This window comes from Silurus aristotelis, assembly GCF_946808225.1.
Source record: "Silurus aristotelis genome assembly, chromosome: 11".
Classification (NCBI taxonomy): Eukaryota; Metazoa; Chordata; class Actinopteri; order Siluriformes; family Siluridae; genus Silurus; species Silurus aristotelis.
In genome coordinates this window covers 23,534,152-23,595,099 of record NC_139584.1, presented here as the reverse complement: position 1 = coordinate 23,595,099, position 60,948 = coordinate 23,534,152, and the positions used below count along the sequence as shown (strand labels likewise).

General features: G+C 38.0%; 4 protein-coding genes across 11 annotated transcripts; 2 read left to right on the top strand and 2 right to left on the bottom strand.

The window, feature by feature from the left end:
• The first annotated feature begins 1,451 nt into the window (after positions 1 to 1,451).
• Positions 1,452 to 20,489, top strand: nr2c2 (nuclear receptor subfamily 2, group C, member 2). Of its 2 annotated transcripts, XM_083554496.1 has the most exons (15): positions 1,454 to 1,747; positions 4,899 to 5,029; positions 8,085 to 8,186; positions 9,850 to 10,050; positions 10,337 to 10,442; positions 10,542 to 10,721; positions 11,587 to 11,734; positions 12,477 to 12,567; positions 12,731 to 12,867; positions 15,066 to 15,240; positions 15,849 to 15,970; positions 16,505 to 16,644; positions 16,786 to 16,923; positions 18,593 to 18,698; positions 18,784 to 20,489. In XM_083554496.1, the coding sequence occupies exons 2-15, from the start codon at positions 4,970 to 4,972 to the stop codon at positions 18,956 to 18,958; spliced, it is 1,881 nt and encodes a 626-aa protein (XP_083410622.1). In that variant the 5' UTR covers positions 1,454 to 1,747; positions 4,899 to 4,969; the 3' UTR covers positions 18,959 to 20,489. The 2 variants fall into 2 exon arrangements, with proteins under 2 accessions (XP_083410623.1, XP_083410622.1); XM_083554497.1 differs by lacking the exons at positions 18,593 to 18,698; positions 18,784 to 20,489 and adding an exon at positions 17,228 to 17,733 and having other exon boundaries at positions 1,452 to 1,747.
• Positions 20,490 to 24,223: 3,734 nt separating this feature from the next.
• On the top strand, positions 24,224 to 27,444 carry mrps25 (mitochondrial ribosomal protein S25). The gene is made up of 4 exons (XM_083554628.1): positions 24,224 to 24,471; positions 25,122 to 25,228; positions 25,325 to 25,412; positions 26,378 to 27,444. Exons 1-4 carry the CDS (start codon positions 24,338 to 24,340, stop codon positions 26,568 to 26,570), a joined length of 522 nt encoding a protein of 173 aa, XP_083410754.1. The 5' UTR covers positions 24,224 to 24,337; the 3' UTR covers positions 26,571 to 27,444.
• On the bottom strand, positions 26,789 to 40,894 carry rbsn (rabenosyn, RAB effector). 7 transcript variants are annotated; one of them, XR_014535694.1, is made up of 13 exons: positions 40,670 to 40,894; positions 39,491 to 39,786; positions 35,204 to 35,335; positions 34,941 to 35,041; positions 34,797 to 34,842; positions 34,548 to 34,709; positions 34,126 to 34,388; positions 33,292 to 33,362; positions 31,866 to 31,952; positions 31,653 to 31,755; positions 31,135 to 31,239; positions 28,427 to 30,404; positions 26,789 to 28,361 (listed from the first exon to the last, which is right to left on the bottom strand). XR_014535694.1 is itself a non-coding variant. In XM_083554467.1 (12 exons), exons 2-12 carry the CDS (start codon positions 39,651 to 39,653, stop codon positions 29,346 to 29,348), a joined length of 2,292 nt encoding a protein of 763 aa, XP_083410593.1. In that variant the 5' UTR covers positions 39,654 to 39,786; positions 40,670 to 40,879; the 3' UTR covers positions 26,789 to 29,345. The 7 variants fall into 7 exon arrangements, 4 of the variants coding, with proteins under 4 accessions (XP_083410593.1, XP_083410590.1, XP_083410592.1 ...); XR_014535695.1 differs by having other exon boundaries at positions 40,538 to 40,684; XR_014535696.1 differs by lacking the exon at positions 40,670 to 40,894 and adding an exon at positions 40,113 to 40,659.
• Positions 40,895 to 48,287: 7,393 nt separating this feature from the next.
• Positions 48,288 to 51,027, bottom strand: trh (thyrotropin-releasing hormone). Its single transcript, XM_083554613.1, has 3 exons — positions 50,828 to 51,027; positions 50,276 to 50,469; positions 48,288 to 49,563 (listed from the first exon to the last, which is right to left on the bottom strand). The coding sequence occupies exons 2-3, from the start codon at positions 50,451 to 50,453 to the stop codon at positions 48,983 to 48,985; spliced, it is 759 nt and encodes a 252-aa protein (XP_083410739.1). The 5' UTR covers positions 50,454 to 50,469; positions 50,828 to 51,027; the 3' UTR covers positions 48,288 to 48,982.
• Between the last annotated feature and the right edge of the window lie 9,921 nt (positions 51,028 to 60,948).

The following is a 60,948-nucleotide window of genomic DNA, read 5'->3' as shown; positions in this document are numbered from 1 at the left end:
TATTATTATTATTATATTACGTTCAAGTAATATATGGGGGAATACTTCTTGATTATTATTTCATATTTCGCCAGATGCAGACTTATTTCTTAACTTCCATATAACTTTTCCAATTTACTAAACAAATGTTTGAGATCTGTTTGAATATTTTGGCCTTGCAGTGTGACATGTTCCAAGCTTCAAGAGATTATTGTCATATGTACAGGAAACAGTCTCTTACACCACACATACAATCAAATTCTTACTCTGTGAATCCTCCAAGCAGCCTATGACTTATTAAGGACACAAGGGCAAAAAAAAAGACACAAGTAAATGTACAAAGTTATGATATAAGAAACAGAAGTGTGTGCATGTATAAAGTGTGCAGTGTGCACTCTCACATGGTATAAAAGGAATATTAAGTGGTGCAGATGGTATGAAGGTATTGCCATTATGAAGAGTCTGTGTGGTGAGATGGGGGTAGTAGACACCTCTCATGGTCAGAGGATCTACAAAATAATGTCTATAATGTCTGCACACACACAATGCAAATACCACACTTGACTAAAGACTACTTTTGTAATCACACACACACACACACACACACACACACACACACACACACACACACACACACACACACACACACACACTTTAAAATGGGAATACCAACATGGACACAATCTATTTCTTCAACACTTAATTGCAAATGCATTTCTACTATGTTTTAGAGCACACTTTCTCCATGCACACACTTCCATTTATGCATTTGCACTATCACAACTTTAATTTTTAATAAAATTTACTAAATCTCTGTTCTCTGGCACCGAGGTGGTGGAATGAACTTCCCCTAGATGTCCGTACAGCAGAGTCCCTGACTATCTTCAAATGATGATTGAAGACCTGAAACATTTAAATGAGCACTTTCCAAGTTTGCCTTGTAGAATTCAAGAGTTATATTTATATTAAGTTTGTAATCTTGTGTACCAGTGTAGATTTATTCATTGCTAGAGACTCAAAGCACTTTGTACGTCGCTCTGGATAAGGGCGTCTGCTAAATGCAGCAAATGTAAATGTAAATTGACTTGTGTCCTTTTTTTTCCTGTAATAATTGTCATAGACTGCATAGAGGATTCAATGAGTAAAAATGACAATGTATGTATGGTGTAACAGATTGTTTTCTATACATGATCTTTTGAATCTTGAATCTTCTTAGCAGAAGAAGATTTACACAAGGAGGCAAAAAGATTCAAACTCATACATTTATTCATTAGTGCAGAGATGTTGGACCAGTTGGTAGAGATGGTCAGTCTGACTACCAGTTTGAGTTGCTTGGTCTGGTTTTCGTAGCTAATCAGGTAAAAGTAAAAGTGAATTTCACACGTTTAATTGTGCTTTTGTTGCATGTACCTATTAGTGTGGTAACATTTAATGAGAGCACCAAGGGCACCATTTCCGTGCAGTGCACATGAAGGCGGTAATGAGCGACACGTGGTCGGAAATCCACCAATAAGCGCACGCTCGAGGAGGCGGTCGCGATGACGTTAGCAACGCCCGACCGTCGTGGCTGGTGCGCGCGAGCGGGAGAAGGAGGAAAAAAAGAGAAGGGGGGCAGAGCCAGCGAGCGCGCGCGCGACACGGAGGAAGAGGAAAAAAAACTCCCAGCAGGCCGGGGTCACGAACTCTGACCTTTCACAGGAGAAAAACAATAACAAATCCTAAGTATTAACAGTAAAGACCGTACAAACGACTTCTACCAGCGGCGGAGGTAAGTCGGATTCTTGTTTTTTTTTTACTCCCACGCCCGCGGACTGTGTTTAAAATAGGCTAAATTAAAACCGCGTTTCTCTCGATTCTCCGATCCGGGAAGGAGCCCCGGCTCAGAGGCTTCACGGCGGGCCGTGCCGTGCTGTCACAAACGCGCATTTATCATCCGCCGACCGATAAACGACCGCTTTTACAGCACTCGAGCGGGACTAGAGCTGGAAATTCCTACCCCGGGGGGAAAAAAAATGCGCGCGACAAAGAGGACTGAAAATTAGCCTGTTAGCTAGTCAGCTAACTCAATTGCTTCTATTGCTCTGCTGCTGAAAGTGACTCTTTATCTTTTTTTTTCTTCCTACCTGTATTTCGGCAAACTCAGATTTCTGCAATTCTATTGGTTATGACATGCTATCTACCGATTGGACGGTCTGGTAGCCAATCCGAGCGTGGATGTTAGGATATGAGTGACCAATCATTTTGCAGGGGGCGGGATTTGTCGCAATATGGGTGTGGGAATATAGGCGACCCTTTTACCTTTGCCATCTCGGGATTCTGGGTGTTTCATTTTGGCCTGATATGAATATGCACATATAAAGGATACACACATCTGTATGTAATTCGACTGCATACTGCATAAAGCATCTGCTGTCTATCAAAAACATACGGTTTAAATTGATTTCAAGAAAATGCATGTATTTCCTAAGTGTCCTTAATATTGGCATTCTGCCAGATTCTCCATTTTGTGACCCCTGGAAGTAGTTTAAAGATTTCTACAGGTTCTTTGTTGTGAAAGTGTAGACCGAGTCAAAATACAATCAAACAACACCTAGTGAAAACAATTAATGCAAGTACAAGTGTTGTACGAGATGCTCTGCAACATCATTTCAGGTTCAATAACTCAGAAAAGATGCAGCATTTAAGAGCAGGAGCATCACCTCATCAGGACAGATGAATAATGTTCATTATATATATATATATATATATATATATATATATATATATATATATATATATATATATATATACAATACATCGCTTTTTATTATTTTGTTCACCCTGCAGAAGTGTTACAGGGACATCGGAGTGTGCTGTATTTTTAACGAATGAAGTGTTCTCCTGAGACAATGTGATTTCTCCTCTAAAAAGAAAAAAAAACACTGACCTGTGCCTTCAACATAATGTACTGCAGCCTTACTGTAATACACCGTGCCTTTCAGTAAGAATCACATATCCATTACAGCAGAGATGTAAAAAGTACCTGAAAATCATACCTGAGTAAAGCATCGATACCTTACTGCAAAATAAACTCCATTACAAGTTACAAGTCACCAATTTCAACATGACTTGAGTAAAAATCTTCGAGTATCTGAATTAAACAGTACTTGAATATTTGACTCATTTTGAACATAGGCTCAAAGATGCACTAGTCCTCAAAACCAAGACACGTTAGTGAAAAGCCAAAAACAGTGAGGTTTTATTTCCTGCACTGTATTAACCAACATCAACATGCCAGAATAAAACAAACAGGTAAAAAAAAAAGATAAAGTAGTAAAGCAACCTTTGAAATTGGCATCATCAATTAACAAATAAAATGACAGTATTTTTTTAAGAAAAACCAAATATTCAGAGCCGACTGACTGATTGTAAGCTGTAAATGGAGTGGAGTTAAAAACGACATATGTTGAATCATAAATGTAGTTGAGCAGAAAAGAAAAGGTGCTTATATCTTTGATATTCAGTAAAATTTGAATTAATTAATTACATTAACAATGTACATTTACTTAAATACTTTACAGCACAGTGAAATTCTTTTTCTACACATATCCCAGAGATTTTTGAAGGCTGGAATCAGAGCCAGAGCAGGATCAGGCATGAAGCAGTTTGGCAATGTTGGGGTTTGAACCCCTGACCTTCTGATCAGTAATCAGAACCTTAACCATAGAGCTACCACTCCCCCTTTGACAACTATGCACTCTACCTTCAAAATAATGTCCTGTATCTTACAGTAACAGGATATCGATGTGAAATAAATCAGTGTGACCTGGAGGTCATGGTGCCCTTGACAGCAGTACACTGCCTGTAAATGTGCAAAATGATACTAAACTGGGACACAGGGCAGAGCAGGAGAACAGAATGTGGTGTGTCAGGCTGCTACAGTAGTATCCCATAGTTGTATATCGAAATCAAGCATTAACTGCATGGATGAATTAATAATGATCGGTATGTAAGCATTCTGTTTATTCTTTTGCCTTGCCTTTGGCTTCATGTCTGCAACATTGCCACTTTTTAGTGTTAATAATAATTTTATATTAATAGATAAACTACAATGGTTTACTTTAACCAAATAAATATATAAATGTACAGAAATTTAACTATTTTTAATAATAAAAAAAAATCATCCCTTATCATGAAGTACAGCTTTACACATTCTTGCCATCCAGATAGTTAGTTTTTTTTTTTTTTTTTTAAATATTCAGGTAGAATCATTTTTCCATGTCTCTTCGAAATCCTTAAAAAGGTGCTCTTCACTAATTGGATATTGCTTTTCAAGCCCGTGCAAAAAAAAAACCCTGACCCTGTTCAATATGATTTAGATTTAAATACTGGGCAGGCAGTGATGGATAACACTCCAGTAGACTGTTTGTTATATGGTGATCTTGGTTCCAGTGAGCCACAGTCCAGATTAATGGACTCGTAGTCATGTTGCTTCAGTATTTATTTCACCCAGTATAAGTCTCCAATCTTCCCTGCTCCAAAACTACTTCAAACATTAAGCTTCCACCTCCATGTTTGACTGTGGGTGTAAGTCAGTCTGCTAACATCTTCTCTCCTGTACTTCTTCTTACATAAGTTCTTCTGTTAGAGCCAGAAATGTCAAATTTGGACTACTTTCTTACACGTATTCACTAATTCCTGTGCCTTTTACCTAGTTTGTTGTATATAAACAATAGGAACATGCATGTGCCTCACAAATGATTAAAGACTGTGTGCTTTTGACAGTGTATTAATAATAGTTAATAGTTATTGTATAAAGTGTGCATACTCACTCATACTCATGTCAGATGCTTCGTTAAGTGTTTGTGAGCATAGCTGTATAATTTCAGTGTGTTGTTTTTTTACATTGTGGTCTGTTGTGTTGTTCCTGGGCTGCTCAGGTCCAGCTGGTTATAACAGATGCAGCAGTGGCATTGCTCAAGTAAGACACTGCTAATGACCTCATATCAGCATGACAACCAACCTGGCTATGCTGGCTCAGCAGATAGTGACCACTGAGCAGGTAGCCAAGGTGAGTGACCTTTCTGTAAATCTGAGGGCAATATGGAGTGAGACACAAGCCTCTGTTCACACTGTAGAATTTTGTCCCTTCTTATTTCTTGAAATGGATTTATCCAATGTTTGATGATTATATGTTATGATTGAGTTGAAAACGTTTTCGGAAAAAGAAACAAGTTGACCTTTATCCTCATGCTCTAGAAGAATTTTCCCACTCCAGGAGAATGTATAACAAATACAACCCCCCCCCCCAACCCCCCCCCCCCCCCCCCAGCAGAACATGTGACCAATCCTTTCCATTCTAATATAGGATTTGATCAATACTGCACCCTCTACCGAATATGTTTCTATAATCCCTCTTTTTCTCTCAAACAAATTGTGAAATCTCCCCCTATCCAGGGCTAATTTAATTAGTTTCATTAGAAAGTTTCATCAGTCCCACCCATTTTAGGAGAAAGTTTAATCCATCCCAGGTGTGGTTTGATCAAGTGTGTTTGCTCAAGCAAGAAGTTACATGAATCCTTCTCAGTCCTGCAAAAATGATCTCGTCATCATCCCACAGAATGTTTGACCATCCCTTTTCCTTTAGCAGAAAGTCTGACCTGTCCTGTTTATTCAGGCAGAATGTTTGTCTAATTCCAACCCCCTTCAGCAGAAAGTGTGTTTTTAATGAATGACATTTGAGAAATTCCCTCAAAAAGTGATCCATCTAACCCGTTACTGAACCTGGACTTTCTCACCACATGCTCCCACTTGGATAAGAGTGTTCCTGTAACTTTTCAGTAGGATCCCAGTCCTAATGTATGACTGTTATACGCTATGAACAAAGATTCAGGTAAAAATTTCCATTTGCTTTAGATATTTATATTATATTTGTAATGGTAGGAGAGATGTTAGTGTTTAAGAGCAGATGGGCCTGTTGGATTAACCAGACACATGATCTGCTTTGCTCACTTATTTTCTCTTTCAGACATTTGTCTCTGAGAAATCATGCTTGTTTCCGGGTAAAAGTTAGAAAAGAAGCTAACATAAACAAGCCACACACCAGAAGCCAATGATACCATGTCTGGCATCTGACTATTTAGCTTTTAATATATGATTTCATAAATTTGAAAAACACACATATATATGTCTGTGTGTGTGTATGTGTATATATATACAGTGAGGAAAAGAAGTATTTGAACACCCTGCTATTTTGCAAGTTCTCCCACTTAGAAATCATGGAGGGGTCTGAAATTGTCATCGTACGTGCATGTTCACTGTGAGAGACATAATCTATTTTTTTTTTACTATTTATTTGTATGATACAGCTGCAAATAAGTATTTGAACACCTGTCTATCAGCTAGAATTCTGACCCTCAAAGACCTGTTAGTCTGCCTTTAAAATGTCCACCTCCACTACATTTATTATCCTAAATTAGATGCACCTGTTTGAGGTCGTTAGCTGCATAAAGACACCTGTCCACCCCATACAATCAGTAAGAATCCAACTACTAACATGGCCAAGACCAAAGAGCTGTCCAAAGACACTAGAGACAAAATTGTGAACCTCCACAAGGCTGGAAAGGGCTACGGGGAAATTGCCAAGCAGCTTGGTGAAAAAAGGTCCACTGTTGGAGCAATCATTAGAAAATGTAAGAAGCTAAACATGACTGTCAATCCCCCTCGGACAAGGGCTCCATGCAAGATCTCACCTCGTGGGGTCTTAATGATCCTAAGGAAGGTGATAAATCAGCCCAGAACTACACGGGAGGAGCTGGTCAATGACCTGAAAAGAGCTGGGCCCACCGTTTCCAAGGTTACTGTTGGTAATACACTAAGACGTCATGGTTTGAAATCATGCATGGCACGGAAGGTTCCCCTGCTTAAACCAGCACATGTCCAGGCACGTCTTAAGTTTGCCAATGACCATTTGGATGATCCAGAGGAGTCATGGGAGAAAGTCATGTGGTCAGATGAGACCGAAATAGAACTTTTGGGGGTCATAATTCCTCTAAACGTGTTTGGAGGAAGAAGAATGATGAGTACCATCCCAAGAACACCATCCCTACTGTGAAGCATGGGGGTGGCAGCATCATGCTTTGGGGGTGTTTTTCTGCACATGGGACAGGGTGACTGCACTGTATTAAGGAGTGGATGACCGGGGCCATGTATTGCGAGATTTTGGGGAACAACCTCCTTCCCTCAGTTAGAGCATTGAAGATGGGTCGAGGCTGGGTCTTCCAACATGACAATGACCCGAAGCACACAGCCAGAATAACCAAGGAGTGGCTCTGTAAGAAGCATATCAAGGTTCTGGCGTGGCCTAGCCAGTCTCCAGACCTAAACCCAATAGAGACTCTTTGGAGGGGGCTCAAACTCCGTGTTTCTCAGCGACAGGCCAGAAACCTGACTGATCTAGAGAAGATCTGTGTGGAGGAGTGGGCCAAAATCCCTCCTGCAGTGTGTGCAAACCTGGTGAAAAACTACAGGAAACGTTTGACCTCTGTAATTGCAAACAAAGGCTACTGTTCCAAATATTACCATTGACTTTCTCAGGTGTTCAAATACTTATTTGCAGCTGTATCATACAAATAAATAGTTAAAAAATCATACATTGTGATTTCTGGATTTCTTTTTTTAGATTATGTCTCTCACAGTGGACATGCACCTACGATGACAATTTCAGACCCCTCCATGATTTCTAAGTGGGAGAACTTGCAAAATAGCAGGGTGTTCAAATACTTATTTTCCTCACTGTGTGTGTGTGTATATATATATATATATATATATATATATATATATATATATATATATATATATATATATATATATATATATATATATATATATATATATATATATATAATAAAAATTCTTCTACTTTATGTGATAGTCACTAGTGTGTATTTACTCGTCTCTTTGTGGCTCTTTGTATTGCACGACCCATCTCCATGGCAACACGGCACTTGACCCGCAAAGGACGAGTTTAACGAGAGGACATCTTGCCCCCATTCTGTTATTTGCTCCATGTGTGTGATATGCACGTTTTGATTTTAAATGTCTAAGTGTGTCCGTGCGCTTTTCAGACGCAGGCATCTCCTACAGACAGCCCGGTGATGAGTGCTTCTCCACAGCACATTCAGATCATCTCCACTGACTCCTCTGTCACCACGCCACAGAGAATACAGGTACATGACTTTTATAACCCACACATGCACATGTCACATTTATAAGGTAAGATTATGAAATAAATAAATCGTTTTTCAGTTATGGGTGGAACGAAGGTGGAAATGGATGATGTCAGAGATATGGTAGTAAAGTGCTGGAATAGGTTAAAGAAGTGTTTTTACGTCAATGAAATAACACGTTTTTGAATATTCTGCATCTTAGCTACTGTATTTTTTTTTGTTGTTGTCTGTATCTGTTGTTCAGTGACTCCAACTTTCCTTTATTGTGGCCAATTGCATGCATTTATGTAAATTGTTTACCTGAAGGGAGACCAGTGGTCTTTTATTTCATTGCTTTTCTAAATAATGAAGTAACAGCAAGACTTAGAAAAAAAGCATATGATGCAAACTGAATTGCAAATACACTTATGCCTCCTCTGTTCAGAAGAGGTGTAGAGGTATGACTAGGGACGGAAAAAAGTCACAGGAACGTGCTTCAAATGCGAAGCTATAAAGCCTGCGGCGCAAGTAAAGGTCACGATCATTAACAAGGGAATGTACAGGAGAACGTGTCGCATTCGAAGCGACAACATTTACTGCATTCATTCAATTCGTCTTTGGAAACATACTTTACCCTGAATAAATCATAAAAATTTTAATGATTCATTTGTTTTTATAGTTGGGATTAGAACTAGCTGTCATTTGCTAGAAGGTACAATCAAGAATATTGCAAATACTAAAGTGATGACACAAGGTGTCTTTTGGACACAAATTATAATGGCTTCCAATTGTCTTATGAATAGTCATAAACTAATCACATCGGTTTAAGCATGAAAATGTAACCATTATCATTTACAGCATCATTTGGCGGATGGATTTAGCCAGAGCGACTTGCATTCATCTTGTTTATTTTACCAAGTAGTGTTCAAGGTCTTTTTTTTAATATTAGTGGTGCTAGGATTTAAACTTGTGACCTTTCCAGTTAGAAGTCAAGTGTCTTTACCACTAGGCTGTCACTACTATTACAATTTTATGTAGCTAGGCCTTCACAAACTTAAGTTGAATCTATGGCCTTTGACTGTAGAGTTAGTTTTCGCTGAATGTTTAGAGCAAATTTATGAATGAAGACGTATTTATATATGCGTTTTTTTTTTTTTTTTCTCATAAATGACATTGTGGGCCAAATCAAAAGTCATCATGGGCCAACTTTGGCTCATGGACCCTACATAGGGCATCTCTGGTTTAGAGAATGTAACTGAGGTACAACCTCCTTTGCAAACAAGAGCTTATTAATACATTGCCGCACTGGAATTTAGCTCTCAATCAAAACATTATTGGTCTGTTCAGTAACTGTTGAGTTACAGTGAGTAAGTCTGTGAAGACAGTAATGATAGTTTATTATATATTATTGTTATGACAGCAATGATCGTTTATTATCCAAATGCAAAGCATTTTAATAATCTATAATGCTTATTTGTTCTTTACAAATATTGCTATTTTTATCGATGCCTAGATGTTTTATATATTATTACATGTTACAAGTAAATGCAGATGAAATCATTAAATAGCTGTGATTTCTCAGTTTACTTTTCCCGTGATCGAGCTCTGTTGTACATTATAGCACTAATTGCAATAGCACCGAGGAGTTCTTTATTCTAATCATTCTTCTGATCCACATGCTCAGATTGTGACGGATCAGCAGACGGGGCAGAAGATCCAGATTGTGACAGCTGTGGATCCGGCCAGCGTCCCCAAACAGCAGTTTATCCTGGCTTCTCATGATGGAACTCCAACGGGCAAAGTCATCCTGGCATCCCCCAACAGCCCCAGCACTAAACAGCTCATCTTCACTACGACTGACAGCCTGGTACCTGGTCGAATACAGGTACATACACGTAAATATGTACAGCGGAGAGTGTATAAAATACATGTTTTTTAAGCATTTATATCAAACAAACAAAGATGTTTGTTAGTTGTCTATATGAGACAGCAGTGGACTGTAGCAGTGTGTGCGATACTGCTACATATGTATTGTGAGCACCACTATCTTTCCGTCATGACCGTGCTCATACAGTAATCCATTACACAAATATCTCGTCCAAGGTTGTCTGATTATAATAACTAGTTTAAACCAGCTTATACTGTAACTTTTCCTTTGTTTGCTGGTGCAGTTCGTCACAGATGCAGTCTCGGTGGAGAGGATTCTGGGTAAAGGAGGGGAGGTGGGCCGACCGCAGCCTGTAGAGTACTGCGTTGTGTGTGGAGACAAAGCCTCAGGTAAAAACGCATACAACTGTACATGAACAACTCGCTTGCTCTTGCAAGTTTGCTAACTCGCCATGAACTGTGTGTGTGTGTGTGTGTGTGTGTGTTTAGGGAGGCACTATGGAGCTGTAAGCTGTGAGGGTTGCAAGGGTTTCTTCAAGCGAAGTGTCAGGAAAAGTTTGACCTACAGTTGCCGCAGCAACCAAGACTGCGTAGTCAACAAGCACCACCGCAACCGCTGTCAGTTCTGCCGCCTCAGAAAGTGCCTTGAGATGGGCATGAAGATGGAGTGTGGGTGGATGTTTTTTCTTTACGCATTCATACTTTCATTTGATTTTTCTTTCCCCATTCACTAAAACCTTCACTGAATCCAATTAACTTTATTGCGATAAAGCTAGGCATATATGGATATAAAAAATTAACTCTTCACTTCTTTTTTGGAAAGGTTGTTGAAAACATTCTTTTTAAATGTGGTGAATGGGAGGTTCAACCACATCCCAAAAGGTGTTCTGTTGAATTCAGATTCGATGACTGGAAAGTTTGAGCATTATTATACTTTAAGCAACCATTAGAAGATGGGTAAATTGTGACCATAAAAGGATGCACAGAAAAATTGATAGAGAGGGGGAGGGGTGGCAGGAAGAGAAAACCATTAGATATTCCATGTTAGTATTGTTATTTAATAGTTAATTACACTGCAGTGTGATCAGAAACCAACCAGTGGCAAAATTAAAGCAATTGTTTTTGATGGATAAAAATTCCATTTCTTCCTCTCGAGTTAATGAGCTCCTAAAGCTAGTGCCAAAACCCGGCTTAATTCTTTTTTCTCCATTGGCTAGTTTAACTTTTCAGTGCTTTTATTTTCACATTTACACACTCTTCTTTGGATGTTTTATCCTCTTTGCTAATCACTGTGGGAGAGAACACTCATTAGTAAAACCACACACAGGTGTGTGATCCTAACCACTCATTTCCTTCATCTCCCCCTTCCATTCCAAATTCACACTTCCGCTGCAACAATCACATATTGTTTCCCATTTCTAATGGTTGATGAACGTTACCTGAAGGCCCATATTTTTTGCATTTGTGTGTGTGTGTGTAATCATGTGTGTGAGATCATGTTGACCTGGCTTTGTGTTTATGTGTGGCATTGTAGCTGTGCAGAGTGAGAGGAAGCCATTAGACCTGCCCAGAGAAAAACCTGCTAATTGTGCTGCCTCAACTGAGAAGATCTACATCCGAAAAGATTTGCGGAGTCCCCTAATAGCAACCCCAACTTTCATCACAGACAAAGACGGCACACGGTACCACACACTTTAGGGGGTATTTTAGACTTCTAAACCCTAAAATACCCCCTTTTTTTTGCATAATACTGTCTCTAAATCCCAAATATAAACCATATATTATGATCCTTTATGTATTACCACTGGTACCACAGTGCCAAGAATTTTGAGACTTATCTATTTTTTTTAATTTCTTCTATCCTAAGTTTTCCGCAGGGTCTTAAAAAGCCTAAAAAAGTCAAAAATTCTTAAATTCTTCTAGGTCTTTAATCATTTTAAACAGGTTTTAATTTTCAGATGTTCATGTAACGCTAGCCATAATGCTCAGTAAAATGCTCCCGCAGCATTCGTTTTTTTGTTTGTTTCCTTCCGCGGTGGTGGTGTTCTTTCTTTTTGCTAGTCCAACTATAATTCGCTGTATTACAACTACAAATGAGACAATGAGACCAACATGCAACAGCCAATCCGCTTTCTGGTATTGGTGTAAATCTCTCTTGGATTTTACCATTGACGTAAAAAACTATATTATTTTTCAACTATGGGGAAGTGCAAGTTTAGCGATTTTTGAAAAAAGATGAATTTCCGGCTTGGTTGAGGCGAGTTGCTCACATAGTATTTGTGTGTGTTTTTAATTTTGTGATATAGGTTTTAAATTTCATACTTAATGGTTTTAAAAGGGTCTTTAAAAATTCTTGAATTTGACTTGGTAAAACCTGCAGAAACCCTGTATCCTGACTGTTTAAATTGTATATCTTTTCTATAGCTCTGGATTATTGGATCCTGGGATGCTGGTGAACATCCAGCAGCCCGTCATTCAAGCCGATGGCACATTACTCTTAGCGACAGACACCAAGGTAATATCTTTTTGGATACCATTTTTTAACAAATAGCCATTTTTATGTACCTGTCATCATGGAAACCAATGTATTGTTTAGCCAGGTCTAATTAAGATAGTCTGATCTTGGGTTCATTTACATAATGTGTGAATTAATAAACCTGATTTGATTTGACCTTTAGGCAGAGACCGCTCATGGGGATTTGGGTACATTGGCCAACGTGGTTACATCATTAGCCAGTCTTGGCGATTCACTCAGTAATGGGGACGGGGACATTTCAGTCAGCCAGCAGGAGGAGTCTGCCAGTGAAATCACACGGTACTGACTTTTGTGTGAGTGTGTGAGTGTATGTGAGTGTATGTGAGTGTATGTGAGTGTATGTGAGTGTATGTGAGTGTGTGTGAGTGAGTGTGTGAGTGAGTGTGTGAGTGAGTGTGTGAGTGAGTGTGTGAGTGAGTGAGTGTGTGAGTGAGTGAGTGTGTGAGTGAGTGAGTGTGTGAGTGAGTGAGTGTGTGAGTGAGTGTGTGAGTGAGTGTGTGAGTGAGTGTGTGAGTGAGTGTGTGAGTGAGTGTGTGAGTGAGTGTGTGAGTGAGTGTGTGAGTGAGTGTGTGAGTGAGTGTGTGAGTGAGTGTGTGTGTGAGTGTGTGTGTGAGTGTGTGTGTGAGGGAGGGAGAGAGTGGGAGAGAGTGGGAGAGAGTGGGAGAGAGGAAGACAAAAAGAGAGAGAGAAGGCATCTGTGTTTAAAAAAAAAAAAAAAAAAGAAAAAAAAAAAGAAATCCTACTGAGAAAATGTGGGTTAAAGCAGTGGTTCAACCTCTTTTATTTTTTTTACCCCTACTTTACCACTGAAAATCTTTTAAAAATCAAACACACACACACACACACACACACACACACACCCTAATTCACACTAGCAGACACATAAAAGAAGAACAAACAACAAGAGCAAATTAAAATCTATTAATATGAATATTGTTTAATCAGAGATTGAATGTATTATTGCATTTTTTCCCCAATAGTTAAAACATAACAATAACTATTGCATAATGACTTTTTGCGTACTTTAATTTATGCATGTTTTTTCCCAAGCTTATTCGTGTATTCCTGATTGAATTAAGCCCTTGTTTAATTGTTAATGTGAACTCTGGGCCTGCATATCTAGGGCTAGAGAGTGGATATTAGGCATGATTTTCATGACAGCCAGAGGAAAGTCATTGTTGCGTGCCTTTATTTTGACCAGAGATGGTTGCCCGTAGGCATTTGGCGACATCCGAAAATCGTGATTTCATCTCCTCCTGTAGCTGTTCCATGTGATGTGTGAACTCTATGCTCAAGGATTTAGGTACATTTCCCCCAGTCTGTTTGAGAAGTGATAGAAATATTGTAGGTTACGTTTTATCAGTTTATTTTTTCCTGAAGTCGACTTTCTGCACAAATGCATTTATAATTTCCTTGCATTATTGCACATTTGCATCTGCTCTCTTTATACAGTGAAACAAAAGAGAGCCTTTTCCGTCAAACGGGCATTTAAACCTTTATTTTCCCCCGTCATTGAAGCAGCTCCATCTGTGCAGCATGAATTTCTAAATTATTATAGAGAATGTGATGTGATGAAGTGTGTCAATTGCGTGGAAAATATCCTCTCCTCGTGTTGTTGTAGGCAAATTCGTTAACAAAAGTAAGTCCTGCTTTATTTCGGTGTCTTCAGTGTACTGCATGTATGCAATAAAGACTGCTTTATCTGCCACAGTAGAGGTTTCGTCAAGTTGGATAGAAAATGGGTGCATCTTTAATTTTTCAACCAACGTGTTTTCAACATCATTTGCCGTTCTGTCGATTCTTTCTTTTAGTGTATTATTGGAGAGAGGTTCCATTTTTAGTTTTTAAGCCATCTGTGCCCCACACAATATTTTTACACATGCTGGTTTGACCAGGGTTTCCTTAATGGTGTGTGTATTTTTAGATTGGGCAATTAGGAGAACACACTCGGAGGATGCAACCGACATCTGCCTTTTTTTATTTCCAGCTCTAGTCAAAGCATCTCTTATATTATAGGATGACATTTGTTTTCCTTAGGAGTGTATGGGTGTTTTTGTTCTCTACAAGCTTCTTAGTTTGCAGGGCTTCATGCTTTTATTCATTAGTCTCCCACCACAGATTACACACTCAATCCTCACCTTGTCTATTGATTCATTAAAACCGAATTCAAGATAACTGTCCAAATAAGTAATTATCTTTTTAGCGCATTAATTTATATCTTTTCTCTGGCATTTTGCCATATTTTCTCTTTGCTGCATCTTTTTTTTTAAAGTTACGACTGTATGGTTGTAAAAAAAAAAACGAGTCCGTTAGGCGACCCATCAAAAATCTTTAGCGACCCCTAGTGGGGGTTGGGAACCAGTGGGTTAAAGGGTGTGTGTGTGTGTGTGTGAGAGAGAGAAGGAGAGAATGTTTATTGTTAAAGCATACATTATGGAAATGTTTGCACTGAAATAAGTGTGTATGTGTGCACACAGTGCCTTTGACACTCTGGCCAAAGCGTTAAATCCTAATGATGAGGGAGAGGGGCAGAGCCTCTCGGAGGCGGAGTGTGTGGGCGGAGCAACCATACAGGTCATCAGCAGAGATCAGGTCACGCCTCTTATAGAAGTGGAGGGTCCTCTGCTCACGGACACCCACGTCAACTTTAAGGTACGTCTCTACACACAAGTGAAACGTCACTGCCGTGTGTTATGTGTTTATTACACCGGATTCTTAATAGGTTCATAACAGAGAAATACTACAGGAGGGAATGTAGAGGCACACCCAAATTACCTGTCCACAGGTTAGCAGTAGTGTTCGACAGTTAGGAGGGTATTGGCACCGAATTTAGATGACTTGTACAGACAGGAATTATCGATCACAAGACTTCACCTGTCTTAAAGTCCTCCACCTTTTCTATATCTCTCTTCTATTTTCCGCTTACAGCAGCACTGCCCCAGCCTCAACTTGCACATCAACCTTGGGCTGAAACAACAAGAACCAAACTGACATTATTCGAGTGTTGTAGCATTGTGATTTCTTGCATATTGTCTTGCATATTTCATCCATATAAAGCTAATTTGAAAAAAAAAAAAAGGCACTAAGTGGTATCCAAGCAACACTATCCATACAATAACAGTAAAACCAAATAAAAAAAAACCCTAATGGTTTAATGGGGGGAAATAAATAAAAAAAAAAGCATGCAAGTATAAACCTGCCTAACTATTTCAGAAAGGAAGAGTATACGAATCTCTATCTTTGTGTCCTTTCCTCTATAGCTCACAATGCCCAGTCCGATGCCTGAGTATCTGAATGTCCATTATATTTGCGAGTCTGCGTCTCGTCTGCTGTTTCTCTCCATGCACTGGGCGCGCTCCATCCCAGCCTTCCTAGCACTTGGGTGAGAGACACTTGTGCGTTTTTGCATTGTTCAGACTTGGTATTAAAGTCCATATGAAGTGTTTTGATTGCAGTGGTTAGTACAGGGCACGTTTTAATATACATTTCATTGTGGAGTGTGGTTTGAGTGTTTTTGTGAAGTGTATTTGAGTGTGGTGTGGACATTAGTGCTCATTCAGCCAAAAGGGTGTTAGTAAAGTCAGGTGCTAATGTAGGGTGAGGAGACCTGGCATTCAGTCAGCGTTCCAATTCATCCCAGAGGTGTTCAATACGGTTGAGGTCAGAGATCTATCATAGGCCACTTAAGATCTTTGACTAAATCCTATGTAAACCATTGTGCACAGAAACATTATCATGCTGGAACTGTTTAGTTCTCCTAATTAAAGTGAGGGAAATATTTAATGCTACCGCTTCCAAAAACATCCTATACAATCGTGTGCCTCCAACTGGGCGGCAACAATGTGGGGAAGAACCACATATGACTGGCCAATAATTGTGCCTATATCATCTACATATTTGCATTTGTGTGTTGCAGGCAGGAGTGTAACACGTCTCTGGTGCGGGCGTGTTGGAACGAGCTGTTCACACTCGGTCTGGCGCAGTGTGCTCAGGTCATGAGTCTCTCCACTATCCTGGCTGCCATTGTCAACCATCTGCAGGGCAGCATACAGGAGGGTATGTCACCTTTATACTGCCACAAAGAGGAGTAGCAGCGTGTGGTTTAAAATGTAAAAACAGTTGTTACAGTTTAGTCATTTTTTTACATTTGAAAGTCCTTATTGTTCCAGTAATTAATCTTAGCTTTATTACTTAAAGACAAGCTCTCTGGTGAACGAGTGAAGTTGGTGATGGAGCACATTTGGAAGCTGCAGGAGTTTTGTAACAGCATGGCCAAGCTCGAGACGGACGGCTACGAGTACGCCTACCTGAAAGCCATCGTCCTTTTCAGTCCAGGTGAACACACTTTCTCAACACTCTTCCTACGCAGGCCAGGGAATTACACATTTTTGATCTTGCTAATTGTTCAGAAAGAATTCAACTATGACAGTAAGCAGCAAAATGGCATAACATTATGACATTATAACAATATGACCGGTGATTAACACTGATTATCTCTTTATTATTGCACCTGCTGTTGGGTGGGATATTATCAGGCAGCAAGTTAACATTTTGTCCTCAAAGTTGATGTGTAAGAAGCAGGAAAAATAGGAAAGCGTAAGGATTTGAAAGTTTAACAAGGGCCAATTGTGATGTCTAGACGACTGGGTCAGAGCATCTCCAAAACTGCAGCTCTTGTGGGCTGTTGGGCTGCAGTGGTCAGTATCTATCAAAAATGGTCCAAGGAAGGACCAGTGGTAAAAACGGCAACAGGGTCATAGGCGGCCGAGGCTCATTGATGCACATGGGGAGAGAACGCTGCTTGTGTGGTCCGATACAACAGACGAGCTCCTGTAGCTCAAACTGCTGAGAAGTTAATGCTGTTAATGAATGATGATCTGTGTGTGTGTGTGTGTGTGTGTGTGTGTGTGTGTGTGTGTGTGTGTGTGTGTGTGTGTGTGTGTGTGTGTGTGTGTGTGTGTGTGTGTGTGTGTGTGTGTGTGTGTGTGTACACAGTATATCTGGAAAGTATTGTGTTTCACCTTTTCCACAGTTTATGTTACAGCCTTATTCCAAAATGGATTAAATTCATTATTTTCCTTAAAATTCTACAAACAATACCTAATAATGACAACATAAAAGAAGTTTGTTTGAAATTTTTTAAAATGTATTAAAAGAAATCACATGAACATAAGTATTCACAGCCTTTGCTCAGTACTTTGTTGCAGTACCTTTGGCACTAATTATAGTCTCAAGTCTTTTTGTTTGATGCTACAAGCTTGGCACACCTATTTTGGGGCTTTGGGTTTCTTCCAATTTTTTATTTTTTTTTGTAGAACCTCTCAAGCTCCATCAGGTTTGATGGGGAGTGTCGATGCACAGCTAGTTTCAGATCTCTCCAGAGATGTTCAATCGGATTCTGTCTGGGCCACTCAAGGATATTCCCAGAGTTGTCCAGTGGCCACTCCTTTGTTATCCTGGCTGTGTGCTTAGGGGTGTTGTCCTGTTGGAAGATGAACCATCACCCCAGTCTGATGTCCAGAGTTCCTGCCGCAAAAAAACATAATAGCCAAGTGATGAGCCATGCCTGGTTTTCTTGATGCTTGGCATTCAGGCCAAAGGGTTCAATCTTTGTTTCTCATGGTCTGTGAATCCTTCAGGTGCCTTTGGCAAACTTCAGAAGGCAAACCATACAGGCATGATTGGTGGAGTGCTTCAGATATTGTTGTTCTTCTGGAACATTCTCCTCCCTCCACAGAGAAACTCTGGAGCTCTTTCAGAGTGACCATCGGGTTCTTGGTTACCTCCCGGATTAAGGCTCTTCTCCCCTGATATTTGAGTGTCATGGCAACGGCTGTAAATTCTTAAGTATATGTGTTTTTAAATACATATGTATGTGTATATATATAAGAAATTGACTCACCAGCTTTACCTTTTTCTATCATGAAGTTAATAAGACTAATACAAATGCTTGTCACGTAAGCAAGAAAAACACAAAGTTTAATCTCCTTCTTCAATTTATAAGACCATCCAGGCTTGAACAGCAGCAGTCAGATCGAGAAGTTCCAGGAGAAAGCGCAAATGGAGCTGCAGGATTATGTCCAGAAGACTTATCCCGATGACACTTACAGGTCTGTACATTGATCTACATCTCGCTCACCTCACAGCTCCTCATCTTTTCCCTGTTTTAATTGCTTCTTCTGATTGGAATGGCAGACTGGCGCGAACCCTGATGCGTCTGCCAGCACTGCGTCTGATGAGCTCAAGCATAACGGAAGAACTCTTCTTCACGGGGCTTATCGGAAACGTTCCCATCGACAGCATTATCCCGTACATCCTCAAAATGGAGACCGCTGACTACAACAGCCAAATCAGTGGCCCTACGGCGTGACTCCAGAGCAGCCTGTTTTGAGCTACAGGTGCAGACTGAAATTCTATCTCCCGTCATCACTTGCCTTCATTGCAGAGCAATGCAAAAAGTTAGGACCATCAGTTTCTTTGATTTTTTTCTGTCAAGCATTTCATTTTCCTAACAAAGAGCCGTAAGAGTGATACCGTTTGACTGAATGTTACTTAATATGGTTTGCATTTTAGTTCTCAAAGAGTGATGCACCATGGAACTTTTTAAACTTAATATTGAGCTGTTGAGCTAATCAGCTTCATTTAAGCACTTGTTTTCCAGTCAGAAACTTAATGGCTAAGGGAAAAAAAATACGCACCATATGCACGCCTTTTGTTTTATGTAAGATGTGTATTAAGGGTTTGACTCCTTCTTAACGAGCTGTTTAAAGGACCTCATCGTGAATTCTTATGCAAAACAGTTGCTCTGTCTGTGGGCCAGGGTTCCTGGGTGAATTTTTTTTTTTTTTTGCTTTCAATATTCCTACATTTATATAAAGAAGGCTGTTATAAACAGGCACTTTTACTTCGAGGATTCGTTTCCTAGATGTGCATTAAGCCTATCACTGCATTAAATTGCAATGTAAGTGGTAATCCCTTAATGAATTTTTTTTTACATTAAAGTTGCAGTTTGGGCTTAAGCTAGGTTATTCATATACCTGGTATATGTGAGCTCTGAATCTATAATTGCTATGACCTTGAAAAACAAAACAATAAAACACCTCTGCTGTTCAGACAATCAGCATATAAATGGATGAAGATGCATTCATCCTAGACATCACAGTTTTCATCAGTTACTGCTATAATATTTCTCCTGTCCTTCTGCCTGTTCAGTTGTTTCTATATGAATGATTCCTCATTATATATTATATATATATCAGTTTCATTCGTTTTCATTATAGTCCATACAATTTTTATATTAAGTTCACTTTTTAGAATTCTGACTGGTGACTGCTGTTAACAACATAACAAGCTCCATTGTACCAGCAGGTAAGAAGGTTTCACACAGTTTAGTATACCATTATGTTTTTAATTTATTGGTTATGAACAAGCCGTTTGTGGCCCAGCGGGTTTTTCTGCCATATGAAAATCATGACAACTGTCTTCTGTGAAAAGTACTCAAAGTACAAAAAAATCATGCACTTATGAATATTATATGAAAGTGAAACATACATCTATTGACCCCTTTTCAGGGTGAACTTTAAACAGAACGAGATGAATTTAATACATACCGGAAATGTATATGTACTGTATAAACGCCTACCTAAATATTTGGGTTTAAAAACCCCACTCCAGACTGTTTTTAAATTGCCGTTGTGATATCATGTTTAATTAGATTTATACTACATGTAATTTCATTAAAAATGAACGCATGTCTATTTGAAGACGTTTATTATTTTTTTCTCTCTGGCAATGAGAATTCTTTTTGTTTTTGTATATAATGCATGGAATAGTACCAAGATGACGTATATATATGTTGTGGTTTTAGAAATACATATTTATCTGCCAGAGACTAAAAACAAGCAAGTAATATTCTTTTTTTTTTTTTTTTTTTTTTTTTTTTTTTTTTTTTATATTCATTTCAAAGAAACGAATGACCTCAGTGTCCTGTCAAAAGAAAAAAAAAAAAACTTTTTCAAAAAATATACAGGTCTAAACTCTTTGGACTGGTTCTTTTTAATTAGAAAATAACTAAAGTTGCATAACTAATGGGTGTCAAATCATTTGTGAAGATTTGCAGCGTTTTTATGTTATATGTTTTTATACACCATCAAGTTTAACTTGCTAAAGTATTTTTCTTTCTTCAAAAACGCAGTAATTTTATATAGTTCCTGTCAAAAAACTAGGTGTTTGGACACACCTGATCTTTTATCATTTTTAAGAGACGCATGCATGTTCCATTTGTTCATATGCAACAAATAGGTAGTTAATGGTATAAAGATTTTAATTAAAACTAATATATATATAAATGCACTAATGTTACATTTTATTTTAATAAAAAAAAAATCCTCCCTTAGCGTCAATAACAGCTTTACATGCTCTTGGCATCCGGACAGTTCGTTTCTCCAAATATTTAGCTGAAATATTTTGCTGTGCTTCAGATGTTCTTTGCTAGTTGAGGATTTATTTCAGTTCTTGTTCCAGTTTATCTCAGAGCGGTTCAGTATGATTTAGGCCAGGTGACTGGCCAGGTCATTCCATGATGCATAACACTCCAGCTTGCCCTCTAACGCTTACAGAGTTTGGATGTACATTCAGTTCATTGTCTTGTTAAATGGTGAAGTTGGTTTTAATTCGCCGCAGTGCAGACGGTATTACATGCTGTTGAAGAATATAATGGTAGCCAGAACACATGTTCAACTTTCCCTGCTACAAAACAACCCCAAACGATTAAGCTTCCACCTCCATTTTTCACTGGGTGTGAGGCAGTCTGGAAACATCTTATCTTTTCCATCTCTTTTCTTTAGTTCTTCTATTAAAGCCAAAAATCTCAAGTTTGGACTCATCAGTCCTCAGAACTTTTTTCTAGTCATTCACTGTCCAATTATTGCATGTTTTTATAGCTTTTCTACGTGTTTCCAAAATTCGACAGACCCAGTAGTCATGCCATCAACCAAAGAATGCTGGTGCGTTGTGCAATACTTGATTTGAGGCAGCTCTAAGTAAGTGATAAGTGATCAATCTGGTATGTTTAAAGCTACAGTGTGTTTTATACTCCCTAGTCCCGGATATTTCCTTCCCATGATGCCCACCCTTTTGCTTTTTTTTTTTTTAAAACAGAATTGGGAAAGCACTTGGGTGTGCGAGGCAATTCTGGTCAAGAGTATCTAAGATGATTTGAATAATAACGCAAGGAAACTGAAATTTTATGGGTTTTTTTGCATTCTAGTGTTTAATTAATCTTATACCACAGCAGTTTGCCAATAAATACATATTTATTCCTTATAATAAAAAATATATTTAAAAAAAGGAAATGAACTTGGACTGGAAATTATTTCAAAATGCACATTTGTATTTGTGTTATAGCTATTACACAAATATATAAATTAATTAATTTAATAATTCATAAAGTAATGAATGTAAATTGCTGTAGTACATGATTGACACTTTGGTATGTTCTAATTATCACCACCCAAGAAGTTAATTGTTTTTACCAACAAATTCGATATTTCATAAAGCGATACACGAGTTTTATGTCAAATAGTGCGTTTTAATACTTGTGTACAAAGGGGCCGAAGGTGTCTGCCGTAAGCCCTTCATCGTTAACACTGCAGTGCCCTGTAGCTTACAATTCATGTTGCTTTAAGCTGTTGCTTTAACTAATCAGATTGTGAGCTGGAGTCACTATGGCCATCTAGCAGGCATCCAAAAGCATTGGCAATTTTCACATCCTTTGATTGGATGTTTAGAAAGTGCACTAGTCAGTGCTCTCAAATAGTTTAATAGTTTAAAACTACAAAAGCTGACTGAGGAGAAGAAATTGATTTGGTCACAGAAACACGAGGACTTTTACAAGGTGGGCTTTTCAAGAAAAGATGGACAAGCTCAGTTATTGAACTTATTCTTGAACCATTTTTACTTTAGCATTTTCTTTTTTGTAGTATTTGCACAAAAACCAACATTTGCCTTAATTTTAAATCCCCAGGAAAACCACAATGCACTAATACCCCCCCCCCCCCCCAAAAGAAAACCATCATTTTATGATCATATTTTTATGTTCCTGCTATGATGTATGTGGTGTGAAAGGAGACTTGTTGAATTGTGTTAATTGGGTTTCTTACTTTAGAAATGGCATTCGTTATTACTGTATGAGATTCCTGTCTGTGATACAGTGCTGTTATACTGTGTTTCTGTATAACATTGATGGTTTCTAAATGATGGTATTGAATGATGGATTGATTTCAGGCAGGACACCACTGTGAAATGCACGGCCTGCTACTGTCAATATTGATCTCGACCATAACGGTCGTCGTAGTAAGTTTTTGGGTTGAACATGCTCCGAGCTTGCATGACCAGTGTTCCTGTCCTTTCCTTCTTTTCACATCGCCTGATTCATCCCGTCATCCTACCTCTGGAGTTCTCTTTAACTGAAGACCACCCTGTGCAGCTAAAGATGGTTCCACATGAACAACCTAGACATCCATGAAGTTAGTGAGCAACTCAAGAACTATGAGGATGGATTTGGCTTGCAATTAATAAAAACAGTGCTATAATGGTTTAGGTCTGCAATTTTCATGAACGGTTTTGCATTTATGGACTCATCACTGAACCGTACAGCTCAACAAGTATGGAATTATAATGAAGGGACATTCAGCGTGACCTACATGAGGATGGGTGCCTGTTTGAGTCTGGTTCTTCTCAAGGTTTCTTCAGGAAGTTTCTTGCCACTGTCACTACTGGCTTGCTCATTAGGGATAAACTTATATGTAAGATTCAGCGATTCACATCAGTGCATCAGCATAAAAGTTGACGATGTGATGCATTGACTTATAAAAAAAAGAAAAAAAAAGTGTTCGTTGGATACGTAAGTTGGCATTTGTATCACGATGCATCGTCTTTAACATATCTGCATCGTTAAAAAAAAGATATATTTATTTATAATTATTAGTAGATACGCTATACTTTAGAAAGTGACCAACAATTTGTGACCGATTTTTTTTTTTATATGTAGATTGATTTCTCCTCGCTAAACTGTCTCAAGATTATTCTTTAAGCAAAATATGACATAGATCATATAGATTATAGATTAATATGGCAGAGGTAGAGCTGCATCTTTCTGGAGCCAGAACAGGAAAAGAACGTCTGGTTTTATTTAATCTTTTTGTGTGTGTGTGTGTGTGTGTGTGTGTGTGTGTGTGTGTGTGTGTGTGTGTGTGTGTGTGTGTGTGTGTGTGTGTGTGTGTGTGTGTGTGTGTGTGTGTGTGTGTGTGTGTGTGTGTGTGTGTGTGTAAAGGGCAGTGTGTTAAAAGTCAGAAGGCACTTAAGTACATTTATGATTTCCTGTCTGTCTGAACCAAAGAAATAAAAGTGAACTATCTGTACCATATAAAATTGCATAGCATTATATTTTCCCACTGCATCGTATTGCATTGATTCCGCATTGTGTTGAAATCGAAATCCGAGCACACTGCATCGTAATAGGGGTGAATCGTATCGCATCGGTAGCTGATTCATATGTATCTTTAATGTATCGTACCGTTGGCTTTGCACATCCCTAATCCATAGGATATGAAGTCTTCTCCAAACCTCTAGGTGGCAGTGAATAGGTTTTCCTTCTTCCAGTAAATACGGAGCAGGGCGAGAAGAACATGAGCTGGTGCTGAGAATAATATCTTTTTACATCAGTGTGTCAGTTTAACTATATTTAACCATGCCGATGAAAGGAAGCTTCCCCATACGGAGGACATTAGAATATCTGCAGAAAGGAGAGGTGGTGTTCAAAAACACGGTGAAAATCATGACCGTGAATTACAACACGTGTGGAGAATTGAGTGAAGGCGCAAGGTCAGTCACTTAGCCTGCTAGCCTGCTAGCTGAGTTTCTCTCAGTGATGGGGGAGATATATTCATTTCAAAAACACCTCTGTTAAAATGATACGGATACAAATCCATTACTGGTTAAAGTGTGATAAATATTTGGCGTGATATAATAATATAAGTGTAATCCAAAAGAGATTGCAATAGAAATATTTCTATACACTTTTTCCTGTGAAAGAAAGGCAGAAACAGGTGTTGCATTATATAAAAATGAAAGTGATTCCTTTCATGTATGATTTGTTATTAATGATCAATAAATAAAAACGACTGAAATCTGTTTAACTGATGCAGTTTTATTTTTTTAGGTCAGTGAAACTTATAAACTGTATATCCTGCACTTGCTGTTATTGCACTCTGGTTAGACCCAAACTGCATTTCGTTGCCTTGTACTTGTACATGTGTAATGACAAAGTTTAATCTAATCTAATCTGATCTAAATGCAACGAGAATCAATCCAATTTATTATAGTAAATTCAGTTCAGTGCCTGATACATTTATATAGTTTTCTTAAATTGATGCTAAAAGATACTGAGGTGAGATTACAGACTATGTCTATTTTCACGAAGTTTATTTTAAACAGAATTCATTAACGATGATGTGTGTGTGTGTCGTTCGCAGGAAATTTGTGTTCTTCTCTGTGCCACAAATCCAGTACAAAAATCCTTGGGTGCAAATAATGATGTTCAAAAATATGACCCCTTCGCCTTTTCTCCGATTTTACCTGGGTAAGGACATTTTGCCCAGTGGTCATGCTGACTATCGCTTAAGACTAGTCCTGTGTCTCCTGTCATAAAATTTTTGTTTTGTTTATGTTTGGGTAGAAGATGGAGAGCAGGTATTGGTGGATGTAGAAGGAAAAGACTATAAAGAAATAACCCAGCATGCCAAGAAGATCCTGGGCAAATCAGAGTAAGTGTTGATTATCTCTCTCTGCTAAATCCAGACAATTAAAATAATGTATTTTATGATTCACCACTCGATCAAGCTTTATTAGCTCATTTTTTATTTTGAATGTATCGAAGATATTGAGAACATTTATTAGGTTATGCAAAGGTTTATAGGACTGTGGTGAGACCTGCGATGTATGATTTAGAGACAGTGGCATTGAATAAAAGACAGGAGGTGGAGCTGGAGGTAGCAGAGCTAAAGATGTTGAGGTTTTTGCTGTGTGTGACGACGATGGACAGGATTAGAAACAAGTTTATTAAAGGGACCGTGCATGTAGGACGTTTTGGAGACAAGGTGAGGGAGGTGAGATTGAGATGGTTGGGACATGTGCAGAGGAGGGACATCAGTAGGAGAATGCTGAGGATGGAGACACCAGAAAGGAGGTTTGAGGGTGGTGAGGGAAGACATGCAGGTAGTTGGGGTGAAAGAGGCAAATGTAGAGGACAGGGGGGTATGGAGACAGATGATCCGCTGTGGCGACCTCTAATGGGAGCAGCCGAAAGAAGATGATGATTAGGTTATGCAAAGCCAAAGAGACAAAATGGCCCGAAAGACAAAAAGTGTCTGCTAACTTTCTATTTAGAAAACTTGATTTCCTCTTGAAAAAAGGGAAAAAGCTCAAATAAAACTTATTTCTGTAATTCATGTCATGTTAAAAGCGGCAAAATATATATATATATATTGTAATGATGCGTATTGAAAATACATTGCGTTTAAGCATTGGATTTTGTACTTTTTAATGAATAAATCCTTGCGTCAGATCTTAAGTGGATTTTACTCCCTGTAGCATTGATTTTCACTTTCATCAGTGCGTTACAGACGTGCAATACTGAAATGCATCAGGTTACATCTTAAAAGCATTTAACTGTAAAAACATTTTATAAATGCCTAAGACTAACACACAACTCCCATCTTTTTCCTCACAGTAAAGTTTTGCAAGCAGAGGCATTAGCCAAGATGGAGTCCTCAAACCCTGCAAACTTCGGGCCCAAAAAATACTTCTTGCGTGAGTGTATAAGTGAAGTGGAAGGTCAGGTTCCTCACCCAGGACTCGTGCCCTTGCCAAAAGAGATGACTGGCAAATACAGAACCAAAATGGCAGCAAGCTCTGAGGACTAATTCAGGCCACAGGAAAAGTTGAGGATTTTATCATCTTTCCATCCACACACAGATCTTCTGCCTAAACGGACTGCATCAGTATGTGTGTATATTCTTTTGCTGTACTGTGGAATTAACAGTTAACAGCTGTAGTGTATATTTCAATTGTAAATTCTTGGATTACTACTTGGTCTTCACGAAGACTTGGTGATGAATGAATGACACCACAGTAAAGATTCGTTTTGACCTTAGCATTCTTATTTAATCAGTTTTATTAGTGCAGTGAATTTGCACTCGGGGGAGGAAAATTAACAGGTTTCATTATTCAAATTCTACCAGACTTTCTACTGGTCGAGCCACAAACATGTTATTGACACCAAATTACTAGAGAAATATCACTCAAAAAATAGGTTCTGCATTTGGCTCTGTGCAGATGTTTGAGTTTTTAATTAACTTGATAAATAAATCGGTGATCTATTGTTAAGGAAACTTTTGTATTGTGATGCCCATGTAAAGTGTACAGGAAGGTGGTGTCAGTGCAGAACCGGTGTAGTGTTAGACAACATATTCCATTTTAAACAAATATCAACATCATGGGGGAGGAGACTGGAGAAGGTGCTGCATATCATTATCAAAAATGCTGATACAAAGCTATTAAAAGACTCAACAACATTAAAGTTTCCTTTGCCAGGAAGTTGATCAGAAGGTTGGCGTTTTAGCTGAAGAGCTTCAACTTTTAAATGTGAAAATGGCTTTTTAGAATAAAACCAAAATCTGTTCATTTTCAGCAGAGTGATTCAGGTCTTTATACAAGTCTAAAAACCAGGCGATCTTTGCATTAGGCTGACATTTTTCACGGATAAAAGCAGACGTAGAGCTCGAAAAAAAAAGAAAATTAATTCAGCAAATTTGTAATATTACAAATCTTAGAAAACGAGTATTATTAATTTCCTTGTCAATAATCAGGGAAACGTCTTATATTTCCAGTTCATCATCAGGTATGCTCTTTGCAACAAAGATGGAAAAAAAAATCACCATTAGCTTCTTAGAAGAAAGAGAAATTTCATAACCACAAAAGAACAAATGTAGTTATTGATCATGTTTTCTTGTAGTGAGATCCTTTCCAGTAACAGTGAAACACACTCTCTTCTTATCATGAGCTGCTGATGGGATTTTTCTCTCTCTTGTGTATCAACTCACGCAAGCGAGCCTTCATTTGATCGATCATGATTTCTCAATTGGATAAATCAGCAAATTTATATTGAGGAATAATCGTGAAAGTATTCTGGCAATGTTGCACCACCTCTTTGCCAAAGCCACATTTCTGCCATGCTGATAATAGTGTTATGATGAGAAAACAGGCAATTCATCGAGTAGGTAAAATATGACCTATAATAATATATACTATGAAGAAAACTTGGCTGCCTTTATTTTTCCTTGTGCGTTCTCTATGGTGTTTGAATAGTGATGTGCTGGTTTGGCGTACGTGCGCAAGCAGTTGTGTCCGTTACCAAACAACGGGCCTCATTTATCAATCGATTTATCAAGAACTGCGATTACGAAACTGATTAAAAGATTTCGTATAAGGAGTCTGATTATTGCAAGGCAACGCAGTGCATAAATATAATTCCTTCCTGGGATTCAATATGATTAATATTAAAAATCAATTGATGTTATAATTACTCCTTTAAAAATGGATTATAGACCTATTTAATGATTCCAAATGAATTCAAAACAAGTGCATAAATTTTAATCTATATATTCAATTGTCAAAAAAAAAGAGGAGAAGGAGGATTTTTTTGTTTACAACGTCTAGTCGTATACTCAAGCATGATCAGAAGTGCACAGTGCGTTCTGGAGCCCTGCCCGAGTAGTACAGCAGCCAAATGAAATTTTCAAATCTCTCCTATTTACAGAAATGCATTCTTGATATATATGTATGGTTAATGTTTGGACACAACAGCTTTATTGCTACGCAAATACGCAAAAACTACATGAAGCTTCCTTGTGTTGTTGTATGCTTTGGAACAAAGACTTGTCTTACTGTGTGCACTGCAGTGGCTGAGCTGCATTACTGGTAGATTTCACACACTCTGCTCTTTAAAAGGCCTATGAGCGTTGCCTTGAGTTTTGGGGTGTCACTAAGTACGCATCTGTGCTTTCAGGTGCAAATCAGTATAAAGGAAACTAGCATTACCAAAGAGTTGTAAATCTGGTAGGTATTTTTTAGATCGGCTTCAGCTCGTGAAACGTTTACACACACGCACTTCAAGTTCAAGATTGATAAATGAGGCCCAATAAATCTTAGACCAAAAATTTGTGCTATATGGACAAAAGTATTGGGACCCGATTTTTCTAGCCATATGAGCTTCTGCTCCAAACTGTTACCACAAAGTTGGATTCCACTACTAAATCTAGTGGAATTTTCAGAGATGATTTGGAGGTTATTTTAACAGCAAATGTACACTAAGCATGGAATAGGATGTTAAAGTACATAAAACCTTATGGTCAGGTGTCCACAAACATTTGCTCATATAGTTTCTTTCTTTCTTTCTGATGTAATATATAACCAAGGTAATGAGTAAATGGTGTGTTTGTGTATGAATATCTGTAGGAGCTCTATGTATAAATGTAGGTCTTTGTTTTATGCAGCTTTCTTCAGTTTTAGGCTGTTAGAGGTGCATGCCAAAAGGTGAAACATACACAACAAAACATAAAATGTATTTTTACTTCCAGCCTCCTGATCCCAAACGATGGAAAAAAGAAACTTGTAAAAGCGACACAAATCGACAACGGTCAGGGCGCTTTTCTCTTCTGCTCCTGCAAAGTGCACTGTAGCTCCTTAAGGTTTTGGGAGAGCAGCTCCACTTCATCTGTGCGTCCGCTGCGCTTGGCATCGAACATGTATGCACGGATGTTATCGATCTGCTGAAGCAACAGCTCTTCCTCAATAATGTCGTCCAGTGCTGGGCCCTCATTATCGTCATCTTCGAATGGGTTGGTTGATGCAGACGGCGTCTCGTCTAAGATCTCTTTGAAGGGGTTACCTTTGCCATTATCCTCAGCATCGTCTGCAAATGGATTTTGGGGTTTCTTCTCAGCCTGTATTTCCTGCTCCTCATCCTCACTGTCCTCAAAAGGGTTGTATTCTTTGGGTTTTCCAACAGTGTTCTGCTGCTGCTCCCCGTGGATCTCTTCACTGAAAGGGTTTGTGGTGTCTTCCTCAACTGGAGTAGCATCGTCTTCTTCAAATGGATTTAGTGAAGTCTCACCACCAGGGGGGGCTGTAGTGCATTCATCTCGCTGTAAAGGTGGTGAATTGCCAGGCAAAGGTGGAAATGAGTTCATTGACAAAGTATTAGATTGTGGACTTGTTTCCGAATACCACCCGCTCTCACTCGTTTCCACCCAGTGGTTATCGACGTTCTTTGACTCCCCTGAATTTGAGAAGTCCATTTTGCTCATATGGCTCTCCAGCTCTCTCTGCTGAAGATGGAGGATCTGGCTTCTTTGTAGGTCCTCCTCCTGGGCTTGACGTTGTGAGATCTCAATGGCTCGGCTTAACTGCTGTGTATTAAACTCCTCATACAGCTGTCGCAGGTTCTCCTCCAGCATGGCCGCCTCATCGGTGCAGTTTGCTGCTCGAGCCTGCTGAAGGAACGACTCGATGTTGTTAATCTGCTGCAGCAGTGGGTCGTCCGCTTCATTGGCCGAGCGAGATGTCGAAGAAGGCAACCAGCCGCCACCTTTAGTAATCCGAGGGCCTGGTGCGGGCCGAGGGGTGTCTCCGTCGGCACTGTTGGTCGCACGATTTTTCTCATTTTCAAGTCGACGCTTTTGTGCTTCCAGGGATGCCTGAAATAGTGAAAACAACGGAAATCAGTTTAATTTATATAGACCAACTGAAACACAAATCTCATTTTCTTCATAATAAAAACATGAAATGAGCCATTAACATTTATAGATGTTTGTTTTAATGTTAAACTCTGTCAGCAAGCTCTGCCCGCTCTTCTACTCTAGAAATGCCTTGGCTTGTGCTTGCAAATGTTTTTAAAAAAATTTACTGATGCAGCACCCTAGCTTTGTGTCAAGGTAAATGGAGAAGGTATTAAGTTCAGTGAAACATGGCCAAAAGTGATAGTTTGACCCAGGCCAAAAAAAAAAAAAAAAAAGTATTAAACATCTATACAGTGAAGTGTTAATTACAATGAAAAATTTGTTTTGTTTCCCTTCACCAGTGAGCTCTCAAGCCACATTCAAACTTTCAGCAGTTTCATTTGACTTTATCTAATTAGCCAATAAATAACGGCACGCAATAAATGCATCGAGCAAATGTGATGACTTGATTTTTAGTAGCCTGATGACAAGTTGTCATAGGCCTTTAGGGGTCGCAAATGAGCAGAAAGTGGACCTCATAGTGTAAAAACCTTGAATAGGTCTGGTTAGATAGAAGTGTTTATCACATGCATTACTGAATCTATAAAAATCTAAGGGTGTCAGTGCTGATAAAGTGCACACAACAATTCATGTCTATTTAAAAATCAAAATTTTTTTTAGGAAAAGCACAGATTGGATTTATCCTCACATGTCTCTGTAGCTGAAGCTTCTTTTCTTGTTCCTGTTTTCGTTTTTCTTTCAGCTCCTCGTATTTTTCTTTTGTAGGGAGGGACATCAGGCCCAACAACTTCTCCTGTACAAACCAGGCAAAGGATATATGTAAATATACTATTTTTTTTTTGTATTTACTGATACAAAAAATGCTGCAGCATGACAATGCTACAATGCAAACACTATAAGCCATAGTTTGTCAAGAGTTGAAGTGTAAGAACCCAAATGGTCTGCACAGAGCTCTGTCCACAACCACAAGAAACACCTTAGGGATGAACTGTAACCCCATCTGACAGATTGATCAGACAGTAATAGTCTTGTGATTGATTAAACACAAATCCCTACAAAATAGAGGAAATCCTTTTGCTAGAATGGTGAAATATATGCAGTAATCTATAATGGGAGGTTTTACACACTTTTGGCATCATAGTCTATATATTTCCAAATGAAGCTATATTAAGGATAAATTATGCAGTCTGTGTGTCTCAGCATTACCTGCACAAACAATGTCGCTGAGTAGCGCACCATCTTCTGCAGCTGGACAGCTCTTGGTTGAGGAGGCACCTCATTTTTTAGTCCAAGTGTTAAAATTTTTTTACTACAAGAGAGAAGTAGAGAAAAAAAGTGAAATGACTTAGAACTTCACTAATTATATGGAGAGGTAAATAAAACCAAAATTAGTCTCAGTACACAAAATCTGTAGCCTACCTCAGAGCATCGATGTGTTCATAGTATTTCTGCACCTCCAAACGAAGGCCAGCAGCAGTTTCTAGGTTATAGGTAGACTCGCCAGCACTGTAAAGAACAGATTTGCTATTTATGTTATAAATGTTAATGAGATACTTCATGCTGAGCAACAATAATGAACTATCGCAAACAAACGAAGACAAAATTATTTTCCATGAAAAGCGAACTAGACTCAAATCAATCAGTGATCCATTTATGGGTGTGTGATATTGAAGAAAGAAAAAAAAAGATCGCCATTGTTGCCTGGGATTTAGATAATCAGACGCTAATGCATAATTAAAAAAAATGTCATATTGTACTAGCTCAATTTTACAATGTTATTAATATACAGATTAATTGAAACTATACAGTAGGACAGTGTATGTATTATTTAATACTAAAGCATTGAAGTAATAACAACAAAAATCACAGCTTGAATTTGGGGGATTTTACTGGGAATACTGGTGTTTTTCAGTTCCTGCCTTAGCCAATGCTGATTGCTTCAGCTGAGACTCATTTTTATGTCTATAAATAGCTCTCCTTTTGTATCGATCTTTTCCCAGTTTGTCTGCTTTGTTTCCCTGATCCTTGTTTACTTCCTCTGTGTAAGTTTGCATCGCTGTTTATTTTTAGGCTTCGATTGTTTCTTTGGGTATTTGTGGAATTCTTTTTTGTTTTTGTGCCCCCCCCCCCACCTCTCACCCTGGTGCCTTGTTCTTTCAATAAATATCATGGACTTTTATCCAGCTCCTTGTTTGTCTCTGCATATGGGTTCACACACACACTCCAATGACACACGTGTCCTCAAAGTGAATGTGTAAGAAGCAGGAAAAAAGCGTAAGGATTTGAGCGATTATGACAAGGGGCAAATTGTGATGTCTAGACGACTGGGTCACAGCGTCTCCAAAACTGTAGCTCTTATGGGGTATTCACGGTCTGCATAGGTCAGTATCTATTAAAAGCTGTCCAAAGAAGGAACAGTGGTGAAGCAAGGCTCATCGATGCACGTGGGGAGCGAAGGCTGGCCTGTGCTATCCGATCCAACAGGCTGGAGAAGGTAATGTTGTTAATGCACGATGGGTCAGGACTGTTTTGGCAGCAAAAACGGGACCAACACAATATTTTTCTCAACATGTTTCTTCGCACATTTTACACGCTCTGCATGCGCATGCAGCATTACACATCACGCGGTGAATTCGTGAACGCTTTATGCAGCGTTTAATTGGTTACTGAAAATGAATGATTTGTTAAATTTGATTTTGCATATCGTTAAAACAACAATTATATTAGCACACACTATATATGTATCGCACACCCATAGATCCATCTGCACAATTTACACTAGGCATCGAGTGCTTTCCTTTTTATGGAAAAAGAACGTATTGATCTGTGGCATCTGAGGTCTTACTTGAGCGACTCGGCCATGCGGATGTACTCGGGTGCCTTCTCGTCAACTTTCTCCATGCACATTCTCAACCTCTACACAGACACAGAGAATGCAGGGAGTGACATACAGGAATATTAACAGCCTCAACATTTTCTGCTCAAATGTAAACACTAAAATCTTTTTTATAACAGAAGCATAATGGATATATTATGTTCGGAAATATTCACATGTTCAGTATTGTACTGGGAGTTTATTTGTTGTTACAGGAAAGTCATTAGGCTTCAACCAACCCATGGGAAACTATTAGATGCACACTGCTGCATAACTGTATGTAATTTAAAGGAATAAAATATATGTACATGTAGTGTATGTGAAAGTATGTTAAAAGTCTTGTCTTTTGTCATCACATTTATACAGTATGTATTCAGTGGACAGAGCTCATTATGGAGTATTCTTCTGAACGCCCACTATTTAGTGGTTTAAAAGTGCTATTGTCTTTAATAAATGTTTTACTTGTAAAAAATAGTGTGAAAGTGTAAGCTGTGACTTTAGCACAAGTGTAGGAAGTTGCTGAGAAACCCATTTTTTATTAGTGAAATGGTTGATTGTGTTTGGATGTGTCAGTCATCTTACAGTGTCCTCTATAAGAGGAGGGGGCGGGACTTTGTAATCATGTGTATTCTCATGGTCTCAAATATTTCAATGACAAACTTAATCTTTCCTAATGCACATTTAATTTAAGCAGGTATTTAGATCCAGAACACACTTGGATTTATTATCAGAGTACAATAACAAAAAACCTGCCTCTGACCTATATCAAATAAATTATAACAAAAATAAAACCTGTATATTTACCTCGTAAAGTTTGACAATGTCTGGCACATTGTCTTTCTCTTCCAGCTTGTGCTGGTAACGGAGCAGAGCGTCCATGCAGTGACGACAGCAACGAATCCGGTCCTCGTCTTTCTCCTCCAGCACAGAGCTCACCGAGGAGAGGCTGGAGATGGAGCCGCGTCGTGAGGTCTGCTGCGATGCGGAGCCTCCTCCACCAGGGGACGCACCCTGCCTGGGACTGCCAGGCATGCACAGAGCCTCTCGCGTACTACTCGTGAGTTTATCTGAAAGCAAATACACAAGGGTGAACTTATGTTGACAATAACATTTCATTCCTTTTAATGAACAACTACTGTAATTAAAAACAAATCCCGATTCATTCATAAATTGTACTGATCATTTTATAATATGACAAAAGTTGCAGTGGATTTGTGGTAACTTACATGCCATAGGAAGAGGCACAAATTCCATGCACTTCCTGCACATGATGGAACCACAGAGACGGCAGTGATGACGCCGGTTTCTGATGTTGAACCTGTCCCCGCAATCAGGGCAAAATGGTACGTCCTGATCGTTCACCCATGGCACAACTGACTTTTCTAGTGCTGCACAAATAAACAAATCGTGTTATGATTTTATGTATACAGCTCATGCCTTCAGGCACATTGTCAAGGCTTTTGTTTCTTACCCACCTCTTATCTTCCCACCATCCATATTGGTTCTATCAAAGGAAATAAGCTAGATAAAAAAGAAATGAGTATTTAGTCAAAATATTTGATGTGGGTTTTCTCATGGGCAAACACCAAATGCATTCACAACTTTAAGACCATGTTCACCTTCTCTAGCCTGATGATGCGCTTGTTGACTTCAATGACGTAATGGTCAATTCTGGCAGCTCTGTGTTTCTTAAAATGTTCCAGGTGACTCCGAGTGGCTCCTGGTGAAACAAAAAGTGATCAGCAAACAAAATCATCAAACAATAATCAGCTCAAAAATTCTATTTAAATGATGTGAACCCACGAGCCCATTATTTGGAAGAAATCCAAATATAAACAATTTTGTACAGAAGTGCTTTGTCCTACTAAAAATACTGACTTACCCAATTCCTGAGGCTCCCACATATACGGATCCACGCCTCCATAGTAAAAAGACTCGTAACTGCTATCAGTTCTCTCATCTCCATCCCTTTTCAGGAGTTTGTCTTTGGCTTTCTTTGCAATCTGTACCAGGCCTAAGTGACAATATCGGAATACGAATTATTAGCACATTCCACTTACATTAAGCATAATATAGGACATTACACTGTTAACAGCATACAACACTCATAAAAACAAATGCAATGTATGAATGGCCCTGAAATAGGAACTTGCCTTCATAAATGCATTATTAAACCTCAAATAAATCAAAACAGGAAGTCATTTTTTATGGTGCTTTTACATGCTGTGCAGAAAAATGGACTGTTATTTGGCCTGAATCAGAAATCCCCCTATTGCCTTCCAAAATGACACAGTGTTCATTTTAGAAGAAACATTATGGCCAAACTTTGCTACAAAGTTTTTACAAATATAATTTTGTAAAACAGAAGTGATCAACAAGGTGTTATTCACAAGGGGCCGATAAAATCGGACTTGGTAATATCATTGTATTTGGTACTCTTTGGCTTAACACAAGGAAGGAGTTTGCCTATACAGATCATCCGACTGGAAGTTAATAAAAGCCTCTGTAGTTGAGGTCAAGCGAGTAATGTTTTTTATTTTTTCCTCTCATGTGCTCATTTGCTAAGCTAAATAGCTAATCTGAATTCTCTTTCTTGCCGATGAACTCGCCTCGGATTCGACATACAGAATCGGCCGAAACGAACTGACGCCGTTCGACTAGAGACAGCTTGGTGTGTCCCCGGCTTTAAGTTCTTATCCTTCGTTTTTAATCTTGCCTTTTAATTTTATTGAGAGAATTAGAAGAACATTTGGAGAGACAATGTAAGTAACGTTTGGAACTGTAATGTTAGCGAGTCTTCAACCTGCTGTAGTTTAGGCTACAGGTAGGTTTAGGTACCAAAACGTGGTAACACGTGCACTGATTGGAGAGGCTTGCGGTGTTCAATAAATTAGTTACATTTAAGCATTCTCTGTATTCACAAATTACCTTTTTTCATAAATCGGCCAAAAAAATATATCAGTTGTTATATCATTTTATAGATAGATAGATATCGGCCCTGATTTCTAAATATTGGCATCGGCCAGAGAAAAACCCATATCAGTCGACGTCTACTCTGCAGTGCACTGTACAGTTACGTTTTACGAGGCGGTATCAAAAAGTTTTGAGACTAGTTTTATAACATGCCAACAGGTGGCAGAACAAGGCTGCACGCACAGTCACAGGAAGCATCGACCTTTATAAGTCAGTGTGCTAAAAGACATCGTCCTGTGTACATTGCAAGCTATGCAACTGGTACTATTCTGACCGCGTGCCTTACCATATATGTGATTTCATCATGGACGGCTGAAAAACTGGATGCTCCATGATGACAATGCACTCTCCCACCGAGCTCTCCTCACATGCGAGTTTCTCGCCATGATCAACATGATCTCACTTCCGCACCCAATAATATGGAATAATTAATTTTATGTGTAGCTTGAGCTGTTTTCACAAATACTCACACAAAATGTAATTAATCTATACTCGTATGTCACATTTACATTTTTGGGGTTTGGCAGAGGCTCTTTTCCAGAGTGACCTACAGAAGTCTCAGTATAATCCTGGTACTGGTTAACTAGTGAAATCCATCAGTCTACAAATTTTTTTCGGGCAGCAATATAGTACAAACCTAATGAGAGCACTTTTGCACTTTTATACCACTCGCTCGATTTCTTCTCTGATGAAAAGGTATCCTCAATATTATACAGTATTTATAAGGAAAAAAATAATGCATAATCTTAACCAGACCTAGATTTCAGTTGTTATTTAATTAAAAAAGTGATATCAATAATTGTAGGGGAGTCTATTATAAGAGTAATCCTATCCCCATTCTCTCCACAACCTCTAACCAGTCTTAAAAGTAAGGAGACCAAAACGGCACCGGAGGAATGTATCCCTGTACCGATGCTCATTATACAGTCCCTGACAAAAGTCTTGTCGCTTATCTATTTTGTAGAAACACCTGCTATTAATCTGACTTTTAATGAATCAATTGGTGTTAGAAATAGCTCCTATGATGTTTGCGGATGATATTGTGATTTGTGGTGAGAGTAGGAAGCAGGTTGAGAAGAGCTTGGAGAGGTGGAGGTATGTGCTGGTGAGAAGGGGAATGAAAGTCAGTAGGAGTAAGACAGAGTACATGTGTGTGAATGAGAGGGAGGGCAGTGGAGGAGTTCAGGTACCTGGGGTCAACAGTGCAAAGTAGTGGAGAGTGTGTTAGGGAAGTAAAGAAGAGTGCAGGCAGGGTGGAGTGGGTGGAGAAGAGTGACAGGAGTGATTTGTGATAGTAGTGTATCTGCAAGAATGAAAGGGAAAGTGTATAGGACGGTGGTGAGACCTGCGATGTTGTATGGATTAGAGACAGTGGCATTGAATAAATGACAGGAGGTGGAGCTGGAGGTAGCAGAGCTGAAGATGTTGAGGTTTTCGTTGGGAGTGACGACGATGGACAGGATTAGGAATGAGTTTATTAGAGGGACAGCACATGTAGGATGTTTTGGAGACAAGGTGAGGGAGGTGAGATTGAGCTGGTTTGGATATGTGCAGAGGAGGGACATGAGGTATATCAGTAGGAGAATGCTGAGGATGGAGCCACCAGATAGGAGGAAAAGAGGAAGACTAAGGAGGAGGTTTATGGATGTAGTGAGGGAAGACATGCGGGTAGTTGGTGTGAAAAAGGCAGATGTAGAAGACAGGGGGGTATGGAGACGGATGATCCGCTGTGGCGACCCCTAATGGGAGAAGCCGAAAGAAGAAGAAGAAGAAGAAGAAAAGCTAAAACCCTCCCAAATGATGTTTAATGCACTGAAATAAATTAGTTTCACTGAAAAAAGTTATATCATTTAATCAAGACAGAAAGGTCAACTTTTGTCAAGACAAAAGTATTGTCGCCTATACAGAAATTGAACCAATTTACTGCAAATACAAAAATATGTCAGCAAATTAAGTAGTGGTGCTGCGAGATCCAAATGTAATATCTTGTATGACTTCCATGAGCTTGAAGGACTGCATCCATGCGGTTTGGCAAGGATTCATACAATTTATTGATGAAGTCATTAGGAATAGCAAAGAAAGCAGTCTTGCATGCCTCCTAGAGTATATCAATATTCTTTGGTTTCGTTTTCAATGCTTCCTCTTACATCCTATCCCACATATGCTCAATGATGTTCATGTCTGGTGACTGGGCTGGCCAATCCTGGAGCATCTTGATCTTCTTCACCTTGAGGAACTTTGATGTGGAGATGGAAGTATGCGATGGAGCACCATCTTGTAGCAGAATTTGGCCTCTTTTATGGTTGGGAATATAAGAGGTAGCTAAGATTTCTTGGTATTTTAGACTATTGATGTTGCCTTCCACCCTGCGGATCTCTCGCACACCCCCATACCGGATGTAACCCCAGACCATGATTTTTCCGCCACCAAACTTCACTGTTTTCTGGGTGATTCTCGGATCCATGCGGGCTCCAGTAGGTCCCCTGCAATATTTGTGGTGACTGTGGTGTAATTCAACAGAAGATTCATCTGAATAATCCACCTTCTGCCATTTTTTCAGCGTCCATCCTTTTAGCAGGCTGTGGGCCTTGGCAAATGCCACACGGGTTTTTAATTGTCTTTTGTTTAGTGCTGGCTTCTGGGCACGAGACAGCTCTGCTTGCGGGGTCTGCCTGACCTGGGCTTGCCAAAAACGTCTCCAGTCTCTTCAAATCTTTTTTTTATCCTCTGTACTTGACGCTGAGACACATTGAAAGTGTCTGCCACATCAGCAGTGGATCTGGTCTTCAGCCTCTTGATAATCAAAACTTTAGTCTCAGGGTGCATGTTTGCAGAGGTCTAGTTGCAGTTGATGTGAAGTTCTAGTGTACTGGGGTTCTTTTTATACACACCTGAGACCTAATTGATCCATTATTAGTCACAGGTGAAGCTCATATGACAAGGCGACAACACTTATGTCTTTGCAAAAATTGACTCAATGGGCTTTACCAAGCTGTGAATATTAGAATACTTTTTTGACAGTTTCGTTTTTGCACTGAAACATTATTACTAAAGCTGTTGGGATTAAAATGAGCCATTTCTTGTAAAAAAAAAAAATCTTGATTAGAAATATATTTCAGCGGCACTTCAGGTCAATTTGTATACAAGCGACAAGACTTTTGTCAGGGACTGTAGATGTCATTTATTCAGCACTCACTCTTGAATTGGCTGCTGACATGGTGGTTGTCTCCGGAGTGTGCTTCATCGTAGTGATCCTGTAGCTGGTAGAAGGACTGCAGATCTTTCAGACACAGTGGGCAAAGAAAGCCTTCCTTCACTTTGGTCGAGTCGTCCAACTGAGCAGTGTAACTGGAGGCCATATGGTCGGTGGATGTCAGAACAGACGTGCTGGATGGGTTATAGTGGAGAAGATGGCACTAGTAGGTCGTGCCACACCTGAACAACCCGAAGTCTCTCCATTATTGGATTAACACGATTAGGGTAACAAGAAACCTAAATGTGGAAGACAGAAATACAGATCATCAAAGAAAGTCATGATGTTTTTTTTTTTACTTTTTTTTTTATGCTATGCTATGTTTACGGTGTCATACTCTATTCTGCAGAATTGGTTCACATATAAAAAAAAACTTCTAGGATTTTTATAATAAACACTATTTTACATCTTTAGTTCTGTAATCTGTCCTTTTCCTGGTAACTGGTTCCTCAAACAGTGTTCATTTAGTCTCTATACCTGTAGTTTCTCCTTCAAATATATTTTGGGAATAAACAAAAGACCTAGTTTCATCTGCTACTGTATTTCATATAAACCTTGGATTCACCATTGTTGCAGAAATGGACCTAGTGCAACTCCTCCATCAATCATCTTAACCTTAACACCTATTTCATCCGGGTCTTTTGGTGCTCTTATGCCGGTTCAACAAACACACATGCATGTTCACGTTCTTTCCTGTTCGGAAACGAGTTCCTATGATGACCTGCCCATGATTAGCTAGCTAGCTAAATGGCGCTTAGCTTACAGTGATTTAAACATAGCTAGGCTGTAATGAGAAAAATATATATTCATATTATTTTTGTTAACTTTAAATTACGATGTTTAGAGTCATATAAAGTGAAAACACTGCTCAGGCTGGGGCTGTAGTCCGCATTGTCACTGATACCGTTACAATCAAACCGCAATAATACAGCTAGTGCTGTAATCAACAAGCTGCTGTGGTAAAAAAAAAAGATGCAAAAATAAACCCACCTCTGACAAAAGAGCGTCCTAAATAACACCGAAAAAAAAAAAAGCTATTGCCTTTTTTTAGCTGTAAATAAACTGACAGCTCGTAACACGAGAACTCCAACTGGATCAGACTGAGAGGTATTTTTCCCCTACCTGTATTAGGGGAAAACCCCGCCTCCTCTGTATGATTGGTTAATACTGACAAGACTTTTTATTTGGATTGGTTAGCAATGGTATGTACTCCAGAATGGGCGAATACTGGAACAGTAGGTGGGATTTACACCGAAACGGGTAGTTAAAGAAGATCATCTAGTCCCAAAAAAAAGGGTGTAGGCCCATCCTAGTCATAAGGTGGTCACGTGATCCACGTCAGTTATGGTATCACGAAAGGGACAAAAAGATTTTTTGTACATGTACATGTATTGATAAAAGGTACCGTAATATAGAAGAAGGCAGAATATGTGCGCGTTTTTCTAACAAATAATGAAACCGCTTAATGTGGATTAAGTATACATGCTTATAGGGTACATACCTTATTAATTAAACTTATCTATTATTCTATTATATACAAGCATGTAATTGTCGTGTATATATAGTTCTCTTATTATCTCTATATGTCGTGTATATATAGTTCTCTTATTATCTCTATATGTCGTGTATATATAGTTCTCTTATTATCTCTATATGTCGTGTATATATAGTTCTCTTATATCTTATTAGTTCATGCAGTATAAACCACTAATGAATTATTGTGTTATCCATTAACATTGTTTATGTAAAATATTGCTTATTGTGCAAGTGACCTTATTTAAAAATATTTTAAAAGATTTATTGTAGATATCGATATTATAAATAATATAAATAATATTATAATGTTTTATTTATGTTATACTTACCAAAAGAAATCCTATATTAGGCAGCACAACTACTTATATAAACGGCATAAGCCCCGCCCACTTATTATCTGACACTCCTGTGACGTAACCAACTGTTTACTTGGTGCGATGCTGTACAATGTTTAATGGTATAAACCAGGGTGTCAAACTCATTTTTACTGAGGGCCACGTCAGCATAATGGTTTCCTTCCAAGGGCCAGATGTAACTTTGAGGCAGTATAAATGTAGCTAAATTTAACTAAATGTAATGAAAAATAAATGCAACTACTCCTTAATGTTAAATAACTCTGGATTTTTATTATTTAACTTACAACATGTATATATATATATATATATATATATATATATATATATATATATATATATATATATATATATATATATATATTTGCATAAATGTAAAAAGAAATGTTTGCTTGTTGCCCTGTTATAACATAAACCCTTTTAATTTGTCAGCTTATGAAACCTACATTACTCCATCAATCAACAATCAAACTATCCAAGTGAATAAGGATAAATAACAAGTTATGACAACTTTGTTCTTAACCAAGTCCAACCAACAGCTTGTGAGCTTCTAAGAACATGTGTGACAGGTGTAGCATTTTACATAAACAAATGGCTGCACACAGCCTTGCAAAGGGGATACATCCAACTAATGAGAGATGGTTTGATTACAGTGAACGTTTGTCTGCATAAACAAACGAAATTTGCCTTTTAATTCTTGCACCATTTGTTGGGTTTTTTTTTTTGGGAACTCACTTTTGCATACTTAGCTCCGTGTTTGGTGTCAAAATGCTGACGTAGATTGTACACTTTGACAACCGTCACTGCCTCATAACACAAAAGACATACCGGTTTTTCTCCTTGAAGCACAAACATATATACACCTTCCCATCTTTCTTAAAACAGCCTTCCATCTGCATAGATTTTTCTCTTCCTAGACATTTTGGGATCATTGTTTGTATTTCTTAATTGGGAAAATGGCACTGATGTGGAAACACTGCAATCTAGTGGTGGGATGCCGTCACTTCACGGGTAACATGATCGACATGCATCATGGGAAATGTAGTTTATGGTCAATGCACCCTTTTGACCTATTTATTACAAGATAATCAGCTCTCTCAATTTTACATCTTTTGGAATATGTATGTAGCCGCTTTACATGCAAGTGCTGGAGAGATTTTGGTCTATTCATTCTATCCTATCAGATCTTCTCCAGTTTTTTCAGGTTGGCTTGGAGATAGCTGTGGTAAATAGCTTGTAAATAGTGCCATAAATTTCCGCTGGGACTGCGATCAGGACTGGGACATTTTTGTTTTTGAGCCACTTCAATAATTAGTCCTGCTAAAAAAAATAATTTCCTCCCAAGCTTTACATTTTTGAACTGACTGGAGTAGATTTTCTTGCAGTATATATTTTGCTTCTATCATAACAAGATGCCCAGTCCCTGCTGAACAGAAGCATTTACACAACATGATGTTGCTGCACAATAATTTACATTTTCTAATGTTTATAATAATAGTTACATACATAAGTGTAATATCAGCTTACAAATGATTTTGAGTTTCAATTTTCTGAAAAATTGAATTCTGTTATTTGATTGCATTCCCTTATATGTTATGTGGACAAAAGTATTGGGACAGTATATGTCCCTCTTCCGCAAACTTTTACCAAAAAGTTGGATGCCACATGCACAACGCAGGTCTATGAAGACTTGGTCCAGATGGGTTGAAGTAAAAGATCTTGAGTGGCCTGCTTAGAGCTCTAACCTTAAACCTACTGAAAACCTTTTGGATGAATTGTAACACTGACTGCACCCCATACCTCCTCGATACCCCTGTAGCTGAATGAGCACAAATCTCCACAACCACACTCCTAGTGAAATATCTTCCAAGAAAAGTGAAGGTTATTATAACACCAAATTACTAAATGTAAAATGGCATGTTCAAAAAGCACATATAAATCTAATAGTCAGGAAACTTTCATTCATACAGTGTATATGCAAGAAAATGTGCAAAAGCTGCATAACCACGAGGTGGCGCTGTATACTTAAATAATCACCATGGGGTGGTTTGGGTCGCCAGTTTGTAGAAATGTTTCACCCTCCTATTACCCAAGGGGTCAAGTTGACCCTTTTCAATGTTTAACGTCTGTAAATACATGATTGCCATTTTTTTGGTTCAGATTTAAATGACTTTTCCTGATTTAATCGAGACATGAAAATAAATAAAAAAATATGAAGTAAAGGTGTATATACGTCACTTGTTTTATTGAAATATGGAAGCAAAATTAAGATTTAGTACAGTTCACATTTAAACAGTTTCCCTGTGAGATAAATAAAATATTCTGATTCTGATTCATCTCGTTTTGAAATCTGATGTTATCCTCAATAAACAATATTCGTGTGAAGTCTCAGTGTCAGACAGTCGAAGCTATAACTCACACTATCATTTATATTGCTTAGCAGACGACTCATTTCGTGCTGCTGGAGAACAGAAACACTGTCACTTCTTCAGAGTATTGTGGATTGCTTGAAGGGCATTCGCTCTAAGTGTTGATATTGATCCTACACCCAAGCACACACTGCTGATTATTTTTACTTGTCTGGGCATGTGAAAGAAAGTGTTATGTTATCATACACCTGCATGACCAGCTAACATGTCTGGTTGTTTCGGATGAAACTTTTCTCCAAAAAGATTGGGTTTGTTTTCAGGACATGGTGCAACAATGATTGAAAAAAACTGCTATGTTTTCACTAAACACTTGTTTTCTTATTAATGAATATTTATTCCTATTATTCCTATTAATGGATTTTTATTTGATCTAGACCTTTCAAAACTTTGCTTCACTAAATATTCTAGATAATCCATTATCCATGCATCTATATACTGCTTTTTAACCTGTTCATAAATTTTTTCCTCATAGATTAAAATTTTCAACATAAACATCCAGTAGAGATGTTTACTATAAACTAATATTAGGGGTAGTATAGTGTAGGGTAACAATGATATCAGTGTTAATGATTTCAGGTATATTAAATAGCAATTAAACATCATTCATTGACTTGAAGCAGAAAATGTACTGATTGCATTTGTTTAGTTAAAAGTTTCATTTACTGCTCGGATTTCAAACTATAGTCACTAAATCTGATAGAAATCGGAACTCTGTCCTAAAACGACTTGATTTTATACCAAATCTGATTTAATTTTTATTCTAGGACATTTCCTCAGACACAATTCTTTTAAAGCTTGCCTTTACCTTAAAATTTTTTTTACAGAGTCTATTTCTTCATTTCTTCTCTCTTACTTCTTCTCAGGTTGGCTTTGCGATACTTGTGGACTGCATCATTTAAATAGTGCCACAATTTCTCACCGGAACTGAGATCAGGACTGGAACACTGTGAGGACATTTTACTTTTATATACTTTACAGTATATATCTTGCTTCTATTATAACAAGATACCCAGTCCCTGCTGAACAGAAGCATTCACACAGCATGATGTTGCTTCTAAATGTTATTTTTTAAGGTTTTGCCCTAAAAAAATCTGACAGAATCTTTTTGTTCATTTCTGCTGTTTGTCATGCAATCTTCCACCCACCATACAGCACTAAGAGGCCATGTTTATCCTCTTCTATATAGCTTCTTCTATGAGCTCAAACGTGTCTCGGAGTGGCTACTGTTCTAATGATTGACAGGTAAGAGGAGTCATGGCGTTCCTTCCACCCTAAAATGTTGCTCCATTTTTTGGTTTACATTTAGATTGAGTTAAAATATGTAGAATAAGTTACCCCAGCTTTCCTTCAGTAAGCACTTTATGACTCTAAACAAGCAGTGAATCTTGGTTTAGTCAAGTTACAATAAAAAATATTAATTGAAAGATGAATTTATTTGCTTTAGTTTATTCTGTAAGTAATACTAACCCACTATAGCAATTTAAATTACTGAAAACATTAGATTGTTGTTATTGCCATATTTCAACTACCATATCCTTCCCGCATTCATAAAAACCTACATATCTTCACTTCAAATATATAAGTTTTTACTTTGTATAACTCCTGTAATGTTTTCCAAAAGCACAGTATAATAAATCCTCCATTATGGAGTCTCCAGTGTCAGTTCTTTATTACAGTCTCTATAATAAATAGAGGCTGTAGAGGAACCTGTTTATATCTGCAAACTCAAGTGATAACTTGAACTGGCTAATTTATCTTACATTATTAAATAGAATATTAAAGGATAAAACTTACTGTGTGTTGTTTAATTCAGAAAATTAGCAAATGGTATGGTATGAGCGGAATATAAGTCTTTAGGATGAGCTATTATGATTCTGGAAAGGATCAACCAGTTGTTGGTTATTTGTCTGTAGCAGAAAACATATCCATACACGTTCGTTTTGTGGTTACACATTATGTATATACGTCATTTCCTTTGATAGATAATCTATTTCAAGTGGCCAACAGCTCTTTTTCGACAGTTGATCCTTACCTAACACTTTCTACACAAACACGGCCACAGGCAAGATATAGCAGAAAAAATACATTACATTAAAAGAAGATCTGGAAATGCTGGATGAATACAAATGATGCCCTTCATGCTTTATAACCAGTTTGTCCGAGTAAGAAATAATCTACTCTATCCTTTTGTGTATTTGTTATATTTTAGAATAAAACACCTCCATCTGCTGATGGAAATTCAGAGAATCAGTCCATTCTGCTTCCCATGAGACACTTTTTTGTGTGACTTTGTCTTTTTTTTATGCTGGCAGATCAAAAAGGCGCCAGACTGATGAGCAGTCCACTCCCTTCACACCCCAACCACAGCCTCGTTCCTTTCAACCTCACACTTTTTCTCCTTTACCACCATTCTCTTAGTAGAAAAAAGGTAAAAGAATTAACACTCCTAAGCGTTCTGTATCTCTTATCTGACTAGTTAAAAAAGGGAGTTCTAGATATTTTTTTGATTTTTGATTTAATCAAGATGATCACGTTGCTTGCTAGAACCTTATTCGTGGTTAGAGAACCTTTGAGTAAGCTATGAAGCCTTGAATATAATAAAGAACCTATGATTGTTTTCTCTTTTTTTCTTTTACTCTTTTTTGAATGCTGTTTTATTTTTTATTTTACAATTCGAACAAACAAGCCAGATTAATACCAGATATATTTTTAATAGTTAATATTTTTAATGCTGCTCCACAACTGGAAACAATGTTGTTTCTTCCTCCTCATTATAAAACTGTGGTTATATATAAACCAGTGAAATAATCCAACTGCTTGTAGATGCTCTGATATAAAGGAGAAGGATTAAGATCTTAAAAAATAAGATGTTGTTGTTGTTGTTTGATATTGAATGAGTTTTGGGGTTATTTTGTGTTTTACTGATTTAAAGATAGAGCTTATTAATTAAATATATAGCCTTGTTCATCTAAAACAAACTTAGTCCACATTACTTCTTAATTTTCACAATTAACATATTTGAAAATTGATGCTGATCTTAAATCCACAGTGCCTTTAAAACAGCATCAACATAAAGAGCTGGACTGGTAATAATCTTGACAGATGTGCAGACTGATTAGGCAAACCTGTGAACCATGCTGGTTAGATTCTTGTGAAACGGACCCTCATTAGGCACATGAAATGGCTTTTAGATATTACAGAGAACAGAAGTCAAAAAGCTCCTGCTAGTTACCGCCTACACGTCAGCAGTGCTAGCAGAAATCTCACATTAGGCACAGTGATATAGCTAAAGCTGAACAAATGCTTAAAATCCAAATTACAAAAAGGTGGGGGGAAAAAACAGAGAAGATAAAGAGAAGGTGTGGGTGGAAATGTGGTGCTTCTATATATGAGGGGGAAAAAGCATCTGAGTTATGTTGTGATGTTGTGATGAATGTTTGAGCATATCGAACAATCTGCCAGTACAGATTTGAGTGTAAACACTAATGATTTTTTCAACAGTGCAGTTAATTTACTGTAACAATATCAATGCAGTAGAAATTGTTGGTCCTTGATAGGAGCTACCACTACTATATGGCACTCCAGGACTCATCGACTGAACAGGTTGTTTACTGTGATTGAGTATAGTTATGCAGGACACATACAACGCAAAATTGGTCACATGACTGGAATTGATTTGAATTCATTATTGTAACAGCAACACATTCTCCTTGGTTAAATATGTTTCAGCTCAGAGGTACTTGATGGTCAGTACCTCAACCTGTCATAGCAACAGATGGTTTACGAAAGTGTACAATGGGTCAACAATGGCTAAACAAATACAGGTATCAGAAATTAGCCAAATAATGGTCAACATCATTCCTGAGATATGATCATGGCTGGTACTCAGTAACCAAATGGGGGGCAGATGAATCTTCAAACCTTTGCTTTTTGGACCTGGAACAGTCATTGATATCCATATGTTTGTCTCAGTGTGAGGCACTGATATAATTATTAAGTGCAGGTAAATTATACTATATTATATTTCAATCAAATCTTTATCTTAACATTATGAACTTAAGGAGAAATGTTTAAACGCAGTTTTTGTAAAAATAAAATAAAAATATAAATAAAATAGTTTTCTGGATGTTTCAACAATCAGATATCTCCAAAAGATCAAAACTGTCAGATATCCTTGTGGGGACATTTGATCTCACAAAGATATAGACATAGAACCACTCACTCAACCACCCACTCACTCTCTCTCTCTCTCTCTCTCTCTCTCTCTCTCTCTCTCTCTCTCTCTCTCTCTCTCTCTCTCTTTCTCTCTTCACACACACACACACACACACACACACACACACACACACACACACACACACACACACACACACACACACACACAACATTGCTAGTCTTTGGTCGAAAGGGTGCTTCCAGTCGTTTGGCATCAAAAGCATTTTATTGTACAGCAATAACTGCAATTTACATGTGTGCTGTAGATCCACTGAAAGGGGAAAAAAATCATTTACAGATTGACAAGCTCTCCAACTCATGCAGGCGTATAGTGTAGAAAAATAATTCAGTACGACCCTGTCTTGCAAGGGAGTGTATTGTACATAAGGGAGACATTACTAACACATGGGACTGGTAAGGGAGAAACGGAAAGTGGTGCAGTTTGAGCGTTGCGTCTCCACATGAGATATTACCGGCGTTTAGTTTATTATATGGGATAAGAGATATTCATGTTGGAGTTAATTCTACTTAAGATGACCTAAAATTAATATAAATTTTGGCTCTTTGGCTAAACTAGCGAGAGAGAGAGAGAGAGAAAGAGATGGGTCGGACAGGCTGTTCGAGGTCTAGCAGTTGTGCGTAATATGGACACTTTTACGCACAGTGTTACTCCGCGTTCCTCTTTATTTAAATCGTATATAGAACTGTAAATGACCCTAAATTGACTAATATTTAACTAATTAAAAGTCAGACAACGTCACGAGGTGATACATATGTTGTATGCGAAACACCTGGCACATATCTCATGTGGTGCGTTAAGGGCAAAGGTGGAAAAGAAACTGTACCCTATGTGAATGAATGATTATTTCTTTTCGTTTCTCGCCACAATGCACGTGTGTAGCCTACTGCATCCCCTCCACCTCTTCCTGCGCACTCAAGCGCTTGCCGGGGTGCTGTCTTTTCTCCATTGCGCGCCTCTGCTTCACTTCATTAAGCATCTGGAGCAGAAGACTGGATTTACTGCAGCTTGGCATCCCACACGGATTTCCGGCGGACACTTCCAAAGGGTCTAAGAGCCTTTTCCCGGGATGCTGCCGTTTTTCCAGGTCCAACAAGTCCACCGCGCTTGCTGCACCCTCTTCCTCCTCTTCCTCCTCATCCTCCGTCGCCGCCTCGCGCCTTCCTGGATGCTGGCGCTTGTCGTACGCGTCGTAGCGCTTCCCCGGGTGTTGCCTCTTAGACAGCACGCTCAGCAAGTCGCTTTGAAGCGACGTCGGATTTTCCGGCGCCGCGCGCTTGCCCGGATGTTGCCGTCGCTGGAGCTCGACGAAAAAGTCCGAGTCGTCTTCGCGTTTTCCGGGATGCTGCCGCTTTTTAATCGCGTATTCCTCTTCGTAATCGTCCGAGTCGCGCTTTCCTGGGTGCTGCCTCTTGCCCGGGTGTTGTCTTTTCACCAACCAGTCTGGCTGATTCGGAAACAGGTCTGGACACACACACAAGGGTATAAAGAAAATGCAATGAGTTTGGGGGTTGTTAGTTTTTGAGTATAAACAAGAGAGCACATTTTCCATGCCCATCTCATGCGCTAGAAGATTGTACAAGAACCAGAAGCCTCTTAGAAATAAAAGTACCCAACTGTTTTTTTTTTCCTTTTTAATTCCTTTAATTTCTGGCACCCATTGATGCTTGAATAAAAATACTTTAGTTTTATACTAAAGACGGAAAACACGCACCATTGAAGGCACCAACACATAGACAGTTTGGTGCTCTTATAGTTTTTCAGGTTTTTTTTTTCAATGATAGGAAAAATATTACACCCCTTCAATGATTTAAAATTCAGTTTAACAATTAAAATATAAAACATGTAGGAGAAATAACACGGATATATCCCAAAATGTTAGATGGATACGTAAAAACTTTGTTATGCCTTATAAAATTAGCCTAATCAGTCTCAGTTTTATTTTAATTAAATGCTATATGCTGTAAGTACTGGTTTAACATTTCCTAATGAAATAAAATCACACTAAATAAAAAGTCTCTTGTGTGTGTGTGTGTGTGTGTGTGTGTGTGTGTGTGTGTGTGTGTGTGTGTGTGTGTGTGTGTGTGTGTGTGTGTGTGTGTGTTTGTGTGTGTGTTGTGCGTAAAGCTCCGGCTTGTAAAAGTGTACGGCAAATGGCTGCAAATGTAACGCGCACCGTTTGCGCTCTCGTCCTCCTCCAGTTTTTGCAGGAAGGACCGAAGCAGATGACCCTCTGCGCGCTGTAATACCTCGTCCAGAGTGGGATTTTCTCCACCAGAATCACTCGGGACATTTTGGCACTGGATGCTGAACACCGCTAATGAGACGAGGATGAGGAGACACACCGCCCTCATTGCACCTTCGAATTCACTGAAAATGCACAAAAAAAACCCAAGAATGTATAATATAAAAATCATAGACATTATAATATTATATAGTACTAACCAGTGAACAAGTGAAGCCCTTCTCAAAATGTAATGTCATCATTGAGTACCCACAAGTAATGAATTCAGGAGGTTCACTAGCTTCAGATGCATGGTTGGAGATGTGCACAAAAAGTGCCAAATCATATAACAATAATAATAATAATAATAATAATAATAATAATAATAATAATAATAATAATAATAATAATAAAAACATTCACAACAACAAAAAAATGTTCAAATGCGCACGTGAGTTTAAAATTGAGCGCACGCGCTTACATGCATGAACTTCTTTGCCTCACCTGTTCTGCCCGAAGCGGTTGCCTTACGCGCAAAAAAACCCCTCTTGATCAGTAGCGACCTTGTGATAAAAAAAACCTTTACGCTTCTCTGCTCCACTTGTGACCCACAAGGCCGGAATTAACACTGTGCATCCCTTTAAAGTTTGCTTTATATAAGCGCTCGCGCCCCCGTCACACCGTCCAGAGTTCAGCGGAAGCTTCGGTTCTTTTTGATGTCACCAATTCATCATGTGGAAACGTGTGCGTGCGTGTGGGTGCGTGCGTGTGTGTGTGCGCGTGTGTGTGTGGACTCTAACCTGAGGAGGGCGCAGTGCTTTCCAGGTTCCAAAACTGATTAAAGCGAAGGGACTCATTCATAAAACGGAAAGCCTGGAAGAGATATGCTTTATCAGAGTTTATCAGAGACTGATGAGTTTATACAGCGACATTTCACGAAAAGATTTGCCCTAAATGTTCAGACTGAATGTTAAAGATATCAAGTCTATTAGGAGGTGATTTCTTAGAGTTTGTTCTATGTATGTTTTGCATTATGACATGATGTAATGTTAATGATAAGAAATGTGAAGTGTCCACTGAATTCTTACTGTTTCTAAAATATTGCTAAGAAATATCACCATATGAACATAATCTAATGTAAGCTACTAATGCAGTTCATCAGGGAATAGCACAGTTGTATTATTAAGGGATAAAAGAATTATGTATGAAAATTTTTTTTATTATGTTATGAAAAAAAATATGTACAAAGTACAAAGAAAACTCATTATTTAAAGATTTTGTGTGTTGTTGAACTCTTACTAAAAAAAATCCATAATATTCAAGTCACAGGTGACAGCAGCAAAGGAAAAACTCCCTGTCCAGACATGAGTAAGAAAACTTTGAAGAGAGTTTATCCTCTTCCGGGTGACACCATTTCCTATACAACTTATCCTACAGACTGGGGACTTGTAGCCTACTCCAGGAGACTCCAGGAACATTGGAACCCTGGCACATCCACCTCCAACCTATCACAAGGCACTCTCTCTCTCTCTCTCTCTCTCTCTCTCTCTCTCTCTCTCTCTCTCTCTCTCTCTCTCTCTCTCTCTCTCTCTCTCTCTTACACACACACACACACACACACACACACACACACACACACACACACACACACACACACACACACACACACACACACACACACACACACACACACACTCTGATACCATGGACAATTTGGAGTTGCCAATCAGGCATGTCTTTAGACATGGGAAAAAAAACAGAGTAACTGAAGGAAACTCCCAAAGAACAGGAATTCCATACATTCAGGTATAATTTGAACATCCAGCCCCAGAAGTGCAAACTACTAAATCCCCCTTAACATATAGTAAGTGCATTATAAATACAGCATCAGTCCTTTGAAGGCACAAATCTATATGTAAGAAAGATTATTTACTACAGCAATGGGCAAAATTGGGGATAAACTGTTTGGCTTTGTTTTTACAGCAGATGAGAGGGAAAGGGCAAATCTTTAGGGTATCCATGTGAGATCATCTACAGCTGCAGGGGGTGACTCACAAGTGCAGAAGGCTTCAAGCTGAAGTAGATGATCAGGATGAATCATGAAGGCAAAATGCAGAGAGAGAGAGAGAGAGGAGAGAGAGAGAGAGAGAGAGAGAGAGAGAGAGAGAGAGAGAGAGAGAGAGAGAGAGAGAGAGAGAGAGAGAGAGAGAGAGAGAGAGAGAGAGAGAGAGAGAGAGAGAGAGAGAGAGAGAGAGAGAGAGAGAGAGAGAGAGAAGGGAGCCAGAGCAGTACCAGGTTTTCAAGTATATTTACACAGATTCAGAACTTCATAAGCTGCTGGTTTCCATTCAAAGTTCCCTAAAAATACATTTTAGATTTTGATTTTTACAAATCTTTTGAGGTAATTTGCTTGTTTATAGATGATGGTAATAATCAGTCTTGATGATCAACAACATTGAACTTTTCTTTTTTTCCATGACTGTATGTATTAAGGTGGCTCAGAGTAAATATGAATGTACTGTTCTCTGTTCAATGTTTTTAGTCATCAAGGTGTTCAAGGTGTTGTGCATTCTATTATGCTTTTCTTTACATCACAATTGTACAGAGTTTTTATGTAAGTTACTGTAGCTTTTCTTTGGTTCCAAACTACCCTGGTCATTCTTTGTTGACCTCTCTTATCAACAAGGAATTTTCAACCAAACAACTGACACATGATGTTTTTTTTTTATTGCACCATCTATTGCACCAGTAAACCTTAGAGACTGTTGTGCAGAAACGGGCATCAATAATTATACCATGATCAGTTGATACCTTGAAGCTACAGGTTTGTGTCTGCAAGTTTTTATGCATTGCACTACTGCCACATGATCGACCAATTAGATTTTGTGTTGTTCAATCAATATTACTGTAAAATTAAATAATTTTTAATAATCAGGGAGAAATAAGAAACTCTAACGTGCAGAAGGGATTTGTGTCTGGCACAAGTTGGAGTAGATCTAATAAATCAGGCTCAGAAAAAGATTGGGCAAAACTAGAATAAATTTATGCATTGGAGATACGACAGACAGATACAGTCGTTCATTCTGCCACCATCTCAGCCTCACTTGAGGAGGGAGCTGAGGGTAAATGAGTCATTCTGATGGACAGGACTCCCAAAGGGTTAGAGCCTGGACTGCATCCAGTGCACCAAATATTTTAGTCCTATTTGCAATTGACAGGTTAAGATGAGTCATTCAGCTGCACATAGTATTTCCAATGTTGTGAAACGATGTTAATGCTAACTGACAAACATATGTCATGCCATTGCAATGTAATTCGCTAGCTAACTATACTTAAATCCTGAAATGGGATCTGCATATTGTCAAAGAATCAGCATGACTTGGAGGAATTCTAGAAAAATTGCCAACATAGGTTTGGTGCTTAACCACTGAACAGACTTAATAAAAAGGGGAAAGGCCATGGGTGACAAATCCTCGGTGTTTGCAAAACAGTTAACACAGCAAATGCAGATTAGTCCCAGAACAGGTACACAAATCACAGCGCTAGAGAAGCACAAAAGTGACAAAAATTATTAACTTATCACCAGAAGTTTAAATCCCACAGCTATCCATGGCCAATAGCCAAGCCAGCCAAATTGACTGTATTTCAGTACAGGATGGGGGAAATACATTTGTCAATCACAGCAACACTTGCTAATCATGGGTGTATGTGAGCGTATTTATAACAATGTGTTATAATGCCCTATAATGCAACGAGAGCAGCAGTTTGATAGGAAGAGGTTGGCCATTTCTGATTAGTGGCTTTTGTGTTTAAAATTAGAGATTAAACACAGTAATAAAACAAAGTAAAAGACAAACATGGATAAACAAATTAGCACTCAATCTATGGAAATTTAACAATGCTAAAGTTATGCTTTTCTGGTGTTATTTTTATTAGAGTCAATAAAATCTAAGTTTATTGTTCACTTTAATGATGCTCAAAAAACACTATATTCACTAATACACAACACACGATTAGAAAATACAGGACATATAATATTGTAACAAAACATGACCACAGATGAACACAAATACAAAATCTGACTTTATATAGACAAAATGACAATAATCTATAATTATTGGGACATTCTTATAAAGTAAGGAACATATTTAAAATCTACACAGAAAAACATTTACATTCATTCATTCATTCATTCATTCATTCATTCATTCGTTCACCTCTGTAAATCTGCAAAAAACCTGGTAACATATGGCAGATATTGTAAGATATACAGCTGCTTCCACATACAGAGACTTCTCAATTTTTCAACTGTTCTCAGATTTATAAATGTAAGTAAACACAATTTGTTTGTCTATATCCAATCCACTAAGGAGCTGCTGGTGCCTTTGTCTGACACTTCGTTATAACAATATTTGACTATCAATTTTATGTTTTCAACGATGTAAGTTCCATAACGAGAGAAATAAATAATCACACACATCAAGAACTGTGCCTTCTGACAGCACACAATGTCAATTGACTGCACACCTCAAAAATAAATTTTTAGTATAAAGTCAAACCATTAGTTGGTTGACAGACTCTGAGTTTTGTGCTTCATGTCCAAGCAGAACACAACACTGACACGTCTATATTGCAGGATCATGACTATAGGGTGCATTGGGTGAAATCCATGTGTGGCTTGTTTGATAAGTGTGACAGAGCAATAGGGCAATTGACTGGCTTGTGTTATCCCTAAACATTTATCACACAGAAAACTTGGGAATATTAGTAATAGTAGGTGAATCATCAAAACAGGCCACTTCATCTAGCAAAGTTTCACATTCTGATTTTACAAGAAGAAAATAAAATTGACAGGCAATCTGTGGAAGTCAGAGAAGGAGTGGGATCAAATTAACAAGACACTGGAGGAATCCTTAACTGACAAGACCTGCGTATTTTTGTGGTGTTTTTCATCCCACTCAAAGCTTTGCATGTCTGGTGCTGTCAGCGCCCAAAGACTTCCCAATTCCTACTGCAAATCTCAATTTAAGCACACCAGGATCTCTTGAATTGAGTGATGTTTTACAGATTGCCAGCCAGTTAATTAGGATATTCTTCAAATATTTTTCAGGCAAGTTTGCAGAGATTAAAAAAATTCTGAGATGTCTAATGACTAAAATGTAAACTCTTCTGGTTTATATTCTTAAAATACTGGCCACTATTACATGTCTATTTGAATCTGTACCTTTATTTTTTGCACATCATATTAATTATGTTTTGCCTTCCTTTGTCTCCTTGTGTTACATTTGTTATGATGTTTCTATCATGTTCATTCTTTTATAAAATGCCATGCCACTTTTTCTTTTCTTTTTTTTCTTTTTGACGTGTTATTAAAGCCTTACTAAAATATACTTAAATGAGTTAAGTGCCTTGTTTTGTCATTTCTGCCATATATGAAACTCAAATCATATCACTGATTTTAACTCTTGTCCCTTGTGCACAGAGACTTCTTCAGATTCTTTTAAGCTTATAATGATGTTATGTACTGTATATTATGAGATTCAACGGTTTTACAATTTAATGTTGAGGAGTATCATTCTGAAATTGTCCCATAATTTGTAGACACAGTCTTTCACAGATTTGTGAAGCTCTGCCCATCTTTACTTCTGAGAGACTCTGCCTTTCTAAGATACACTGTTTATACCCAACCATCTTATTGACATGTTGTCAATTAAACTCATTAGTTGCAAACTTTTGCTCCAACTGTGTAATTTTAGTGTAACTTTTGTTGAGATTTGTTGCACCCATCAAATTAATAATTACCTTATTTTTTCATTAAAATGGTTAATTTCCTCAGTTTAAACATTTGATATGTCTTACTGTGAATAAAATATGGATTTATGAGATTTGCAAATCATTGTATTCTGTTAGTATTTAAATTTTACACAGTGTCCCAACTTTTTTGGAATTGGGTTTGTAGACAGTATCAAAAACAATACATATAGATAGAACAATAGACGCAAAAAATTTAAATGAGACGTATTGCATGTCAGTTCGCAGGTACAATAGGATAATTGCACACTGTAAATGTTAATGTAAACATTGTAAATGATAAATAAAAAAATAAAAAAACGTAAATGATATTGTTCACATTGTTTGGTTTAGTGGACAAGGGGCATGAATGTAAAAGAGCTATCTATATGAACTATTGGATCATATTAAGCATTGTATAGGTGTTAGTTGTTTTTTAATGTTAATTATAGAACATTAATGATGACGTACATGCTTGGTTCATGTTAAATTATGTCAGGTTATTATTTTAATCCTTAGTGCAAATAACTACATTACAATCGCTGCAAAAAAGTATTGTATTATAAATAAATGAGCACAGTGGATTATTTCCAGTGGATCAAAAATTAATATAAACATAAAAAAAAATATATATAGTCATTCAGCAATATTAATCTAGGTTTACACCTGCTCATTCATTTTAAAAGATTCAGGTAAAAAAGGACAAGACTATATGATGTATATCCAGTCATTGGCTGACTAGTTTTGGTGGCTTTGTAGCTTCAGACTCCTATTCTGGGCTGACAGGTGTGGAACTTAATGTGAACTTCTCCTATTGTAGTCCATCCACCTCAACGACTGATGGATTGTGCATTCTCTGCACACCTTCTTGTCAGCTCACACCATGTGTTGCCACTTTCCTCTGACCTCTCCCACAGAACTGCCACTCACTGGATGTTTTTTTGTTTGTCACACCATTCTGTGTAAACTATTGCGTAGACTGTTGTGCTTTTAAGTCCCTGGAAATAAGCAGTGCCTGTAAAACTTAAACCAGCCAGTTTAGCTAACCAACAATCATGTCACAATCACATTAAGGTCAGTGATATCACACATTTTCATTTATTTTAATGTTTAATGTAAACAATTAAGCTATTAAAGTGATCTGTATGATTTGATGAATTGCATTACTTTTGGGTGGATAATTGCATAGATAAGTGTACAGCTGTCCTAATAAACTAGTCAGTTAGTGTATATTAAATATAGTGTGATTCTACACCATAACAACTGGAATGCCTTTTGGCTTGACAAGGCACAAAAAGTTGAGATACATCTTTTATAGTATGTGAAATTTAAGGAAAACTGACAGTACAGGGGAATTGTACAATCAGTTCTGTAACATATACATTTTACATGTCATATTGTGATCTATCATAAGCTTACTTGAATTATTCCGATATCCTCTTGCAGTCAGACAGGCCCCATCCCTGACCATTACTGCACAATCATAGTAAAACCGTCAAGGCGCCAAGAAACTTATTCTGGAAAAGCAAATATCATTGCACTCGTCTTCATCTAGTCCAAATGAGTTAATTATATGTGTTCAGTCACTTTTTATATATGGCAAAACTCCTGCACTGCTGAACAGGGAAGGGCGGTGAGGGAAATGACCACAGAACGACGTAAATCATTATCTCTAAATGTGCTGTCACATCCAATATTTCAAACTGTCAATATCCATCATGTTTGCGGTTTGAAAGACAGAGCGAAATAAAGGAAAAAAGAAGGACAGCTAAAAGATCACTTCCATTTGGTTAAACAATGAGACGGAAACAACATTATCCTGAGTAGCATACATAACAGCAATGCAGATAGCATTGGTAGACTATTGGAGGGGTGTGTGTATGTGCCTGTATGAGACACTGGAATAACAATTCCCACACCAACATAGAGTATATATTATGTATATATTATTATTACATATATGTATTGTGTGTACCTTGTCCTATATGATTAGCTGAATATGACAAATAGAGTATTTATAAGATACAGAAGTGCCAAAATTAGGTTACTCAATATGGTGTGTTTTTCTTTAAGTCAGAATTGCAGAGTGTGCTGAAAAGATTGCACCATTTGTTAATTACATGTTAAGTACAACAAACATAAAGAAGAGCCCTTGAGGGAACTCTTTAAAAAGAACAATTCTCCTCTGGGTAAAACTAGAAAGTGTGATTATAAATAACTGCTTCTCAACATTAGATGGATGGATGGATAGATGGATAGATGGATAGATGGATAGATAGATAGATAGATAGATAGATAGATAGATAGATAGATAGATAGATAGATAGATAGATAGATAGATAGATAGATAGATAGATAGATAGATAGATAGATAAAATTATATCTCCTTTTGTTAGTGCATAACTGAAAGGATTTTGCCAAGAACCCAGTCCCTGCATGTTACATGACTTACTGTAGCCACATGTCATGGATTGCTCAAACCTGCTTCCCATATCTAAGTCTCACACTCTTTGTGTCACATTTCTTTTCCATGGTTGTTGTCGGTTGTGTACATCCATACTCAGGTTAAGGTTTGGTTTGTGTATTTAGTATTTTCTGTTTTCATGTCTTAAAATACAGAATTGCTGCATTTGTATCTGCCATTGCCCTTTGAACAAGACAGTAATCTTGATTAGATACTGCAGTTTTGTACCCAAGAACTACAGCTGCAATTATATTTAATGTTGTTTATCTGGAATAAGCATAGGACATTCTTGATTAATTCCTAATCAGCAATTCTTGATTACCTAAAGTTTGTAGTATCCAGGTGAGATTATCCACTGAAACACGAGTGAGTCTACACAAGTGCAAATATTTAGGGTATGCATGTGGAGTGATGCGCAGCAGCAGAAGTGAGTCACACTCGTAGAAGTGCGTCTTACAGACACGCACTTGCTTTTTCAGTGTCTCACATGCCTGCTTTTACCATGGTATAATTAGTAGGTGAAAAGATATGACCCGTGGGGCCTTGCACGCAGCCAGCGCACCAGAGACCGTAATTACAGCTTGAACAAGAACATGCACATGTACATGAGCGCACGCATCCCGATTAATTACGTACTCAAGAGTTCAGAGAAGAAACAGCTAGGTTGTGCTGCCAGCTAGGCTGTATAACATGCAGCCTGCAATAGTTCTTTGCCTACGTATTTGTTTAGTCTGACACTAACAAGCAGCTTATATGATAATTTTTATATCTTCCTCCTCATCAATTCAGTGACTTATGAGTGTGTGAGAGAGAAAGTCACAGTTCTGTCTTTCTCTGTGACAGGAACAATGCAAAGCTAAAAATATCATGTCCTACAGGAGAGGCCCTTGACAGCAATTTTTTTCCACTTGTTTCTGATACCATCCTTTTCACTTGTCTAAAATATAGGCCTACTTCTGAGTTCTTAATTAGTTAACTAAATATACGCAGCTCCCATGATTCTTAGGAGTGAGGCGTCTTTATCCCCAGGCAACATGTACATCAACTCGTTTAACTGCTATGAAATGTTTATGCAAAATCTCCAACATGCAATGAATACAAATTCAGTGAATCTTCTACTGAAACCTGGAAGTAATGAGAAATAAATCCAACTAGCAGCCATTATTAGTGATATTTATTCAAGCTTTACAAAAAGAAATACCTTTAGGCAAACAGTACAGTTATAACCTTTGTTGTTTTGCCATTTTTATGCTGTGAACTATTTTCAGGATTTTAATTATACTTACTGAGTTCTTGACTTGAGATAAGAAAAGATTTCTGAGAATTTTACATGTTGGATATTCATTCTATGAACTGAAGTCTCTGGTATTTTTTTTCTATGAGTTTCCAAATGTTGTCCTGAATGAATATTGGATTCTGCTTGATAGGTGGTAAAGGAGACTATACTGTTCCAGTGTCAAGATAAAGACAAGATACTGTCTCCAGCAGACTATAAATTCTTTGTCCTAGGCTTTTGTTCCTATTTTTTTGCCCTTTTCCATAAATATTTTCCTTTTTTTGTTGATCTGTACATTTCCTGATGGGGCACTGATGCCTGATTTAAACCTACTTGATTCAACATGCTCTTTCTATGAAACTTGCCATTTGCTACTTTGGGTAGTCCCACATTTTTAATCCTAAAATAAATACAACTAGCAGTCATTAATAGCAATATTTACTGAAGCTACAAAATTAAAATACCTCTAGTGGAAAAAGACCAGTTATAATATATATTACCAGTTGTCTTGTAAATCTTCATGCAGTGATAGTAACTATTTTCAGTATTTTGATTATACTTTAATTTAAACATTGACTATTGATTTGTTGGCTTGAGTTAAAGCAAACCTGGGCTTTTTATGTGTTGGATACTAATTCAGCCATTTTGCAGTCCCTGATATTAAATTATTATATCCTGAGAGTCTGCACATGTTGTCCTGGATGGATTCGGGATTTTGCTCTTCTAAATAACTTTTCACCTCAGCCACATTATGTAACTTTACATTCATCACAGAAGACAGATGCTTGATAGTTGGGAAAGGGGAGTCTGCACTCTTGCATTGTCAAGATAAACTTACCAAAATGTGTCCCAGGAGACTGTGGACTGTAAATTCTTTATTCCACGATCGATTTTTTTGGAACTCTTTGCTGCTTTGGGTAATCCCAAATGCATATCCTAAAGTTTTGCACTTCATAAAAAAAAAAAAAACAGTTTATCCAGTCTTATCCAATTCTCGACACATAAATAATTGTACATTTGAATCTAAAATCTGATGGTGTATTCCTACAGACTACAGTGGTCATATTTAATATCATTTCAACACATTTAGTCCTG

Coding starts and splice junctions, on each gene's coding strand:
- nr2c2 (XM_083554496.1), top strand. CDS start 4,970: ATGACAACCAACCTGGCTATGCTGGCTCAGCAGATAGTGACCACTGAG. Junction 15,241..15,848: donor ACACCCACGTCAACTTTAAG/GTACGTCTCTAC, acceptor TTTCCTCTATAG/CTCACAATGCCCAGTCCGAT. Junction 15,971..16,504: donor CCAGCCTTCCTAGCACTTGG/GTGAGAGACACT, acceptor TGTGTGTTGCAG/GCAGGAGTGTAACACGTCTC.
- mrps25 (XM_083554628.1), top strand. CDS start 24,338: ATGCCGATGAAAGGAAGCTTCCCCATACGGAGGACATTAGAATATCTG. Junction 24,472..25,121: donor GAATTGAGTGAAGGCGCAAG/GTCAGTCACTTA, acceptor TGTCGTTCGCAG/GAAATTTGTGTTCTTCTCTG. Junction 25,413..26,377: donor AAGATCCTGGGCAAATCAGA/GTAAGTGTTGAT, acceptor TTTTCCTCACAG/TAAAGTTTTGCAAGCAGAGG.
- rbsn (XM_083554467.1), bottom strand. CDS start 39,653: ATGGCCTCCAGTTACACTGCTCAGTTGGACGACTCGACCAAAGTGAAG. Junction 35,042..35,203: donor GTGGGAGCCTCAGGAATTGG/GTAAGTCAGTAT, acceptor TTGTTTCACCAG/GAGCCACTCGGAGTCACCTG. Junction 31,756..31,865: donor GAACACATCGATGCTCTGAG/GTAGGCTACAGA, acceptor TCTCTCTTGTAG/TAAAAAAATTTTAACACTTG.
- trh (XM_083554613.1), bottom strand. CDS start 50,453: ATGAGGGCGGTGTGTCTCCTCATCCTCGTCTCATTAGCGGTGTTCAGC. Junction 49,564..50,275: donor GGAGGACGAGAGCGCAAACG/GTGCGCGTTACA, acceptor GTGTGTGTCCAG/ACCTGTTTCCGAATCAGCCA.